Below are 72,089 nucleotides of genomic sequence, written 5' to 3' on the forward strand. Positions count from 1 at the left end.
CGCATTGGATCTCCATCCCGGCAGCCATATCCGATCTCCCCGAGCTCCCGTCACTCCTCGGCTTCCCGAGCACCTTCCCAGCCTATTGAGGCACCTTCAAGGCATTGATACTGAGGTATTTGATCATTCTTTCAGGGTTTAATTTCAATCTACAGGTTGCAAACAGCAAGGGCAGCCATGGCTTCAAACTCTTGAAGCTTATTCCCCTCATATTGTGCCTTACACCTATCAAGGCTCAAAGAGGCTTGTCATAGGCCTTTGATAGGCCTTTCTTGAGCCCCCCATTACCCCCTTTTCAGCCCATGTGGAGCAGCAGCAAGTTCAGCACCCACAGGGCAGATTGCATCATTCTTTTCCAAGCTGTGAGCACTCATCTACCTCAGCTCCACACTTGGCCATTGTTTCTTGCTCTCTACCTTGATCAAGAGGGCTATAGACTTCATGTTTGATGTCATTCAAGCTTTGGGCATTGATCTTAATCATTCGGGGCTGATCTCTTCAGATTTGGGACTGTCATAAACTGTCATAACAGGCTGAAAACAGGGCAGCACCATTGGCATTAGCATTTGTTGCTTATACTCCATTCCGGTTGTGCTATTTGATGCCCGTATGCGGTCTACATGATGCCTAGTGCCTTGGGAATGTATGCACATGATTATGCCATGATTTTGGCTTGAAATATTGGCTGATTTGGGACTGTTATTTACTGTTATACAGTGCTGGAAACAGGGCAGCCACACTTGGCATTGGCATTTGATGCTTATACCCTACTCCGGTTACCTTATTTGATGCCCGTATGCGGTCTACTTCCTACCCGGATGTATTGGGGATGTATGCATTTGGTTTGACCATGATTTTGGCTTGAATTCGGGGCTGAAATCTACTGTTTAGAACAGTAAATACATGCTGGAATAACAGTGGGCTGAAGGTACTTTACAGGCTTTGGCACTTACCTACTGATACCCGATGTATGCTTTGAGCTTTGGCATGATGTCTCTGACATTTGGGGACGATTTGGAGCATATGTATGAGATTATGGGATGCTTTTGAGCTTCGCATTAGCTCCGTCTTCACTGGCATTTGGACCGACTTGGCATGCTCGTGGACCGCCTATGCCTCATGTCTCTGCTTGATAGTTAGGCTTTTGCATTACATGCTTTGGTTCGTGACATATGCTATTTGGTTCGTGTATGCCATACTGACATTTGGAGCTTGGATTTGGATGTATTTGAGCATTCCCGGCTTACTTGATCACTGATCTTGGTTGCTATTTGGATGTCATTGAGTTGACCGAGAGCTTATTTGGGCTTATGTATTGCTTCATGGTTAATACGACCGATGCTTCATGTATGTCATGCTCTCTTGGATGCGCTTGATGCATTGACAGGGTCACTTATCACTGGTGCTTTCTCTTGGGTTGTTTGAGCTTCTGAGCTCGCTTTGTATGCCTTTTGTGCTAGTGGGAGCATTTTACATGCTTGCTTGACCTTTGACAGTTGCATGCTATTGGAGCACTTACATGTATTTGGAGCAGTTTATGTCTTGAGCAGCTACATACGCATTGAGACTTTGGGATCATACTTCGATCTTTATGGATATGCATTGATGTACTCTTGGTTCACAGGATGCTTATGAGCTGAGTCTCATATTTGGATCTTTCTCTTTGAGCAGACACCTATTTGTGTCAGGTTTTGGCAGTTACAGGAACACTTTGCCTAGAGTGTCTGGGGGTGTGCCTTTCACTGGCAGATGTTATTTTGACATGCTTCGGTGTTGAGCTCATGTTCTTTTCACTGTCATTGGCCTTGCTTATGTCCATTTCATGCCGTCTTTGGACCTAGCATTGTTTGCTTGACATTGGATCCTATTTTGGGACAGTTTGCTCTCTAGACTGCATACCTGCAATTTATTACAGCAAGCAGTTATTGGTGGACTGAGGTGTACTTTTCATGCTGAAATATCCTTATTTGGTGTACCGCACCTAGTACTAAGTGGGCAGTAACTTTTGGCACACTTTTCTCGCCCTTTGGACCCCGTTTTGGTCATTTTTGGGCAGTTTCTGCAGTAAAACAGTAAGCAGTTTTGGACTGTTTGGGCATTTCCAGCCTGCATAATGGCGTCATCTTCGCATGATAGTGCCATCTTTAACATTACAAAGTTGGATGGTACCAACTACTCTTACTGGAAGAGTCAAATTTGGCAAGTCTTGGTGCAGAAATCTCAGATTAAGCCACTTCGATTGAGTGGGAAGCAGGCTGAAACTATGGACAATGATGACTAGCTTGAACTTGATGAGCTATACAAGTCCACGATTGTATTGTCTCTCACTGAACAGGTACATTATAATGTATTTGAGGAAGCACAGAGTGCATGGGATCTATGGAATAAGATCAAGAATCTTTATGATAAGAAAAGTCCGGCAAGTCAGATGTACTGGTTGAAGCAGCTTCTGGATCTGTGCATGAAGGATAATGCGACTATGTCTGCTCACTTGAGCCAGTTCCATGCTATACTAAAGAACCTGACTTCACAGGATATCACCTTTGGAGAGGAAGTAACTCCTCTTTTCTTTCTTGGGATTTTGAATGAGTCATGGGATGTTTTCCGTACTGCTCTTTGTGCCTCTAGTGCTACTCTAAAATTGGCAGATGTTGAGAGTGCTCTTCTTTAGGAAGAGGTGAATCGCAAAAACTTAGATGCCTCTCGTGGTAGTCATGCTTTGACAGCTAGAGGCATGAATGATAGGTATGACCGTGGTAATGGCCGAGGCCGTGACTCGCAGAAGGGTCGGTCTAAAACTCGTGGCAAGTCGCGTAGTATGTCGCGTGGGCGCAATGCAAATGTCACTTGTCATCATTGTGGGAAAAAGGGCCATATTAGACCACAGTGTCATGAGTTGCACAATGAGAAGCGCAAGGATAAGGGCAAAGAGAAAGTGCAGGAGAAGTCCTCTGATCGCAGCATAGTACCTGCGAAGTCCAACATCAAGATTGAGGAAATTAATGTCACATAGACTGAGGAGTCCGATGGTGGTGATGAGTTTATACTTGCAGCTAGTTCTTCTAATGCTTCACACTTGACTGAGACACCTAGTATGTATGCACAGTGCTGGTTATTGGATTCAGGTGCATCCTTCCATGTGACGCCTTACCGTGAGTGGTTTCACTCTTACCGTACTGTATCTGGATCAGTCAGCCTTGGAGATGACAGGCCTCTTGATATTGTGGGCTGTGGAGATATTCAATTGCAGTTTTCCACTCGCAGTTCCTTTTTGCTCAGGGATGTACGTCATGTACCTGCGCTTACGCGCAATCTTATGTCTGCAGGACAGTTGGATGATGCAGGGTTTCATGTATGTTTTGGGGATTCTGCCTAGAAGATCACCAAAGGCAGACTTTTGCTTGCTAGAGGTGCCAAGGCTGGCAGCCTCTATCCTCTTGTTGTATCTGGGTCTTCTATAGACCATGTTTTGGCAGTGGGCTCTATCCCACATGTATCACTTTGGCATGCTCGTTTGGGGCATATGTCTTTAAAGGGAATGAAAATGTTATCTGGTTTGCAGTATCTTCCGCCTTTGGATTATGCATGTTTTGACTCGTGTGATCATTGTCTTTATGGTAAGCAGAATAGATCTACGCATAAGAAATCGGGTAGGCCACGCATGAGTGAGCCCTTGGCATTGGTGCATTCCGATGTTTGTGGGCCTATGCCTTGCATGTCTATGGGTGGCGCGAAGTACTTTGTCTGATGATTTTTCTAGGAAAGTGTGGGCTTATCCCATAAAGCAGAAGTCCGATGTCTTGGCAGTTTTTCAGAGATGGCTTGCTCTTGTTGAGAACCAGACTGGGTATAGGCTGAAATGCCTTAGGACTGACAATGGGGGAGAATATGTCTCACGTGCTTTTGAGCAGTTTTGTGATGACAGGGGTATTAAGCGTCAGTTGACCGCCCCTTACACCCCACCCCAGAATGGTTTGGCTGAGCGCATGAATAGGACTATTCAGGAGCGTGTGCACTCTATGCTTAGCCATGCAGGCCTACCCCAGAGTTTTTGGGCTGAGGCAGTTAGTACGGCAGTGCATGTCATAAACCGATCGCCTTCCAGTGGATTGGATTTCCAGGTTGCAGAGGAAGTTTGGGCTGGTAAGCCACCCTCTTATGCGCATCTCCGTGTCTTTGGATGTGAGGCATTCTGCCATGTGCCCAAGGACAAGAGGAGTAAATTGGATCCAAAGAGCATTAAATGCATATTCCTTGGCTATGGTGAGTCAGGAGAGATGGGCTATCGCCTATGGGATCCGCAGGCGCGGAAAATAGTATGCAGCCATGATGTCGTCTTCCATGAAGACAAGATGTATTGGCAGCCTGAGAAGGTGGTTGAGATCCGCACAGTGATCTTTCAGGAGGAGCCTAGAGCTCCAGCACAGCCAGTAGTACAGCCTACAGCAGTTCCTCCACAGGGCCAGGGTGTTGGACAGGCAATTAGATAGGAAGCAGAGCCTGTGGTGAGACGGTCTGCTAGAGACAGACGTCCACCTGACAGATTTCAGCCCTCTATGCATTATGTTTCGGTTACAGATGCAGGAGAGCCTTTCACTTATGATGAGGCTATGCGCAGGGGTGATAGTCACTCCTGGGAGAGGGCTATGCAGTCTGAGATAGACTCCCTACATAAGAATGAGACTTGGGATTTGGTTGCCTTGCCTAAGGGCAAGAAGGCTTTGCCATGCAAGTGGGTATACAAGCTGAAAAGTACCCCTGGACACCCCAAGCCGGCATACAAGGCTAGATTGGTAGCAAAGGGTTTTAAGAAGGAACATGGTGTGGACTTTGATGAGGTCTTCTCTCCTGTGGTTAAGATGACCACCCTGCGCTTAGTCTTGGCTTTGGTTGCACAGCTTGACTTAGATCTATATCAGATGGATGTCAAGACGGCTTTTCTACATGGGGACTTGCATGATGAGATCTATATGGATCAGCCTAAGGGCTTTGCAGAACCTGGCAGGGAGCACCTAGTGTGCAAGTTGAAGAAGAGCTTGTATGGCTTGAAGCAGGCACCTAGGGAATGGTATCATAAATTTGATGCCTTTATGCAGTCACAGGGCTACAGCAGAAGTGCTATGGATCCGTGTCTTTACACGAAGAAAGCCCATGATGGCAGTTTGCTTATCTTGGTACTCTATGTTGATGATATGCTGATAGCAGGGAAAGCTCATGATGAGCTAGATGCTCTTAAATCTCAGCTGAAGAAGAGCTTTGAGATGAAGGATTTGGGACAGGCCTCACATATACTTGGGATGTGCATTAAGCGCGATAGGCATCAGGGGCTTTTGTATCTCTCACAGCGGGAGTACATTCATAAAGTCCTTGAACGCTTCTGCATGCAGGATGTAAAGCCTATTGGCTGTCCATTACCTTCTTATGTGAAGGTATCACAGGCCGATTGTCCGTAGACAGATGAGCAGAGGGCCAAGATGGCCAAGATCCCTTATGCTTCAGCCGTGGGCAGTTTGATGTATGCCATGATAGCCACTCGTCCAGATATTGCGCATGCAGTTGGTGTTGTGGCGCGCTATATGGCTACACCTGGCAGCAGACATTGGGATGCCATGAAGGGTATCATGAGGTACCTGAAGGGCACAATAGATATGTGTATTTGCTATGGCAGCCAGGATACAGGGGTCATGGGGTACACTGACTCCAATTATGCAGGACATGCAGATAGTAGGAAGTCCACTTCTGGCTATGTATTCACCTATGCTGGAAGGGCTGTCTCTTGGATGTCCAGGGTTCAGAAGTGTACGGCTTTGTCTACCACTGAGGCCGAGTATGTTGCAGCCACTGAGGCTTGCAAGGAGGCCATATGGTTAGGCCGTCTAGTTGCTGACCTTGGGATTGATGCTACACCTACACTGCATTCGGATTCTATGAGTGCCATTCAGTTGGCTAAGAATCCGGTCTTCCATGCAAAGACGAAACACATTGAGGTGAGGTATCACTTCATATGTGGTGTCGTGGAGGACAAGTCTATTTACCTTGTCAAGATCTCCACTGACGAGAATCCTGCAGATCTACTCACGAAGAGCCTCACTACTGAGCGCTTTGCCTTCCTGAGGAGGTTGATGGGCGTTGGATGTGATGTCGCCTTTCCTCATCCCTTGTACCTATGTACATTTGTACTGTCTTTTCTTTTTTCTTTTCTCTCTCACTAGGGCAGATTCGCCTTTAAGTGGGAGGTTGTTGGGGGTAAAGGCACCTCCGCCGTGCCGCCCCGTGTATTACTACACTGACAGTACCCGCCACTGCACACTGCAGGTGGCGGGCGCCCGTCACGTCACTTTATTCTTTATTCTTTTAGTGACAGTTTGAATAAAGGAAGGCCCGGTCACACATTGTGACTGTTGGAGTTCCCATTTCTTGTCTCTCTCTTTCTTGCTCTTGCTCTCCCGCCATAGCTCGCGTGCAAGCTTCGATCCTTCTCACCTTTCATATACGCAAAGGGCCTCTCTAAGTCGATCGTCCCAGTCGCGACGATGTGCCACAATCGTTCTTGTCAGAATCGAGCAAAGGATGCGATTGGTGACCTCAACTTGGCCATTGGCTCTGGGATAGTAGGGAGTGGACTTGCGATGGCAGATCTTATACAACTTTGTCAGCTCCTCCATGATTTTGTTAAGAAAATGAGTACCTCTGTCACTTACCAGCTCAAGGGACTGCCAAAATGGGTGATAATATTCTCGTATATGAACAGGGCTATGTTGTTACCACCGTCCCGCTTCAGGGCTTTAGCTTCACTCCACTTTGTGACATAATGTGTACATATTAAGATGTATCTATTCTGCTTCCATCAGGTGGGTGGATCAATGGGACCCACAAAATCAATCCCCCACTTCTCAAATGGCTTTAGGGGAAGAATAGTATACAGTGGCATGGCACTTGTTTTGGTGGGTTTTCCCATTCGTTGACAAGCATCAGGGCCAAGAAATCCTCTCAATTGCTTGAGGTTTGTTGGTGGTGTCAAGGTGGCAATCTTCTCAATCTTCACCGGTCTATTGAAATTCCTTGTGCTGAGACAATATGGCCCAAAAGAGCTCCTGAGGAGACACCAAAGACACATTTATCAAGGTTGAGAGAAATCCCATATTCTCGGCATTTGTCAAAACATTGGTCTAGGTGTCCCTAGTGCTCACGGATCAAACTATAGACACAAAAGTCATCAAGATACACCTCAATGAAATCATACAGATGATTCTAAAAGGCAACCATCATTACTTGTTGGATGGTGGTAGGAGCATTACAGAGCCCAAATGGCATCACTCTATAGGCATAGGTCCCCCATTCTGTGGTGAAGGTTATTTTTTATTGGTCCTCTTCTGCAATTTGGACTTGGTTATATCCACTGAATCGATCCAAGAGGGAATACAGTTCATGGCTTGCCACTGTGTCTATCAGTTCATGAAGACAAGGAGGAAAGGAAATAAGAGTAAAAAGAGGAGGAAGAAAGAGCCAGCGAGTAAAGAACAAGAGCTAAACATCAAAGAAGATAAGAAGAATCAAGCAACCTACCAAGGGAAGGGAGGAGGAGGACAAGGAGCTTGCAACCTAGCCGCCACCCATCAGAACAAGCAAAGAAGGTGAGTTATTGTTCTCTCTCTCAATCTTCTTTGCTTTCTCTTTGTCTCTTTGTCTCTCTCTCCCTCTCTCTTTACATGCTTCAGATAATCTTTGGAGGCTTCTTGCAGTTTTTTATAACAGTTTTTGAAAATGTGGTCCGATTTTGCGCATCTGTAAGCACGTCTAGCTAACAGTCTAGACGTGCTTGTAGACACGTATATAGGCGCATTGTCGGCATAACTAATTAGAGTTAAGGTCTAAGTTTTTTTGTTTGTTTATTATTATGCTTTCACATTTGTTGGCGCGCCCAGAATGTAGAGTAGATGCGGATGTAGACGCGCTAACCGACGCGGGTATAGACGCGAAACAGAATTGCATCTTTCAAAGCTTCTTGATTTTGTAGTAATAGATTTTTGCTTGTGTAGATGTGGAATCCTGGATCTTACAACACTGATCCTGATTTGGAACGTATAAACAACACGTTAGGGGAGTTTTCTAGAGATGTTAGTAGTTTTTTTGGAGGTTTTCCAAACAAGGAGCAATTCATGGGGGAGATGACCAGTTATCTTGGTCGCCCTCCCACTGCAGAGAATGTTTTTAGTATCATGTTTGGGACACCTATCACATCTTTGCATAGCACTGCCGCACAAACACCAAACCTTGGCACACCAAACCTTGGTACACCTCTAACAAGTACTCCACGCACTATGCATACACATTGATCAGTTGATGCACAGGGATTAGTTGAAGTACAAGGATCCGCCAAAGCATGTGCATTTGCAGAAGCACGTGCATCGAGTGAGGTAGAGGGTAGTACCCATAGAGGGAGGATGGAGAGTCGTGTAAGAGGACGAGGAGGTCGAGGGCTTTGTGAGGTTCTCCTAAGAGGTGGCTTTCAATCACCCTCAGTAGGAAATGAGCGAGGTGAGCCTCCACAAATGTACTACTTTGTCACAGATGTTGGTGGTATCTTGCATAACCCGTAAGGGAGGGAAGTGATAGCCTACTTGAGGAGAGTCGTGCATGCCACATACAAAGATTGTGTGATTCCCTTTAAGCACCAAAAAGGTGGTTTGTGGCAAGAGGTGCTAAGGGCAATACATAGAAGGTACCCTAATCCTGAGAATTCACGATTCTCAGATGATTGGGGACGGTCAAAGGTGAGAGATGCACTTCATAACAAGAGGTCTCACCTTATGACGTGCACCAAGGGGTCACCACAAAGACAAGATCACGCACGCTCTACATATGGCCAACAACCCATTGCCACCGTAGGGAGTGGAAAGAGGCCAATATGAGAGCAACAGAGAAAAGGACAAGTCACCACTATGCAGAGGCGCAACGTATCCAGATAGCAACCATGGGATCGTCGCATTATGGATCGGGTGGTAGGAAGTCATGGGAGGCTGAGTTTGTAAATATTATTTGATATCTTTTTTAAAATTAAATTTTGTAATTTTTTTCAATTCATTATGTAGTGTGTTCTAATACATTGTATGTTAAAATTGTTTTGTAGTATCATATCGTTGGTAGGATGCCTACTCCTAGAGAGGTAGGCTACATCCATCGAGGTAATAACCGGGCATCCACTTGGCAGTATTTTTACGAGGAGGGACTGATCGCGGAGGAGCAATACAATCGTGCCATGAGGATTCCACAGCCAAAAGAGGTATGTTTTGTTTTTTTACATGAAAAGTATAGGTAACTCTAATTTATTGTTTGTAATGGTATTTGTATACCTTAATCCTTTGTGTAGGCGAACCCTGATGCAGTCAAGGATAGCAAAGGGGAGACTAGCAGTACTGGTGGCGACAGTAACAGCGGGAGCGATGGTGGTAGCGACGATGATGCCTCTTCTGAGGAGATATAAAGGAACCCCGTGCGTGCATACCTCCCCTTGGCCTTGTAGTTTTTATTTTTGATATGTATTACTTTCAGCTAGTGCTTGTGACCATGACCATGCTTGAGGTCACAAGCACTAGAACTCATCATGTAAAAATGTTTCATCTTTATATATGAAATTTTGTGTTCCACATTGTTTTTTGTTTTTAGTACAAAAATCTTTGAAATATGTATAAATATTTCAACACAGTACTCTCATCATGTGTTATTATCAATATATGGACTTTGGCTCTCCACATTCTTTTGCTTTCAGTATAATAATCTTTCTCTCTTTTCCCTAAGCATAGAATTTGATGGGGGAAAAAAAACCAGATAGCATGTGGCTTACAAAGCCACATGCTCTTTGGTTTTTTTCTTCATACTATGTTTTGTGTGTCTATCAGCGCGTCTGAATTGTAGGAAAAATGTGCATTTAAAATCGTCAAAAAATTACAAAGTACATGGTCTTTTTAGATGTGCAGTTACACACCTCTATACACACTGAATTTGAATATATCTACTTTTTTATAAATATTATCAATACATGGACTTTAGCTCTCCACGTTCTTTTACTTTCAATATAATAATATTTCTCTATTTTTCCTAAGCATACAATTTGATGCGGGGAAAAAAGCTAGAAAGCATGTGGCTTGCAAAGCCACATGCTCTCTCGTTTTTTTTCATACTCTATTTTGTACATCTATCCACACGTCTAAATTACAGGAAAAATGTGCATCTATAATCGTCAAAAATTCGTGTCTATATGCGCGTGTAGTTTTCACTATAAGCGCGCTTATAGATGAGAAATTTTAGACGCACTAGTAAACGCGGTAATAAACGCACCCAATATTTTTAAAAACAATTCAAATATTACATCTACAAGCTCGTCTATGGAGCTTTTTTGTTGTAGTGGTAGCTTTCACAATATTTACTAGGATACTTTGGCCAATGACCATATCCTATAGATTATGGAGTTATGGAGCCCCAAGAGGAACACCAAGGAAAAGGGGATTCTACTACAAGAAAATCTATCTTGTAACATCAACAAGTTTTTATTTCATTATTTTGATGACCAAAACAAAGAAAACAACAATTCTTCACGCAGCATCATAGTAGATAGCTCCCACGGATTTGATAGAATCAACCATAGTCTTCAATATCTTCATAAAATCCATCAATGGAAGAAGGAACATAAAAGAATACATCATTTTTGAATAGAAATCAATCACATAGTATTCATCTTCAATGTCTTCATAGTTTTCTCTCTCAATCTCTCATATACAGTTACACTATTTTGATAGAATTTAACTATCTCTGACTCTCTCTCTCTCTATCCCTCTCAATAGTACATCATCTCCTCACTACAATACTATAATAATAACTCCCAATAATCCTTATTAGGTCGTGGATGCACATCCCAAGAGGTATGTCTAATGTGAAGAGGCACCAAAGCTACTACAGTGTCTCTTCATAGCTCACTACTGTCACTGTCACTTGAATCTTCTCTTCAGTCTTCAGTAGCTGCTTCTTCCATTTATTTTAGCTCTTTTGAACTTAGATTCATCCTTTCCAAAAGTTAGAAAACTTTCCCAAAGTCACGCATACATTCTAGAGAAAACTTATAGAAGATCTACAAAAGAGTACAGTACAGTACCAGAGCAGATACAGAACAGGTACAGAGCAGAGACAGAGGCTCTACAGAAGATTTACATAGGGTTACAAAAAGGTCATCAAAACCTCATAACTTATACTAAAACCATTCCAAAATATGAAAAACTATTCAATAAACCTTCAAAATATTTCAATTTTCATCAATCATCAATCCATGCTTCATATAGAAGAAAATCATAATAAAACAGAAGCTTTATAGAAGGTATATAGAACTAATTAGAACCTCAACAGAACCTATCAAAACATCATAGAGCTTCATATTTCCACTAAAAATCATCATGAACTTCCAAAACATAATCAATATAATCCAAAATACTCTCAAACACTTCCATTAACAATCATACATCACTCTAAATCCATAAAAAATAAATCATTTAGTCCTTAAAAACAACAAAAATCAATCAAAAATTCAGTCTTTTTCCACTCTCAACATATCCCCACACTTAGAAAGAAAGCATCCTCGCGCGACCTAAGGAAAAGAAGAATATAAGTTCACTAAAGAGCTCAATTTTATCTTCTATAGGATCTTCAACAGTCTCTCCAAACCAGGACCCCAACTTATCACTTGTATTTGATAGAAAAAACTACTAAATGAAAACTTCATTATTCATTAACACATTTGATAATCAATTAGAAGTCATAACAAATTTGTAAAGGATATAAGAGGTTTTTCTTCAGCTGTTCACCATAGGCTTTCCATCCACCATAAATAATTCGAAAAGAGCTCTCGAACAAATTATTCAACCAGCACGAACTCATCATATACAATTATTACAATACACACACAAAACACAACCATCTGAATGACACCTCCAAGAGATATATACCATTAAGAATCATCCAAAATACATTGCAAAGGCATCAATGAAGGTGATTACTTTTGAAGGCTTGGCGGTTTCGAAAACGATCCTTGGAGAATGACTCATCTACAAATGTCTTTGGAGGATTTTGAAAGAACTGCAAGTAGCACACCCTTTCTAGTAGCAAAACAAGGTATCTGCTAGGTAGACATAGGGCATGAAAATATAGGGCATCCAACTGTTGGCAATCAATGTTCAGATTGACATTCATACAAAGCTTTGGAATGGCTTTTGATCATTATGGGAATGCCTATGCATGTATGCTAGATACTAAGCAAAATGAGCTGTTAATCTCATTGAAGGATCTAGAGATTGTGAATATTGGTGAGCAAAATGAAGGTAATTCTAGTATGCTTGACTAGATGTAGTCCAGTCCCCTAGAATTAATGGCCAGTTAATCTATGGTGCTATGAGAGAATCATTCGAGCTCCATCCTCTTCTTCTTGGAATCTGCTGATCAAATCCATCGTACCCACTAACCAACTGAGGGGGTTGAGGAGTAGAAGTGACAAGAGATGGAAATGGAATAAGTAAAAGAGGATGAAGAGATGGGTAGGAAAAATCATAAAAGGAGTAATAGGCCAAAGAAGGAGTGGCTGAAAATTTAAGTGAATTAGTTAGGAAATGTGTCAATTGATAAATATGAAAAGTAGAAGGTATATGGATAGATGGAGCAGGGTATGGCAAAGAAGGGGAAAATGCTCGATCTTCGATGAAAGAACAATAGGTAGATATAGGAATCTGAGAAAAATCCTAAGGTTGGAAAAGGAGAGATAAGATAGCTGCTAAGTTGGTTTGATAAAGGGAAAGATAAGTATCATAGCGATGGGCCATTTCTTGATAGTATAATAGACTAGGAATAGAGGGACCTAAGACAGATCTCCTCTTATAGACATAAAAAAAGGATGAATCAAAGGGATGGTTCTTGGAAAGATAAGCTAGGAGATCCACCCTCAATTGGTTAGTGTTCTACATATAAGTAGAAGCTGTATTCTGACGTTGATTCAAGACCACAAAATCAATCATTGAACGCCATGAATTGTCAGGACAAGTACCCACTTTTGAAGAATAACACTGGAACATGTCTACTATCCTCAACTCCAAATAATTGACATAAAAAATAGCTTGTAAAACCACATCCCCCACATATCAGGTCAGATCTACATCATCTGAAATCAACAGATCACCTTATAGATACATGTAAGATGACCACATGGTATCTGTCATCATAGAATCTTCAAAAACCATACGAACCACTTTTGTCAGCAAATCAGAAGACGAGGCCCCACTCCAACTATCCTCTGGAAGAGAATGATCCATTGTTGAATGCTTCATATAAAAGGCCAACTTCTGCAACTGATACTGGACAAAGAAAGAATGGTCTGGAGGAACATACTCCTAAAAGTGCTCAAATGTAGACCATAACAAATCCATCTTAGACTGCAATCTTTCCACTTTATCTTGAAACAATGGACACAATGTGGCCTATCTCTAGAGAACTACCAAGTCTTGCTGAGAAATTGAAGGAATAATAGGAATAATGGGGCTTGGCGAAACGGACCGTGACTGTGTCAGTTGGTCCTGCAACTGCTTAATCTAAGAAGCTTGTGATTCCACTATATTATGAGTAGTCTGCAAAGTTGATAATTTTGCATTTAAAAGAGTCTGAAACCCTTGAGTTTCTTTGAACATTCTGTCTTTCTCCTCCGAGACTCTAGTGACCTCTAATTGAGCTTTTACTATAACTGAATCTTCAAAGAAGATATTTCTTCTCTCTGGGTCTCACTCATTTGGGTCTATTGCTCCATCTTCTTAAAAAAATCTGCAAGAGTGTCTTTAGCAGAGGCTAACTCGAAGGTTGCCTTATGCAATTGGCCTTTGGACTGCATCAATTCTTTATAGAAAGAAACACACAGCTGTTGAGCACACGCTGTCACCGAAAGTTCAATCGAACTCTGGATGTTATTACAAAGGAATGAAATAGCATCTCTTGATACTAAACTGTTCAGTAAAGGGACTGATATTTCCAGAGAACCCTCTCTAACTGCCCTGAATAAATTGTTGTATGTAAGGTAGGTAGAGAGATCACTGCCAAATATTGCAGGAATTGTGACTGAAGGAAGGACTGAGGGAGTTTTATCTGCCACACGCTTCAAGTGCTTCTGCTTAATGACCAATGGAGGAGGGGAATCAAGATCCTCTATGTCAATAAGTTCTGACTCTTCTGAAGGTGGAGAGGGAGGTACTGGATCAGATGAAGGAGGTGGTGACACACCCTTCTTAAGGCCTGAGTATGCCAAGAAAGAATATAAGTAAGAACCATAAGTGACATTTGTGACATTATCTATGGTTACTTTGACAAAATATTTGTCCATCTTTGTAAGCAGGTAAGTACTCCAATTAATGGCCACCTCTTTTAACACCAACTTGGAAGCTGTGAAGAGTTCTTTGGACAAATAATGGGATGGTGTTTTGGCAGGAATAAACCTATCTTGGAGAAACTGGCAGACTAACTTGCAAAGAGGATCAGTGATCGTGGAAAAAGATACTCTTGAAGTGTTTATCACTTTCTTGATATCCAAATCTCTTTGATCTGCTTCTGTAACAGCTTGAAAATCTCATCATTGGAGAATAATTATCTGGCTGTAACAAAGGGCTCTCCTTTGTGGGGAAGAGACAAAGCCTTCCTTAACCCTCGGGGTGTCAACACCATGGAATCACCATGAATTAGGCCCGACTTCTTACTGTATGATGCAAGAAACTCATAACACAAGGATGGATAATCTGGAATCAATGGGAATAAAGCAGCCATGAAAGTTACAAGTCCTGCTTTTGCTATAGGCTCAAAAGCTAGTAGGAAAGAATAATCCCTACTGATCAGCAGGATATATTGGATAGGAGGAGGAGCATGAGGCACCATTTAGATGAAAAACACACTCACCACAAACACAGACAATCACAAAGAATGCTTGCAAAACAATCAAAATAGCTATAAAAAAGAAATCAATCAAAAGAAGGACACACACAGAAGTAACTAACCAATTTACCACCCAAAACAACCCACATTCTAGAAAAAATTCGGCATGACCTCTAGGCATATGCGATCGAAAACTTCATGAGATGCAACAAGTACCATAAAAATCTAATCACGACCTAACCATAACTTTGACCAATAATTTCAGCTAAGAAGACTTTCCGTGCCCATTCCACGAAGCGTGTTTATTAACAAAGGGAAAAAAAGTGCAGTGAGGGGAAATGGTTTTAGTGAAGGGTTCATTTTAAGAAATTATTAACAATGGGTGACATTTTATTAAGTTATAAACCTTAATAAGAAAACGACGGTTCATTCTTAAAATTTTAATTACAATTTATTAGGGTGAAATGGTGCTTTAACGAAACCCGGACTGCGATTCCCAGACTGGGGTCTCTAAATATAAATTCATTAATTAAAAATTAATGGTGATATGAAGCGTTTTTTTGCCAACGCGTGCTTTTTTATGACAGTTGATTCATTGTTTATTATAAATTAAGGTGCCTTTGAAGTGCGCGTAGTGCGTGCAAAGTGAATGGCTATTTTTTATTATTATTAGAAACATTGTGTGTTTAGCATGAGCGTGAGTAAAAAAGTGGGTGAATATAATTTATTTTAACAACTAACTATGGTTAAGGGATGATGAAAATGAATACAGCTCAAAAAAATAAATACTTGGTAGGGATGTATATGCAAGAGACTAAAGGCGCACTGAGTAGTCCCAAATGCAAAGAATCCAGTTTTTTAAAAAAACCCCATTGACTGGAAAAAATAAAGCACCTTAGTGTTTTTGTGTTATTTTTTTTTATTTTTTTATTTTTTTAAATTTTATTTTAAGTGTGTTTATATTTTGTACGTTATGTGTGTGTTTTTTTCTCTTTTTTTATTTTTTTATTTTTTTAATGATTAAAATGGGATATAGGACACATGATTATGTTGTGAAGTGTAAGGGTGGAATTTCAGCAATCCAACAAGTTTCAATAATGTTTTGTAATTTATCCATGATTTTTCAACTAATTTTTGAAATTTCAAATGAATTTTCATGAGGTAAAGTATTAACTTTAGGGTTTTTGCTTCAAATAATACTTTGGCAATTTATGGAAGCATTTTCAATTGAGAAATTATTGGCAAAAGAGACAAGGGGATTTGCGAAATTTTTCGAATTTTTTTTGAAAATATTTTTGACTTTTTACCAGTTTTTAATGAATTTAACTCATTTTGCATGTATTTTTGAAGGAATTTTGAAGTTTTGAATTTTCAGCAACTTATTTTCTTGAATTCCCACTTTGGAAAATATTGTAAATGATTTCAAAAATGTTGGAAAATTTTAAAAAAACTTTGTTTAAATTTTTTCGGATTTAAAATGTATTTGTGAAGTTTTTTGGTGTTTTATGTGTATTTTTATGTGTGTTTATGTTTGTTGTTAGGGGTGTTTGCGGGTTTTGAAATACCCGTCACTACATAGGAACGACTGCAACCACCGCACGAACAATTCGAAAGCGTGTCCTCGTGCATAAACACACGCTGGAAAAGTCCCACAAAGTTGTGTACGAACTAGGCACCCAACACGAGAGGGGCGCCCGCGTGACGGCACACAAACACGCGCACACGTAACGGCATGAGCACAAGAACACAAGGTACGGGTGGGTGGGGTAAATAGAGAGAAGTGGGGTGAAATGGGGGGTAGGGTAAAGTGGTTGAGAGGGGGGAAAAGTGGTAGGGGATGAGAAAATAGTGGGGGCCAAGAGGGATGGAGGATAAATATGGTGGGGGGGAGGGAAAGAGTTGGGGGGGGGGTTAAAATAAGGGGGTGGGGAAGGTAAAATATGGGGGGAGGTAGGGGAAAAGGTGGAGTGGGGTAGTAGATATGGAGGGAAGGAGGGTAAAAGGTGGGGTGGGGAAGGTAAAATGGGGGGGGGGAGGTAGGGTAAAAGGTGGGGTCGGGTAGTAGATATGGAGGGAGGGAGGGTAAAAGGTGGGGTGGGAAAAGTAAAATGTGGGGCGCGGAAGGTAAAATGTGGGGGGGAGGTAGGGGTAAAGGTGGAGTGGGGTAGTAGATATGGAGGGAGGGAGGGTAAAAGGTGGGGTGGGGAAGGTAAAATGGGGGGCGGGAGGTAGGGTAAAAGGTGGGGTGGGGAAGGTAAAATGTGGGGCGGAGGTAGGGGAAAAGGTGGGGTGGGGAAGGTAAAATGGGGGGGGGGGGGGGGGGAGGTAGGGTAAAAGGTGGGGTGGGGTAGTAGATATGGAGGGAGGGAGGGTAAAAGGTGGGGCGAGGCCCAAAGAGGAATGGGCGGGCAGGGGGAAGGCCCATAGGAAGGAAGGAGCAAGGCTCACAGGAGGGAGGCGGGCGGGCAGGGAGGAGGGGGGAAGCCCAAAGAGGAGGTGGGCGGCGATGAGAGGGAGGGTGGCGAGGAGGCGAGGATGGTGGCGGTGTGGAGAGGGAGGGTGGGGAGGAGACGAGGGTGGCGACGATGATGGTGGCGGTGCGGAGAGGGAGGGTGGGGAGGAGATGAGGATGATGGCGATGCAAAAAGGGAGGGTGGGGAGGAGACGAGGGTGGCAGCGATGATGGTGGCAGCGTAGAGAGGGAGGGTGGGAAGGAGACGACGGCACTACTGGCATGTAGGAGGGAGGACGAAGAAGAGAGCAAGAAAGGAGGAGTCCGCGAGGCGACATGTAAGGTAGTTTGGAGGTGTTTTTTTTTTCTTTTTGTTTTTCGTTTTCTTTTTTTCGGCTTGTGTTTTTCTTTTTTGGTAAAATAGTTTGTGTTGGTTGTTTTTTTTTTTCATATTTGTTGTTCTATTTTTGTGGGTGTTTTTTTTTAATTTTGTTATATTTTTTTGTTTTTTAAAAAATGTTGTTTTTAATTTATTATTGTTTTTTTTGTTTATTTTGTTGTTGTTGTTTTAATTTCATGTAGCGGTGTGGATTTTTTTGTAAAAATTAGGTATGTTTTTTTTTCCAGTTATTTGTTTGGTTAGGTTGGTTCTGATTTTGTGGTTTTGGTGTTATTATTATTATTATTATTATTAAATATTTTTTAAAAAACTTTGATAGGTCCAACAATCCTATCATGGCAAAACACAGTTCTGATAAAAAAAAGACACATTCACATGGGAAAAACCCAAAAAACGGACCCGAAAATGGACTGGAAAATTAATAGGAAAAGAACTGTGGTGGGAATAGAGAAAAGTAGAAAGGAAAAATGTCCGGAAGAAAGGGATTCATAGGTCTAATGCATCAAAACGCAGTTTGGGGGAATTAGGAGGGGTTCATATGGGAAAAACACAAAAAAACACCCGAAAACACTCGGAAAAATTAATAACTAAAAATCCGGCAATCGAAAGAGGGAGGAGGAAAAAGGAAAAGGTGGGGGAAAGGCTGGCAAGACACAATTGTCAAATGAAATTGGAATTTTGATGAAAATAGGGCAGGTTCACATGGAAATATATGAAAAATAGGCACGAAAAAGGCCCGAAAACCTACAAAAATTAATAACGAACCAATCATGCATCGGAATGACATGGAGTGAAAAGAAAAAATGTCAGAGAGAATGGATAGTACAGGGCTCGTACATGAGATTATTGTTTCAAAGCAATAAAGACGTTTTCACATGAAAAATCATCCAATTTACGAGAATTGCTTCAAAAATTAATAATTTTAAAAACATCTATCGAAACAGGGGTTGGTAAAAAGAAAAATAGGTAGTTTGAAGGGATGAACAAAGCTGTAAGGTTGGATGTGAGTTGCAGTGAACGTAGAGTACATCCGTACGGAAAAATCACAAAACAAAGAATAAAAGCAAATGGTCAAGAAACAACTCCGAGAACACAGTGAAATAGAACGGAAGAGTGGGGAAGGGACCCCATCAAGGTAAAATGAAGTCATGCCGTAGATGCATGATTATAGCAGGGTATATGCAGGGAGGTATGCAACATAGAAGCGGAGGGACGCGTCTCCACACTTAAAACCTTAGCAGGAAGGGTAAACCGAATATCAAAGACCTAGTACCACACATCAGACCAACCATGACGTCCCCACACTTAAGACATGACCATTATTGAGAAACAGAAGGTGTAGGGTTAGAAAAACTTGGCCCATATTACCGAGGAGGAATGTCGACTATCGAGGCTGCGTCTTGTGTCATTCTCGGCTTAGGAGGTAACAAGGTGTCTTCACAGCATATGTTCTTCGTGGCATGGACCACGCGGCAACACCCAGGGTGGTAGATGGTTAAAAGAATTAGAGGAAATTCATCGATGACGAGGGATATTGCACTCAACTCACGATCACTCAAATGGAATGAAAGAACAGTCACTCGCCCCATTACTAACATCACTCGAGGAAATAATGATGAAAACCCAGAGCTCACACCTGGTTTAGAAATCGACAAGGGAATGGTGCAAAGAGAGTATGCCAGGATGCACAATTGATGGGGCATTAGTGCGTCCAACCCCATCTGGCATAAGTGTAAGGTGAAAGGCCAGTGAGCCTTGCAGTGCAGTGTACAGAACATAGTGACGTGTCCCATGCTTATGGCAAAGACCCATCCCATGGGTGTATAGGGAAACAAAAACGTACTTGACTTCAATGGTCGTAACGTCCCTCAATCCTTACCTCTCGATAATTGATTGAAGAAACACCAGTCACACTCAGCCCACCCTCTGTCTCATGCTCTATTGATAAATACAGAGGGCAACCCATTCCTGAAACCCATTAATGTAATCCTCATTATCACTTGTGCAGAGGGCATATGCCTTGTGCGCATTTGATGGTGCAAATGTGCATCCCACCCTATTCTAGTATATAGTGCAAAAAGGAAGGCTAGGGAGCCTCATAGTGCAGTGCACAGGAACAAATCGTGCGTTGTGCATTGAGAGGCCCATCCCATTCGTGCAACACTCCGTTCATACATCTCACCTCATCTCATTTAAAGCGAAAGAATGGTCACTCACCCCACCCTCTGTCTCACGCTCTGACAGATACAGAGGGCAGTCCATACTCACATCCCCATCCTGTTAGGATGAAAGCTCACATTACTCAAGGGGTTGGCAATGAAGATCGTGCCAGCTGTTGTTCTCATCAGGATCTTGAAAACTAGGCATACCCAAGGAGGTAGCTTACAAATCTCATACTTCAATGATTTTTAAGAAAAGTCGTCTATTAGAAGGGCAGATAGACTGATATTGCAAAGACAGCGCACCAAAGGAGGTGGCTTCAAATTACTTGCTAAAAACGCTCTCTTGATGAGTCAGCTATCCTGAACTATGGGGTGTTACCATCTTTTCCACAGTCACCTTCTCGCCTAAGGGTATTTCCACCTTTTCTTGGAACGAGACCTGTTATGACATGGAATTTCTTCATTTTCTCCCATAACAGTTTTTTTTGTTTTGTTTTGTTTTTTTGTTTTTTTTTTAATCTTCTTTTTTTTCTATTTTTCTATTTTTTTCGTTAATAAAGAAAATGGTAGAAATACCATGTGTCAGGACCCACCTCGCAACCGTTGTTGGATCGAACGAGAAGAAAACAAGGCCGAGTTGAGATGTATCTACGAGGGGCTAGCAGAACGAGACCGCCTCACGAGGAGAATCATAAGGGCTATCAAAAGCACGATGAAAAGGATACTGTGGCACCCAAAAGGGGGAGGGTAGGTCGACTATGATTGTCAAGTTCCCTAGGGAGGGAAGTACTTCTTCAGACGATAGCCATTGATCAGGAAGGGATCATTAGAGGCATCAATGGTCTGCACCTGAATAGAGCCATTAGGGTTGATAGCAAGTACATTGTATGGGCCCATTGAGTGTTGTTGAAGCTTGCCAAGAAACTTGCCAAATCTTTAATCATAGGCTAGGACAAGATCACCTTCTTTGAACTCCTTGCGCTTAATGAAACTGTCATGATAGGCCTTGTGTCGCACTTGAGTGGTTTCCATGAATAGTAGGGCCATCTGCCATATCTCATCTAAGAATTCTAAGTGCAGGAGGCGGCGTTGTAGTGACTCATCATCTCCCAAGCATTGTTTGACTGCCACTCGCAAAGAGGACAATTCCAATTCAACATAGAAGACGGCTTCTGTACCATATACTAGTTGGGAAGGGGTTTGTCCTGTAGCTATCTTATGGGAGGTTCTGTATACGCAGAGGGCCTCTATAAGTCGATCGTCCCAGTCGCGACGATGTGCGGCAATCGTTCTTGTCAGAATCGAGTAAAGGATGCGATTGGTGACTTCAACTTGGCCATTGGCTCTGGGATAATAGGGAGTGGACTTGCGATGGCAGATCTTATACAGCTTTGTTAGCTCCTCCATGATTTTGTTAAGAAAATGAGTACCTTTGTCACTTACCAGCTCAAGGGGACTACCAAAATGAGTGATAATATTCTCGTACATGGACAGGGCTACGCTATTACCATCATCCCGCTTCAAGGCTTTAGCTTCACTCCACTTTGTGACATAATCCATACTTACTAAGATGTATGTGTTCTGCTTCCGTCTGGTGGGTGGATCAATGGGACCCACAAAATCAATCCCCCACTTCTCAAATGGCTTTAGGGGAAGAATAGTATGTAGTGGCATGGCACTTGTTTTGGTGGGTTTCCCCATTCACTGACAAGCATCACATCTCTTGTAGTAGTCATATGCATCCTTGTGGAGGGTCGGCCAACAGTATCCTACTAACAGAGCCTTCTTGGTGTAGGGAGCTGATTCTAACAGAAGCTTCTTTTTCTCACGGCTTGAGATGCCAGCAGGTTACTATTGAGTTGCCAAGAGGTTGGCTATGTTTGCATACCAGAGAGTAACTATTTCAACTAGAAACAAGGAAGCATTAGGAAGGTTTGGATCATCCTGTTTCTCTTCTTCAGTTTGAGGGATCTGTGATAGATGATCGGCTAGGACATGGGAACGGCCAGGCTTACTGACTACTTCAAAATTGAACTCTTGGAATAGGAGCAACCATCTCATCAATCGTCCTTTAACATCTGCTTTGTTCATCAGGAAGGATAGGGCTTCATGATACACGTAGAACTTAAAATGCGTTGTCTAGTGCAAACAACATTGCTAAGCATTCAAGCTCTGTCACTGTGTAGTTCCGTTCCCTATCAGTGACCTTTCGGCTTGCATAAGAAATGGGTTGATATAATTTAGAGGGGCCCTTTTGACATAGAATAGCACCTAGCCCTTCAACTGATGCATCTGCGTGCACATGGAACTCCTTCATCCAGTCAGGAGGCTCCAAGATAGGTACTTGGATAAGGCATTGTTTTAGGGTACTAAAGGCTTGTTCATAGTCATTAGTCCAAAAGAAATCCACATCTTTCCTTAGGAGCTTGTGCAGAGGGGCTACCTTGATTGCAAAATGTGCAATAAATCTTCTATAAAAGCCCACATGGCCAAGAAATCCTCTCAATTACTTGAGGTTTCTTGGTGCTGTCAAGGTGGCAATCTTCTCAATCTTCACCGGATCTGTTGCAATTCCTTGTGCTGAGACAATATGGCCCAAAAGAACTCTTGAGGAGACACCAAAGACACATTTGTCAGGGTTGAGAGTAATCCCATACTCTCGGCATTTGTCAAAACATTGGTCTAGGTGTCCCCAGTGCTCCCGGATCAAACTATAGACACAAAAGTCATCAAGATACACCTCAATGAAATCATACAGATAATTCTAAAAGGCAGCCATCATTACTTGTTGGATGGTGGCAGGAGCATTACAGAGCCCAAATGGCATCACTCTATAGGCATAGGTCCCCCATTCTGTGGTGAAGGTTATTTTGGATTGATCCTCTTCTGCGATTTGGACTTGGTTATATCCGTTGAAGCCATCCAAGAGGGAATACAATTCATGGCCTGCCACTATGTCCAACAGTTGGTTGGTAGAAGGAATAGGAAAATGATTCTTCTTCGTCTTCAAATTGAGCTTTCGAAAGTCAACACATATTCGAAGTTTCCCGTTCTTCTTGGGTACTACCACAATGGGCGAAACCCATTCACTGTTAGCCACAAGATAAATGAACTCTGCTTCAAGAAGTTTCAATAATTTAGCCTTTACCAGAGCAGAATAATTAGGATTCATACGCCTTTGTCTTTGCCTTATAGGTTTGGCATTAGGCTCTAGGTCAATGTCATGTTGGCATACTGTGGGATCAATCCCCTTTAGATCTTTATATGACCAAGAAAACACGTCTAAGTTCTATTTGAGTAGGTCTTGCAGGACCACTAGTTCTTCTTCTAGAAGATTGAGACCCACCTGCAGGTGACGTTCAGTACCGTATCCATGAATGTCACTTGTCTTTCATCTTTCACTTCGCGGATGAAAGTCCCACGGATGGCTTATGTGACTCTTTCAAGAGATTAGTTTCCTCGTCTGATGTTCCACTAGAACCAGCGTCCTCCTTCTGAACAGATGACTCATTCATCTGTTGAGGTTGCTCGAAGGGTATCAGAGATTTCTTTCCTTCTGTGTGAGTGGTGATTTCTTCTGGACTTAGGGATTCATCTTCCGAGGATGCGTCCAGGAATGTCACATAGCATGAACCTTCTAGGGGCCGTGGCTCTAAGGGATTTGGCTTCTGTTGACAAGGGGCATCATCATCATCTTTTCTCTGGACTAAACAGTTAGGGCAACATGAGCCACTGGTGAACTTAATTTTTATGCTTTTAATCCATTGCTTATACAGATTCTGCATACTTTGTAATCCATTGGCCAATCCAAATGGAACCATGGTCATTCCATCCAGCACCCTGAGATCTTCAGCCTCTGAGGTCTTTGTAGGGACATAAACAAGATCATCCGTTATTAGATAAAATTCTTCATTTGCACTTTCATAACTTGCTTTGTTTTCTTCCTCATCATTTTCATCCTGTTCCTCTGGAGGCTTTGTCTCTTTTTGTGTAGAGGCTCTATAGGAGAAGAACAGATCTTCTGCCTCTGCATCTACTTCTGCTTTTGTCACTACCTCTGGCTCTGTGTTTGTTACTGTCTCTGTGACTATCTCTATATCTGCTCTACTCTGTTATGCATCTGCTCTGTCTTTGTATCTGTCACTACTCTGTATTTGTTCTGTCTTTGTTCTGTCTCTACGACTGTCATGTAACAAGGAAAACAGTACATCTATGCTTCTATTTCACTGTTAGAGGTGATTTCAAAAGTTAATTCTAGTTGAGGCAGGAGGTATTCTCCCATGGACAAGGATTTTACTTCCCTTGGTAGTTGGCTTACAGTTCCCACTGTTAGGGAATGTGCCTCTATTTTCTTGGGAAAGATCTGTTTAACAACCTCTTCGTCTCCTGATGTACCATCTGTTACCTCATTGGAGGAGTCAGTTATGACTTCAATGGATGTGGATCCATTCCCTTTTTGCAATCCATACAACTTCAACACCACTTTGTTGGGTCTTCTGCCTTGGGTTAGGGTTCCTTTAAACCAGTCCATCCTGGCTCTCGCTTCAAAAAGCCAAGGTCTTCCCAACAGGAGAGGGTATGAGGTCCCATAAGAATTTGGTTTGACCACCATATATGTTAACCAATAGTCTCTTCCTCGAAGGGTTGTTTTTACGTATGGGAGAATGCCCAATGGTTTAATTCTACTTTGGTCTGCCAATCTGATAAGCCACTGTGTAGGTTGAATTCCTTGCAACCCTAAGTCCTTCATTGTCACATCCGTCATTATGTTTACTAATGAGCCTCCATCAATCAATGCATCTGAAATAAAGCATCCTTCAATCCATACACTAATCTCTGGGGTTCCAGGATCTAGGAAGGCCTTAGCCACATCCACTTCCTTTACAGGCTTTGGGGCCTTATTGCTCTTGGTCCCTGTTGAAGGAGCTATCCTTAGTCCACGTCTTCTTGTCAAGATGCTTTTGAATTTCTTTTGGTAGCTAGGAGACAACATTAGTAACTGTAGGAATGTCAGGTCTGGTTTAAAAGTGTCTAGGTCTTTTACCAAGTCATAATCTTTGATAGGATCCACAGGCTTCTTCAACCGGCTAGGGAATGGAGCTACATCCATTTTTATCTTTCCTTTTTGTTCTAGTAATTGTTGTATTGGCACTTCCTCTCTTTTTGGAAGTGCTTCTGTATCATCTATCTCCTGGACCTCTGGTTCTGTTTTAGGACTGTCTCTGTGACTCTCTGTAGCACTACAGTGCTTTGTACTGCAGTGTTTTGTTCTGTACTGCTCCTCCGTCTATTGGTAGGTTGAACTTCACTCTTGGAAGGAGAGTTATTTTTGTTCTGAACAACTGGTTCCTTCTTCTTGGTGCACGTGACAACGACAACTTCCAACTCTACCAAATTGGAGGTAGGCTCTTGTACCTTCTGTTGGCTATTACTGCCATTGGCGTTTACAGGGGTTGGGATTGGACTGTCCTTTGCATTGTGGCCTTCTCCTTTACATCGGCTGCATAAGGGCTTGTAATGCACAGATCGTCTAGGATTTGGACAATTTGGGGAGATATGACCATTTTCTCCACACCTGTAACATTCCACCTCTAATCTCTGACCGCCAGACAGTCATCCTCTGTAACTTTGAGAGGGAAACCTCCTTGGACTAAAATTAGGACCAAACCCTAGGCTTTGGTCCAATATCTTGTGTTGTCATTTTGGATTCTAGCAAGTTGAATCTTGCATTTTCATCTTTCTATCTTCATTCATGCATATCCTCTGTATGATTCTTCCGCAAATAGTAGAAACATAAGGCTTGATGAATGATTGGTTTTCGGGTACATTCAGTGGCTAAATGTCCTGCTTGATGAGACTTTTCGCACCATGTATTAGAGCGCATCACATCTCTCCTAGCTCCCGTAGGGATGGATATATTGACAATATTCACCTTCAGCATCTGTAGCTGCTCTATAATCACATCCATAAGCTCTTTCTTGATACTTGCAACTGAGTTGGATAAGTAGTCCTTTATATTTTCACCTCCTGAAGTGCTTGTAGTACGGTTTTGGGAAGCTTCTGTAAATACTGCATATACTGGTTGGGTCGATCCAGAGGGTCCTCTATTCTGGTTTTGATTCAGAGCTCCTATTGAGACTTGGGATTGTTGATTCCAGTTGGTAGGGTTCTATTGTTGTTGATTCGCCATTGGAAGAACTGTTTGAGGCCATTGTTGTTGTGGTTGAACCATCATTTGAGGCACTGTCGTCTGTGGCAACCACAGTGGATTAGGTGCATTATACTGCGGCACTGTTTGCATCTAGGGATAGGGATAGGGAACTGTCCCTAGAACTGCATCTGGTGGATATACCATTCCTCACATAGAAGGAGGTAAGACTCCTCTTCTTGCAGTCATTGACAACCTTGCTTCAACTTCGTCATACAATCTTGCACCTTCCACTGCAGCTTGCAGATTGACTCGTCTTCTCAATTCCACGAACTTGCGAACTTCTGGTTGTAGGCCTCTGAGAAATACTCTTTTCTGGATTCCTTCATCCAAATGATGGTTAGTCCATCTCTTCAAGATGGATTCCATTCACAAGACATAAGCTTCTACTCTTTCTCTAGAGGACTAACTTAGGTTTATGAACTCCTCTTTCATTCGCTCTTCAAAAGCTTCACGCCTGAATTTAGTGAGAAAGGCCAACTTCAGGTCATCACATGTGCCAAAAGTTCATGCTGCTTGTCTCTCATACCACTAAAATGCCACGCCTTTGAAAGCGGCGGGGAATATCGATAACCAATGCTCAAGGGTTCTAGAATTACTAGCCACACATGCTACCATGAATTCTGCTACATGAAGATTAGGGTCTTCATTATACTCTCCCTTAAAAACTGGCAATGGGACTACATTTACTGGCCTGTCATCAATATTTCCAGGAGGAATCTGACTAGGAAGGGGACCTTGAGTTGCCATGGGGACTTCTGTAAAGAGTGCTTTTAGGGCGTCAAAGGAGGCTTCTACTGCGAGCTCAATCTCAGCCTTGATTTTTGCCTTCTCTCTTCTCATGTACCTCTGGACTCATTCTAACGCTTACCTCTTGATTGCGTCATTCATCAGGGACTTGGCTCCAACCAATTGGTATGTACTCAACAGGATAGTATCAGAGAGGGCTTTAGTCTCTAGGGGATTCTTTGGCCAACATCTCTTCTACTTCCTTCTTTTCAACATCTCTGAATTCGGCTTTCAAACCACTACAGAGGGGGAGATATTCCATTCTGAAAGTATCAAAACTCATTCTTCTTAAGATCGTTGTTGTGCCATTATAATAATGCCAACTTCTAGGGTTTGAACAGTGTATGTTGTGAAAAATAATCTATCTACCAACTTCCAATGGGTTGCTAATTGGACAAATAGAAGATTGTTAGTGCACTAAGCATCCCACGTATCTTCTTGTTGAGCATCCATGAACAAATTCCAACTCTTTTCCTTCTTGTTTTCGTGAACCTCCACAAACCACTACTCCTGGAGCTTCTTCACGATCTCCCACTTGATGATGTGTGGAAACTTCTCATTAAATGATAAATCTTCCATGGATAGTCATTCTTTCTGCTTCTATTCTTCAGTTTGTTCCCAAATAATTTACCACCAAGATGCATGTTTCTACTGCTTCAACTGGAAGAGGAAACAGTCCACCACATAGAGCATGCATCATGATGGTGATATGTTTCCGCCATTGTGGGATGAACTTCTCATGGAAAGTGGCTTTGATAATGAGAATCTTCAACTCTTCAGTGGAAGAAGAAACTTTGCAAACATCCATTGAATTCTCCTCTTCTTGGCAATGCCATTTTCTTCATTTTCAGCCTCTTTTGATGCTTGTTGATGGCAAGTTTCCCCAACTGTGCACCAAAAACATGGAGCCCCAAGAGGAACACCAAGGAACATGGGATTCTACTGCAAGAAAATCTATCTTGTAACATCAACAAGCTTTTATTTCATTATTTTGATGACCAAAACAAAGAAAACAACAATTCTTCATGCATCATCATAGTAGATAGGTCCCACGGATTTGATAGAATCAACCATAGTCTTCAACATCTTCATAAAATCCATCAATAAAATAAGGAGCATAAAATAATACACCATTTTTGAATGGAAATCAATCACATAGTATTCGTCTTCAATGTCTTTATAGTTTTCTCTCTCAATCTCTCATATACAGTTACACTATTTTGATAGAATTTAACTATCTCTGACTCTCTCTCTCTCTATCCCTCTCAATAGTACATCATCTCCTCACTACAATACTATAATAATAACTACAAATAATCCTTCTTAGGTCGTGGATGCACCTCCCAAGAGGTATGTCTGATGTGAAGAGGTACCAAAGCCACTACAGTGTCTCTTCATAGCTCACTACTGTCATTGTCACTTCAATCTTCTCTTTAGTCTTCAGCAGCTGCTTCTTCCATTTATTTTAGCTCTTTTGAACTTAGATTCATCCTTTCCAAAAGTTAGAAAACTTTCCCAAAGTCACACATACATTCTACAGAAAACTTACAGAGGATCTACAAAAGAGTACAGTACAGTACCAGAGCAGATACAGAACAGATACAGAGCAGAGACAGAGGCTCTACAAAAGGTTTACAGAGGGTTACAGAAGGTCATCAGAAGCTCATAACTTATCCTAAAACCATTCCAAACTATAAAAAACTATTCAATAAACCTTCAAAAAATTTCAATCTTCATCAATCATCAATCCATGCTTCATATAGAAGAAAATCAGAACAAAACAGAAGCTTTATAGAAGGTATACAGAACCAATCATAACCTCAACAGAACCTATCAAAACATCACATAGATTTATATTTCCACTAAAAATCATCATAAAATTCCAAAACATAATCAATATCATCCAAAATACTCTCAAACACTTCCATTAACAATCATACATCACTCTAAATCTCATTCAATCCTAAAAAATAACAAATATCAGTAAAAAATTCAGTCTCTTTTTACTTTGAACAAGTTACTTTTGTAACATGATGTGTTGTCTCATCAATTTGTATTTTCACTTTATTGTCCATAGTCCTTATTAGAGCACATGTATACTTTGAGAACAAATTTAGAGCCAAAATATGTATGCAATCATACACAAGATCCAATGACAAATCAAAGCCAAAGATATCATATAATCTCCATAAGCATGATCTACCATAAAGTCTTTTTTTAAAAAAAAAATCATCCTTATCTACTTGAGTGAGGGCTCTCTCTACCATAATTAAAGAAGTAAGCATTTCATCACTTGATTTTTTTATTGCTCTATGTTTCAATTGAAACATGTTTTGATCATATAAGTAATTTCTTGATCTCTCACTTTTCAAGGTAGCTATCACTTGTATCTATGATAAAAAGATTGACCACCATCTTTAAAAGATCCAATCTTAAACTAAGTTGGATGCTCACTAGTTACCAACATTAGCATGGCATGTGTAATGAATCTTCTACAGAGAGAATTTCTATATTCAGTAATGTATGTGATTGGATAATTGAAATCTACTTAAAATCCATCAACAAACATACTTTTCAACTCATCAATCAATGGTTGCATGAAGATATGAAAAAGCTTGCTAGATCTCCCAAGCACATTTTTATAGCTAAATGGGATCAATTGAACTAGTATAACTCCAATAAAAGAGTTTTTTTTAGCATTGAGGACCTTGATCTCAACAACTCCACAATTCTTTTAGGTTGTCTTCAAGGCTTGAAATCCATCCTAGTCTAATAATAGAGAAAAAATATGTGGATCACCCTATTCATTAAAATAAAAAATATAAATATATTAGTAATTTATGTCATTCATGGGATTTTAAAATTTTTGCATCGGAACAAAGTGTACCTAGTTGTAGAGCCTTTTGCCCTTGTATATGTGAGTTCGATATGACTTGCATATAAACTTGTAGCTTTTCTCTGTCTCATTCCAACCATGTACAAGTGCTAGCAACCTTTGGAAGGAGACCATGTTTTATATACTTGCTTGTAATGCATATTATTACATATCACTAGAAGTTCAATGTATGATTCTAGATCCCAGAAATCTTTTACACTCTTGACCTTTGTGCCATCCGAAAACTCATTTATATGTGAAGTGCCAATTGCATTATCCTCTGTTAACATTTTTTTAAATATCTTCACATTTTTAATAATTCATTACATAGGGTTCTTCTTTTGGTTAGTGATTGGAATTTGTTGGTAATGGAGATATAATCAAACGAAAGCATAACTTTCCTAGGTAATAAATAGTTGGAACACTTTTCATAGCATTATGGACCATCACGCTTTAACGTCTTCTTTCCCATGGCATTGAAGTTGCATTGATATTCAAGAGTGTCCCACATATAGTTATTTTCCTTGCTTAGTTAGTATAATGATGGTGCATGTTAAGAACTATCATGTCCTTGATATATATTATGTATCGTTAAAAGTTAATCATACCAAGTTGTGTAAACATCGCACTAAGTTGCTCCCAAAAAGTACGAATACTTAGATCACCTAAGTCTCCATTCCATGTGTTAGCTACACTACTAGTTTGCCTAATCTTGGAGCAAACATATTGTTTTTACAAGTTTGAGAAGGCTTCCTCCCAACAATATCACCAAACAAAACCTGAAGCATCTTCTTCTGAAACTCCACCAAATCTTGATGTTCATCCCAAAGTGCTTGCATTTCAATTAGTATTTGAATAATTCTATCAAACAAAGATGGCTCAACATCATCATCTTAAACTCATCATCTTCACCTTCATCCAAGCTATCAATCTCATGTTAGGACTCATTATGGGCTTTGTTATCCAACTCAATGTAACACCCTTCTAGAATGTCGTCCAATAATAAATCATGAGGGTCATGTAGATATAAATGGGTTGTAAGAATCTTGAATCTCTCCTCAATTTTTTTGTGTCATGCATAAGTTGAAGGAGGAACCAAACTTCCACTATCACAATATGTTTTGCATCTACACCAGACACATTTACATCTAGGTAATGATTGAGATGATACATGACTTCCAACACGATTAAAATCACTCATAGTAGCATTGTCTCTCAAAGTGTTTTGACTAGTTTCATAAGCCATATCTAATGGATGCATATTGTCATTCATATCTTGACGACTATGTGCATAATAAGTTTGTGTTGTAACATCTTGATAGCCAAGATATGAGTGTCTGCACTTGTAATTGCACTGACATCTTATGATATGATTCATTATAACTACCTGATACATAGAGATTTATCAAAGCTAATCAGTCCATACATTCAAACTTTATATCAAAAGAAGAATCTTTGTAACATAATGACAACATCTTCATGAACACTTGCATCAAAAAGACCAACACAATATTCAATCATTATTGTTGCTACATAAATATAAGTCATCTCTATACTAAAGATGCAAAACCAAAATTGCATACTAGATGGTTTGAGATGCCAAACCAAACACAAAAAGGAAGCTCATGTCCTTGGGACTTAGTAGTTCGTCATAATAGTAATACAATTTCTATTGCATGATTGTTTCAAAGCTTCAAATCATTATTGTCATCATAGGTGTTACTACACATAGGGTCTAGTGAGATTGAGGCTGTGATGGCATCTGTAATGCATACTTGGCTCAGCTTCCATGTTATATAGTCATGCCTTTAACAAACCTCCAAGTAGCAGATGTTGGCATTGGTGGAATGCGTTAGGATCATGTTTGTCTAACCAACGTAGTTTTGCTAGTAAGCCTCAAGAGCAAGAACCATTATCTCCATAGCAATGTAGAACATGGATTCCCCCCTTTTTCCTTTTTCTCATCGCAGTCCAAAGTATCGTTCTGCCTCTTGCACTGCCAATCAAACATGGCTTTTTCTTCTCTTTTCCTCCATTCTGAGACCTTGTTTTTTTTTCCTTTTTTAGCCTGTTTTCTCCATGCATTTTCTCCCCAGGCATTGGATCCTTCCACAATAGGCCCTAGAAAAGCGGCCCCTAGAAAAGCATACAAGCCCTCATCTTGATGCTCTAACCCACTGAATGATCTCATAAATTTTCCAATAAGTTGACCATAAGCTGCCCCTGCTATAATTTCTGGTATAAACAGACCAGAAGGAATTGCAGTGCCATAGGTAATTAGAGCTAGGAGGAAGGTTGCAGGCAAAAGAAATAGCTAGAGAGCTGTAACGGAAAACACCAAGAGTATTTAGGCTGAACAGAATCCGTATCACATTGTCATTTGTATTCAAAAAAGGACTGGCAAGATCATTATAATAGCCTGCAGGACATGTGAATTGCTTGTACTTTCCTTCGGTGGAGGGACACTCTTCACTGTCACCAGTGAGGTCAGAAGGGCAAGGCATACATGTGGCCACCCATGGTAGTCCAAATAAGATCACAGAAGTGAGCATGGCCACACCAACCGCATGAACTATTTTTACCGAGTCTCCATACCTTGTATGCCAACCAGAGTAGAGTCTAACAATCTTCCCGTTCACATAATTAAAAAAGCTACCAAAACAGCCACCAAGCACACCCAATATTACAACTGGTATCAGTTCTCTAGCGCCTACATATGTCTCATCCATTTCCATATCAAACATGATCAAGCTCCCAGTTCCAAGCATTCCACATTTGCCACTCTGACAGTAATTAATTGCTAAACAAAGAGTTATAGCACAAGTTACAGTGGTGAAAAAAGGCCCATTGTTGGAATGGAGACTATACTGACACAAGATTTCAAACTGCACAAAAATTTGCCAACATCCAAGGATAGGCCTTCTTCTTGCATCTCCCTGAAACAGTTGAGCACATCCTCACTGAGCCCATATTTAGAGTATCCAGCAGTTATAGCAGGCACATTGAATGTATCAAACATTATTTGTGTCATCTTCTCTCTATTAGCCTTGGGATTCAGTGGAGCTTCTATGAGGAGGACTGCTTGCTCTTCCTTAATGACCTCTATTGCAGCCCTTTACATTTCAATGCAGAAGCCTCCATTGCAAGATCCAAGGTAGATGGTAATCGATCTTCTAGTGCTTCGGAAACTGATCCAAACTTCCCAAACATATCCATCACTATGCTTCCAAACTTCTCTCCACTACACTCGCACGCAGAAAAAAAAATGTAAACACAACGACTAAGTATGTACAAAGTAACAAATGTCACACACACAACTTTTTGGTGGATACCACACGTGGATGCGCAACAATACGACATCCAGCCCCTCTAATCCTGCGCATCCTCCGGATGGCCCAACTACCCATGATCATTATCATCAAGATCCACGAACAGATCAATCTCTTCATTATGTATTTCTAGTATTTCAGCAAGATTATCTATCATATCATCTGTCTATTCTATTGGAGTTTCTTCTTGTTGCTCTTCTCTTGCAAATTCTTCTAATGCATAATCCTCATCATCTATTTTCTTGAAAATCTTGATTCTTTTTCCTGCAATAGGCACTCTAAGCACTGTCCCATCCAATTCTGTCAGCTCATATGTTGCATTGTCAAAGACATGTCTGACTATGTATGGCCCAAACCATCTTTTCACCATCTTCCGAAGTGCAGTATGTTGATTTTCAAGGCTGCTATCAAAGATTAATACCCAGTCTCCCTCTTCTATTGCTCTAGGCCGCAAGCGATGCCTGCTGTCAAACCTGTCCTTATTTCTTAGTCTAGCAACCTTCAACCTGTCAATAGCTAGTTTAATATCCTCTGGTCTTCTCTCCAACTGCTGGATCCAAAGAGCTAAGAGCTCCTCTCTCGTCAAATCCTCCTGCCAAGGTAAAACTGACCAAGTCAAAGCACAAGTCTCAGTCGGCATAACCGATTTCTGACCATACATCAACTCTGCAGGCATATATCCTGTGGTAACACTGTGAGTTGTACGATCAGCCCACAAAGCAAATGGAAGAAGTCTCAGCCATTCTCCAATCCATCCTCTGCATGCTTTGGCTAATGCTTTCACTATCGACGGATGTCCTTTCTCACTCTTCCCATTTCCCTCTGGATTGTATATTGTGGTTAGAGCCAACTTGATTCCTAGTTGAGAGAAAAACTCCCTAGCTTCATCTGCATCCAATTCACCGCGATCTCCAGTGATCTTACCCATACAGCCATACCTGCATAAAATTTCTTCCAATAAGAACTCACACATTGCACTAGTGGTCTTCGTTCTCAAAGGTCTGCCCTCAACATGATTGGTAAGATCCTCTCTAGCCAAAACAATATACCTCATCTGCCATAGACCCATAGACATAGTAACCAAATCAACTACCCACTTATAATGAATGCATAGCGGATAGGTCGGATGAAGCTCATCTCGATGACGCACTACCGAATACATTTGGCAATCTCTGGAAGTCTCTACAAAGTGAGAAACATCTCTATACATCCCTTTCCACCAATATTTCTCCTTGATTTTCTTATAAGTAGCCCACACTCCTCTATGACCAGCCCAAGGACTCTCATGAAACTCCCTCATCACCTTTAACTGTGTCTCTCTATCGCAGACAACCCGCAAAGGTAATCCACCTCTTTTCTTCGGATGCTTCCAAAGAAATCCGTCCTTGAGAAAATAACCATAGGCTTTTCTTCTGATCTTCTTGAACTCTTCATCTGTCCATTCATCTCTTTTACTTAATGTACTAAGGTACTTGCCAATCTGCAACCAATCTCCAACATAGAGTTCTTCTATGAAAGCCACAATATCATAGACATGGCAAACATGATCAACCATAGCGGCTGAAATTTCTGCATCATCCTCTTCTGCAAGTAGTGTCTCCTCATCATCATATCTGGCTCTAGACAGCATATCTGCTACTAGATTATCCTTCCCTGCTATGTGTTTAAATTCTGGATTTAATGACTTGATGTATGCAATCCATCTCAACATAGCTATATCCGGAGTAGAGCAACTCGTAATCATACATATCAATGGCAAGCAATCTGTCTCTACCACAACTGAGGCTCCAATAAAGTACTCCTTGTCACATTTGAGAGCCGTAACAATCCCTAGTAATTCCCTCTTGATTTGCGGATATCTCCTCTGTCTCTCGTTTAGGACTTTCGCCCCAAACCGAATAGTTTCCCACCAATTCTGCTTTAACTGACTCCAGTGTTAAATCTGTTATGCCTTTGATTATGTCATCAAGAGAGGAAGGCACCGATAGAGCGGATGGTTTTGGAGCAGAAGGAGCCGGCATTGGTCTTGAAACAGGAGGAACAGGAGGAGTAGAAACGGTAGGCGCTGGCATAGGCCAAGAAACTCGCTGAGGAAGAGAAGAAATAACAGGGATAGAAGTAGGCATAGGAGTAGAAGACGGCGTCGGTGTCATAGATCCATTCTGTAGGCGGGTCTTCCATAGTCTCCTCTTGGTCAAAGTCGAGACTACATCCTGGGCATCTTGCCAATCCGTTTTAAGACCCATAGGCTTCGTGCGATCCTCAATAAGCTCTCCTAATTCTTCCTGAAGAGCAAGATCTGTAGCTTGCAAGAAAAGCTCAATTCTCTCAACATCCAATGCTCTTTGTTCAATGGCATCAAGCTGACTATACCTCTCTTCAAATTCTCTTATCAACTCTCAAGCAGCTAGACCTTTGTTTGGCATGTAGACCCACTCTCGGAATGATCGCTGTGTAGCCATCCCAAATTCCTCAAGGAAATACTCTTCTTTCAGGGCCTTCTTAAAATCTTGCCAATGCGAATTTTGAATAAAAAGATCTGTCACTTTTTCCCTCAAGGCGGGTGTGACAAGACGAAGGAAATACTTACTCATAAGTCCAGCTGGTACTCAAAAAAATCCCATCTTAATCTCATACGTCTTCAAATAAGCTGAAGCATTACGGCCATCAAATAGCTCCTTCTCATTCTCAACTACTTCAATTGCCTTAGTCGCACTGATTGCATTCTCCTGCTCCGAATATAGTTGCCTTTGCTGAGACAACTGTTGTTGATGCAATTGCTGCTACTGTTGCATATACAATTGTGTCTGCTGATTTTGAAGCTGCATATACATAGACATATTCTGTAAAATCTGCTTTAAATCATCCGTTGAAGTACTTGAAGCAGCAGTCAATGATGGAGCCGAAGTAGAGGACAAAGCAGGAATCGTAGAAGAGGCTGAAATGGATGCTGAAGTATCTCCCATCCTGAAATTTATGCGACGCTTTCACGTCGGGTTCACCAAAGATGTTGAAGGGTTTTTCGAAAGCAAAGTCGCGTCTTCAGAAGACCTTGACAGATTTCAAGATAAAAGATCAATTCTTTAGCAAGAAATATCGGTGATAATAGATGGATCAATGGATCATCCTGTGTTAGATCCTTTCTATTTAAAGCCGTGCACAGTTGAGAAGTACAAGGCCTCAAAATAAATTCTCCCCAACAATATGAAATCCAAGTTCAAGGAGAAACCGAATTAGTTCCACATTGTTGATCCCTCTATCTTGAAATTTACACAGTAGCGATGTATTCTCGAAAAATTTACCACAACTGGTTTTGGATCAATTCATAAGAATTAAAAACCTGCTTCTGTTAATTATCCATCTTCAGTACTTCTGGATAAAGGACCAGCACGCTGAAAATTCTGGATCACAAAAAGATTTTGCAATTCATGGCCACACTCTGGAAAGCCTGAGCTTACAAGTTGTAAAAGGACATCTTCCCATTCTCAGCAAGAACTAAACCATTGTATATAAGGTTTCTGAAGGCTGGCTTATTGAAAAGTGCAGTTGACAATACCATAAGTATAAGGAACCAGCCACAGGTCTGGTTTAAACCCCCAGTTATCAAAGACATCATCAATTCTGTGTAGAACTCCATATTCATTGAATGAAGAAGAAGCATTGTTCTCTATTTCCTCCTTGATTCCAGAGATTGGTACTACATTCTTTGCTACTGACGACCTTTTCACGAGTGCAGAGCTGCAACGGCCATAAGACCACCAATTTCACAACAATTGTTATCTCGCTTAGATCATGGCTACCCTCTATAATCTCACTAAAGCACATAACAAACTCGGATAGGGATTGGTGAATGTGCCGTTTTGCATTAAGGATGGCTCATCCATCGCTACCATTGTTTATCAGAATAAACAAGCGCACAGAATGTTTGCAGGTGCTGTTGACTGGTGATTGATTCAATAAAGTCACAGGGTTGCTCAAACTATGGTGGGAAGGCCGCTAGTCGCAATGGTGTGTAGAGAAACTCCAATCATAACTGGCCTTAGCTTCTAGCAGCTGCCCAAATTCTTTGTCCCCTTCTTTCCCTATGGCTATGCTGAGGAAATCACTATACTCTGCATCAAAATGCAAGAATACCTCCACGTACTTGGCTGCAAAATTGTATTTCTCAGCCTCAAGGCCTCTCTAGCACCATCAATGCCATTAGCGCATTCCACGATGGCATCAATCTGATCCAGCTGTAAGCTTTCCAGAAGAGACTCTGCATACTGATAGTTTTTGTCTGTAAGCCCAGTTGTTGAGGTTGTGATGGCATCTGTAATGCATACTTGGCTCAGCTTCCATGTTATATAGTCATGCCTTCAACAAACCTCCAAGTAGCGGATGTTGGCATTGGTGGAATGCTGTCAGGATCATGTTTGTCTAACCAACATGGTTTTGCTAGTAAGCCTCAAGAGCAAGAACCATTATCTCCACAGCAATGTAGCACAGGGATTCCCCGCTTTTTCCTTTTTCTCCTCGCAGTCCAAAGAATTGTTCTGCCTCTTGCGCTGCCAATCAGACATGGCTTTTTCTTCTCTTTTCCTCCATTCTGAGAACCTGTTTTTTTTTCCTTTTTCAGCCTGTTTTCTCCATGCTTTTTCTCCCCAGGCATTGGATCCTTCCACAATAGGCCCTAGAAAAGCGGCCCCTAGAAAAGCATACAAGCCCTCATCTTGATGCTCTAACCCACTGAATGATCTCATAAATTTGCCAATAAGTCGACCATAAGCTACCCCTACTATAATTTCTGGTATAAACAGACCAGAAGGAATTGCAGTGCCATAGGTAATCAGAGCTAGGAGGAAGGTTGTAGGCAAAAAAAATAGCTAGAGAGCTGTAACGGAAAACACCAAGAGTATTTAGGCTGAACAGAATCCGTATCACATTGTCATTTGTATTCAAAAAAAGACTGGCAAGATCATTATAATAGCTTGCAGGACATGTGAATTGCTTGTACTTTCCTTCGGTCGAGGGACACTCTTCACTATCACCAGTGAGGTCAGAAGGGCAAGGCATACATGTGGCCACCCATGGTAGTCCAAATAATATCACAGAAGTGAGCATGGCCACACCAACCGCATGAACTATTTTTACCAAGTTTCCATACCTTGTACGCCAACCAGAGTAGAGTCTAACAATCTTCCCGTTCACATAATTAAAAAAGGTACCAAAACAGCCACCAAGCACACCCAATATTACAACTGGTATCAGTTCTCTAGCGCCCACATATGTCTCATCCATTTCCATATCAAATATGATCAAGCTCCCAGTTCCAAGCATTCCACATTTGCCACTCTGACAGTAATTAATTGCTAAACGAAGAGTTACAACACAAGTTGCAGTGGTGAAAAAGGCCCATTGTTGGAATGGAGACTATATTGACACAAGATTTCAAACTGCACAAAAATTTGCCAACATCCAAGGATAGGCCTTCTTCTTGCATCTCCCTGAAACAGTTGAGCACATCCTCACTGAGCCCATATTTAGAGTATCCAGCAGTTATAGCAGGCACATTGAATGTATCAAACATTATTTGTGTCATCTTCTCTCTATTAGCCTTGGGATTCAGTGAAGCTTCTGTGAGGAGGACTACTTGCTCTTCCTTAATGACCTCTATTGCAGCCCTTTACTTTTCAACTGCAAAAGCCTCCATTGCAAGATCCAAGGTAGATGGTAATCGATCTTCTAGTGCTTTTGAAATTGATTCAAACTTCCCAAACATATCCATTACTATACTTCCAAACTTCTCTTCACTATACTCGCACGCAGAAAAAAAAATGTAAATATAACGACTAAGTATGTACAAAGTAACAAATGTCACACACACAACTTTTTGGTGGATTCCACACCTCGGATGCGCAGCAGTACGACATCGTTCCTATGTAGTGACGGGTATTTCAAAACCCGCAAACACCCCTAACAACAAACATAAACACATATAAAAATACACATAAAACACCAAAAAACTTCACAAATTCATTTCAAATCCGAAAAAAATTAAAGATTTTTTTTTTAATTTCCAAAATTTTTGAAATTATTTGCAATATTTTCCAAAGTGGGAATTCAAGAAAACAAGTTGCTGAAAATTCAAAACTTCAAAATTCCTTAAAAAATACATGCAAAATGAGTTAAATTCATTAAAAATTGGTAAAATTTTCAAAAATATTTTCAAATAATTTTTTAAAATTTTCACAAATCCCCTTGTCCCTTTTTCCAATAATTTCTCAATTGAAAATGTTTCCATAAATTGCCAAAGTATTATTTAAAGCCAAAACCCTAAAGCTAATACTTTACCTCATGAAAACTCATTTTAAATTTCAAAAATCAGTTGAAAAATCATGGATAAATTACAACACATTGTTGAAACTTGTTGGATTGTTGAAATTCCACCCTTACACTTCACAACCTAATCATGTGTCCTATATCTCATTTTAATCATTGAAAAAATAAAAGAATAAAAAAGAGAAAAAAACACACACATAACGCACAAAATATAAACACACTTAAAATACAACTTTAAAAAAATAAAGATAAAAACAAAAAAAATAAAAATAAAATAACACAAAAACACTAAGATGCTTTATTTTTTCTAGTCAATGGGGTTTTTTTAAAAAACTAGATTCCTTGCATTTGGAGACTACTCAGTGCGCCTTCAGTCTCTTGTATACACATCCCTACCAAGTATTTATTTTTTTGAGCTTTATTCATTTTCATCATCCCTTAAATATAGTTAGTTGCTAAAATGAACTATATTCACCCACTTTTCCACGCACGCTCATGCTAAACACACAATGTTTCTAATAATAATAAAAAACAGCCATTCACTTTGCACGCACTATGTGCGCTTCAAAGGAACCTTAATTTATAATAAACAATGAACCAGCTATCACAAAAAAGCACGCACTGGCAAAAAAGCGCTTCATATCACCATTAATTTTTAATTAATGAATTTGCATTTAGAGACCCCAGTCTGGGAATCGTAGTCCGGGTTTCGTTAAAGCACCATTTCACCCTAATAAATTGTAATTAAAATTTTAAGAATGAACCGTCGTTTTCTTATTAAGGTTTATAACTTAATAAAATGTCACCCATTATTAATAATTTCTTAAAATGAACCCTTCACTAAAACCATTTCTCCTCACTGCACTTTTTTTCCCTTTGTTAATAAATATGCTTCGTGGGATGGGCACAGAAAGTCCTCTTAGCTGAAATTATTGGTCAAAGTTATGGTTAGGTCGTGATTAGATTTTTATGGTATTATGGTTTACTTATGTGCTACAATTATGGGTGCGGTTTGCAGTTTTTCTTTCTTTCTTGCCTGATACGGGGTTTTGGGTGACTACTTGTTGCATCGCATGAAGTTTTCGGTCGCATATGTGTAGAGATCATGCCGAATTTTTTCTAGAATGTGGGTTGTTTGGGGTGGTAAATTGGTTAGTTACGTCTCTGTGTGTCCTTCTTTTGATTGATTTCTTTTTTATATCTATTTTGATTGTTTTGCAAGCATTCTTTGTGATTGTCTGTGTTTGTGGTGAATGTGTTTTTCATTTGAATGGCGCCTCATGCTCCTCCTCCTATCCAGTATATCCTATTGATCAGTAGGGATTATTCTTTCCTACTGGCTTTTGAGCCTATAGCAAAAGCAAGACTTGTAACTTTTGTGGGTACTTTATTCCCATTGATTCTAGACGATCCATCTCTATGTGATGAGTTTCTTGCATCATACAGTAAGAAGTCGGGCCTGATTTATGGTGATTCCATGGTGTTGACACCCCGAGGGTTAGGGAAGGCTTTGTCTCTTCCCTATAAAGGAGAGCCCTTTGTTATAGCCAGACAATTATTCTCCAATGATGAGATTTTCAAGCTGTTACAGAAGTAGATCAAAGAGATTTGGATGCCAAGAAAGTGATAAACACTTCAAGAGTATCTTTTTCCACGATCACTAATCCTCTTTGGAAGTTAGTCTACCAGTTTCTCCAAGATAGGTTTATTCCTGCCAAAACACCATCCCATTATTTGTCCAAAGAACTCTTCACAGCTTCCAGGTTGGTGTTAAAAGGGGTGGCCATTAATTGGAGTACTTACTTGCTTACGAAGATGGACAAACATTTTGTCAAAGTAACCATAGATAATGTCACTTATGGTTCTTACTTATATGCTTTCTTGGCATACTCAGGCCTTAAGAAGGGTGTGTCACCACCTCCTTCATCTGATCCAGTACCTCCCTCTCCATTTTCACAAGAGTCAGAACTTATTGACATAAAGGATCTTGATTCCCCTCCTCCATTGGTCATTCAGCGAAAGCGCTTGAAGCGTGTGGCAGATAAAACTCCCTCAGTCCTTCCTTCAGTCACAATTCCTATAACATTTGGCAGTGACCTCCCTGCCTACCTTACATGCAACAATTTATTCAGGGCAGATAGAGAGGGTTCTTTGGAAATATCAATCCCTTTACTGAATAGTTTAGTATCAAGAGATACTATTCCATTCCTTTGTAATAACATCCAGAGTTCGATTGAACTTTTAGTGACAGCGTGTACTCAACAGCTGTATGTTTCTTTCTATGAAGAATTGATGGAGTCCAAAGACCAGTTGCATAAGGAAACCTTGGAGTAAGCCTCTGCTAAAGACACTCTTGCAGATTTGTTTAAGCAGATGGAGCAGTAGAGCCAAATGATTGAGACCCAGAGAGAAGAAATATCTTCTTTGAAGATTCAATTAGTAGAAGCTCAGTTAGAGGTCATTAGAGTCTCGGAGGAGAAAGAGAGAATGTCCAAAGAAGCTCAAGGGTTTCAGACTCTTTTAGATGCAAAATTGTCAGCTTTACAGACTACTCATAATACAGTGGAATCACAAGCTTCTTAGATTAAGCAGTTGTAGGACCAACTGACACAGTCATGGTCCGTTCCTCCAAGCCCTATTATTCCTATTATTCCTTTGATTTCTCAGCAAGACTTGGCAGTTCTCCAGAGATAGGTCACATTGTGTCCATTGTTTCAAGATAAAGTGGAAAGATTGCATTCTAGGATGGATTTGTTATGGTCTACATTTGACCACTTTTAGGAGTATGTTCCTCTGGACCATTCTTTCTTTATCCACTATCAGTTGGCTGAAGTTGGCCTTCTATATGAAGCTTTCAACAATGGATCTTCCTCTTTCAGAGGATAGTTGGAGTGGGGCCTGGTCTTCTAATTTACTGACAAAAGTGGTCCGTATGGTTTTTGAAGATTCTATGATGACGGATACCATGTTGTTGTCTTACATGTATCTACGAGGTGATTTGTTGATTTCAGATGATGTAGATCTGGCCTAGTATGTGGGGGATGTGGTTTTACAAGCTGTTTTGTATGTCAATTATTTGGAGTTGAGGATAGCAAACATGTTTCAGTGTTATTCTTCAAAAGTGGGTACTTGTCCTGACAATTCATGGCATTTAATGATTGATTCTATGGCCTTGAATCAACATCAGAATATAACTTCTACTTATGTGCAGAGCACTAACCAACTGAGGGTGGATCTCCTAGCTTATCTTTCCAAGAACCATCCCTTTGATTCATCCTTTTTTTATGTCTATCAGAGAAGATCTGTCTTAGGTCCCTCTATTACTAGTCTATTATACTATCAAGAAATGGCCCATTGCTATGATACTTATCTTTCCCTTTATCAAATCAACTTAGCAGCTATCTTACCTCTCCTTTTTCAACCTTAGGGTTTTCCTCAAATTTCTATATCTACCTATTGTTCTTTCATTGAAGATCGAGTCTTTTCCCCTTCTCTGCCATGCCTTGCTCCATCTATCCATATACCTTCTACTTTTCATATTTATCAATTGACACCTTTCCTAACAGATTCACTTAAATTTTCAGCCACTCCTTCTTTGGCCTATTCCTCCTTTTATGATTTTTCCTACCCATCTCTTCATCCTCTTTTACTTATTTCATTTCCATCTCCTGTCACTTCTACTCCTCAACCCCCTCAGTTGGTTAGTGGGTACGATGGATTTGATCAACAGATTCCAGGAAGAAGAGGATGGAGCTCGACTGATTCTCTCATAGGACCATAGATTAACTGGCCATTAATTCCAGGGGACTGGACTACTGTTAGTCAAGGATACGAGAATTACCTTCATTTTGCTCACCAATATTCACAATCTCTAGATCCTTCAATGAGATTGACAGCTCATTTTGCTTGGTATCTAGCATACATGCATAGGCATTCCCATAACGATCAAAAGCCATTCCAAAGCTTTGTATGAATGTCAATGTGAACATTGATTCCCAACAGCTGGATGTCCTATATTTTCATGCCCTATGTCTACCTAGCAGATATATTGTTTTGCTAGAAAGGATGTGCTACTTGGAGTTCTTTCAAAATCCTCCAAAGACAGTTGTAGATGAGTCATTCTCCAGGGATTGTTTTTGAAACCACCAAGCATTCAAAAGTAATCACCTTCATTGATGCCTTTGCAATGTATTTTGGATGATTCTTAATGATATATATCTCTTTTTGGAGGTGTCATTCAGATGGTTGTGTTTTGTGTGTGTATTGTAATAATTGTATATGATGAGTTCGTGCTGGTTGAATAATTTGTTCAAGAGCTCTTTTCGAATTATTTATGGTGGATAGAAAGCCTATGGTGAACAGGTGAAGAAAAACCTCTTATATTTTTTACAAATTTGTTATGACTTCCAATTGATTATAAGATGTGTTAACAAATAACGAAGTTTTCCTTTAGTAGTTTTTTCTATCAAATACAGGTGATAAGTTGGAATTGTGGTTTGGAGAGATTGTTGAAGATTCTACAGAACATAAAATTGAGCTCTTTAGTAAACTTATATTCTTCTTTTCCTTAGATCGCGAGGATGCTTCCTTTCTAAGTGTGGGGATATGTTGAGAGTGTAAAAAGATTGAATTTTTGATTGATTTTTGTTGTTTTTTAGGACTGAATGATTGATTTTTGATGGATTTAGAGTGATGTATGATTGTTAATGGAAGTGTTTGAGAGTATTTTGGATGATATTGATTATGTTTTGGAAGTTCATGATGATTTTTAGTGGAAATATGAAGCTCTATGATGTTTTGATAGGTTCTGTTGAGATTCTAATTAGTTCTGTATACCTTCTATAAAGCTTCTATTTTGTTATGATTTTCTTCTATATGAAGCATGGATTGAAGATTGATGAAGATTGAAATATTTTGAAGGTTTATTGAATAGTTTTTGATAGTTTGGAATGGTTTTAGTATAAGTTATGAGGTTTTGATGACCTTCTGTAACTCTCTGTAAACCTTCTATAGAGCTTGTGTCTCTGTTGTGTACCTGTTTTGTATCTGCTCTAGTACTGTACTGTACTCTTTTGTAGATCTTCTGTAAGTGTTCTATAGAATGTATGTGGGACTTTGAAAAAGTATTCTAACTTTTGGAAAGGATGAATTTAAGTTCAAAGGAGCTAAATTAAATGGAAGAAGCAGCTGTTGAAGACTGAAGAGAAGATTGAAGTGGTAGTGACAGTAGTGAGCTATGAAGAGACACTGTAGTGGCTTTGGTGCCTCTTCACATTAGACATACCTCTTGGGAGGTGCATCCATGACCTAAGAAGGATTATTGGGAGTCATTATTAGAGTATTGTAGTGAGGAGATGATGTACTATTGAGAGGGAGAGAGAGAGAGAGAGAGAGTCAAAGATAGTTAAATTCTATCAAAATAGTGTAACTGTATATGAGAGATTGAGAGAGAAAACTATGAAGACATTAAAGATGAATACTATGTGATTGATTTCCTTTCAAAAATGATGTATTCTTTTATGTTCCTTGTTCTGTTGATGGATTTTATGAAGATATTGAAAACTATGGTTGATTCTATCAAATCCGTGGGAGCCATCTACTATGATGTTGTGTGAAGAATTGTAGATAGAAGTAGAATCCCCTTTTCCTTGGTGTTCCTCTTGGGGCTCCATAACTCCATAATCTATAGGATATGGTTATTGGCCAAGGTATCCTAGTAAATATTGTGAAAGCTACCACTACAACAAAAAGGCTCCATAAATGAGCTTGTAGATGTAATATTTGAATTGTGTTTATAAATATCGGGTGCATTTATTACCGCGTTTACTAGCACGTCTAAAATTTTCCATCTACAAGCGCGCTTATAGTGAAAACTACACGCGCATATAGACACGAATTTTTGACGATTATAGATGCGCATTTTTCTTATAATTTAGACGTGTGGATAGACGTACAAAACAGAGTATGAAAAAAAAAACGAGAGAGCATGTGGCTTTGCAAGCCACATGCTCTCTGTTTTTTTTTCCCCGTGTCAAATTGTATGCTTAGGGAAAATAGAGAAAGATTATTATATTGAAAGCAAAAGAATGTGGAGAGCCAAAGTCCATGTATTGATAATATTTATAAAAAAGTAGATATATTCAAATTCAGCATATATAGAGGTGTGTAACTGCGCATCTAGAAAGACATATACTTTGTAATTTTTTGACGATTATAGATGCGCATTTTTCGTGCAATTCAGATGCGCTGATAGACATGAAAAACAGAGTATGAAAGAAAAAACCAAAGAGCATGTGGCTTGCAAAGCCACATGCTCTCTGGTTTTTTTTCCCCCCATCAAATTCTATGCTTAGGGAAAACAAAGAAAGATTATTATACTGAAAGCAAAAGAATGTGGAGAGCCAAAGTCCATATATTGATAATAACACATGATGAGAGTACTGTGTTGAAATATTTGTACATATTTCAAAGATTTTTGTACTAAAAACAAAAAACAATGTAGAACACAAAATTTCATATATAAAGATGAAACATTTTTACATGACGAGTTCTAGTGCTTGTGACCTCAAGCATGGTCATGGTCGCAAGCACTAGCTGAAAGTAATGCATATCAAAAATAAAAACTACAAGGCCAAGGAGAGGCATGCACGCACGGGGTTCCTCTATATCTCCTCAGAAGAGGCATCATCGTCGCTACCACCATCGCTACCGCTGTCACTGTCGCCACCACTACTGCTAGTCTCCCCTTTGCTATCCTCGACTGTATCAGGGTTCGCCTACACAAAGGATTAAGGTATACAAATACCATTACAAATAATAAATTAGAGTTACCTATACTTTTCATGTAAAAAAACAAAACATACCTCTTTTGGCTGTGGAATCCTCATGGCACGATTGTATTCCTCCTCCGTGATCAGTCCCTCCTTGTAAAAATACTGCCAAGTGAACGCCCGGTTATGACCTCGATGGACGTAGCCTACCTCTCTAGGAGTAGGCATCCTACCAATGATATGATACTACAAAACAATTTTAACATACAATGTATTAGAACACACTACATAATGAATTGATAAAATTTACAAAATTTAATTTAAAAAAAGATATCAAATAATACTTACAAACTCAGCCTCCCATGACTCCGTGCCACCCGATCCATAATGTGACGATCCCATGGTTGCTATCTGGATACGTCGCGCCTCTGCATGCTGGTGACTTGTCCTTTTCTTTGTTGCTCTCATATTGGCCTCTTTCCACTCCTTGCGGTGGCAATTGGGTTGCTGGCCATATGCAGAGCGCCCCTGATCTTGTCTCTATAGTGACCCCTTTGCGCACGTCATAAGGTGAGATCTCTTGTTATGAAGTGCGTCTCTCACCTTTGACCGTCCCCAATCATGTGAGAATCGTGAATTCTCAGGATTAAGATACCTTCTATGTACTGCCCTTAGCACCCCTTGCCACAAACCACTTTTTTGGTGCTTGAAGGGAATCACACAATCTTTGTATGTGGCATGCACGACTCTCCTCAAGTAGGCTATCACTTCCCTCCCTTGAGGGTTATGCAAGATACCACCAACATTTGTGACAGAGTAGTACATTTGTGGAGGCTCACCTCTCTCATTTCCCAGTGAGGGTTATCGAAAGCCATCTCTTAGGCAACCCCCACAAAGCCCTCGACCTCCTCGTCCTCCCGCATGACTCTCCCTCCTCCGTCGACGAGCACTACCCTCTACCTCACTCGATGCAGTGCTTCTGCAGATGCACGTGCTTTGGCCTATCCTTGTACTTCAGCTAATCCCTGTGCATTAGTTGATCTGTGTGTATGCATAGTGCATGGAGTACCTATTAGAGGTGTACCAAGGTTTGGTGTTTGTGCGGCAGTGCTATGCAAAGATGTGATAGGTGTCCTAGACATGACACTAAAAACCTTCTCTGCAGTGGGAGGGCGACCAAGATAACTGGTCATCTCCCCCATGAATTGCTCCTTGTTCGGAAAACCTCCAAAAAAACTACTAACATCTCTAGAAAACTCCCCTAACGTGTTGTTTATGCGTTCCAAATCAGGATCAGTGCTGGAAGATCCAAGATTCCACATCTACACAAGTAAAAATCTATTACTACAAAATCAGGAAGCTTTGAAAGATGCAGTTCTGTTTCGCATCTATGCCCGTGTCTATACCCGTGTCTGTTAGCGCGTCTACATCCGCGTCTACTCTGCATTCTGGACGCGCCAACAAACGTGAAAGCATAATACTAAACAAACAAAAAAACTTAGACCTTAACTCTAATTAGTTATGCCGATAGTGCGTCTATATACGCATCTACAAGCACGTCTAGACTGCTAGCTAAATGTGCTTACAGATACGCAAAATCAGACCATATTTTCAAAAACTGTTATAAAAAACGGCACGAAGCCTCCATAGATTTTCTGAAGCATGTAAAGAGAAAGGGAGAGAGAGACAAAGAGACAAAGAGAAAGCAAAGAAGATTGAGAGAGAGAAGAAGAACTCACCTTCTTTGCTTATTCCAATGGATGGCGGCTAGATTGCAAGCTCCTTGTCCTCCTCCTCCCTTCCCTTGGTAGGTTGCTTGATTCTTCTTATCTTCTTTGCTGTTTGGCTCTTGTTTTTTACTCATTGGCTCTTCCTTCCTCTTCTTTTTACTCTTATTTCCTTTCCTTCTCTTTTTACTCTTATTTCCTTTCCTCCTTGTCTTCATGAAGTGATAGATAGACATGATTAGTGATGTCGAGCTTGAACTACAGAAAACACACAAAAAACGCAGGAAAGCACTGGTTTGAAAAAAAAGCCACAACTTTTTTTAAAAAATTTTTAATATTTGCATGGTGTGTCTGTAAGTGCGTGTAATTACGCTTCTATATACACAGATAAAAGATATTACATGCATTGATAGACATGATTACAATTAAACTTATTAAAATGCTAGCTTATGGTTGTTTTTGGATCAACATGACTTTCCTAGTCTTTCAATATCAAAATGTGTTTGTCTCCATGTTGTAAGTATCAAAATATTTAGGGAATATGACATATATGCCAAATGAAATCATATATGTCCTTATGATTCAGGTGTAATTATGTCGTCATCTTCTACTAGTATGGGACATGCTGAGTCAACAAATAGTACATCCTCCAGTGCGGACGAGACATTGCGTCTTCACAATCGAGACACTTGGCTACGATGAAAAATCAAATGTATATGTGATCGTTATCGAGGATGTTTTTTTCAAGCACGTCGAATCACAATGTCACACCTCAGCACGTACAGAGAGTGGAACCAAGAAAAAGACCGAGTAATTTTTACTACTTTATTTGCACAAATATTATTGGTCTATGTTGCGTCTTCACCATTAAACAAAACCTCCTTTTTTTAAATTGATCAGGATGCGGTACGACATCCTCAAATGGTCCCTCCAGGGCATCGAGAGGCTGCGAAGTGTCGACATGAGGAGGTAGAGTCCTCAAGAAGAGTAGAGACTGATGACGACAATAGAAGCCCTCTTTAAATGCCCCATCAATTTTTGGAGGAATAGATTTTAGACAACATGGTGCACGATTTATTTCTCCATGAGGTTCAGGGGGAGGGCGCCACTAGAGAGACAGATGACCCGCTACACATAGCGTCGAAGACTCCATTGTATGAAGGTTGCATATACTCCGTTCTACGTGCATCTCTCGAGATACTGAACTTACAAACCATTTATGGATGGAGTAATGCTAGCTTGAATGCATTATTGAAGTATGTATCATTTGATATTAATTCATAAATGCTTCTAGACAATATTCGCAGTTTGTTAACTCTGTTTGCACAATATATGCAAGTTATTGTCACAAATGCTTCCAGATGGAAATAAATTACCAATTAGAAGAGAGCAAGCAAGGCATTTCTTGACATCTCTTGGTGGAGGTCTCGATTACGTTAAAATCCATTCATTTGTCAATGATTGCATCTTGTTTCGTGGGAATCATGTGTCTGCACGACAGTGTCCTATTGGTGGTGAACCAAGATACAACCAGGAGATGAAATCAATGAATGTGCCTCATAAGGTTTTGCGACATTTTCCTATTATTCCACATATTCAACTTATGTTTAAGTGTGAAACTATTGTGAGACTCATGTCATGGCATGCTAGTCACCATTCAAGTGATGGAACGTGGAGAATTCCTTCAGACACACCAGCTTGGCAACATGTAGACAATTTGTGGCCTACTTTCAAAGAAGAGCCCACAAATTTGAGATTTGGTCTAGGATTAGATGGAATAAATCCATTTGCCATCAAAAGCACCTCATATAGTGTATGGCCAGTGGTATTGGTGAACTATAATATCCCTCCATCCATGGCAATAAAAAAAGGACATGTAATGTTGTCCCTTTTGATTCCTGGAAAACACAAAGTAAAAAACATGGACGTTTACTTAGAGCCTTTGATTGAGGAGCTAAAAATGCTATGGAGAGGTATTGAGTTGCAAGATGTGAGTGCATCATTATTCATTATAGATTTCACTTTAAAGGGCATGTTCTTGTGGACCATGCATGACTTTCGAGGCTATGGAGAGTGTTCAGGTAGTTGCATACTCTACTTTATTCATTCTTACCCTTAATCAAATATAGGTCATCATTAACTCACTTGTTTCTATAGGTCTAACTACATTAGAATATCATGCATGTCCAATTTTTGGTCCCTCTCTGGTTTCTTCTAGATCGGCACGCTTGAAGAAGGTTATCTATGATAATCATCATCGTTTTCTTCCTATTGACCATCCCAAATATGCACCCCTCCACAAATGGAAGAACTCCACAATCTCTAAACATTCAAGATTGGAAGGATACTTGGACACATGCCAATGATCATCCTCCACTCGGCATGAGTCGGTAACTAGTTTACTTCTTTTGTTTGTCTTTAAAGTACACTCCATTATGAGAACGAGAAATAATATATTGTTTATGCCTTATATTCTCTATATTTTTTTTATCTCCCATATTGGACTGAACTCAAGATCAATCACTTGTTGGACCCCATGCATATATTCAAGAATTTTGCCTCTACATTATGGGATCACTTAATCGGGGCTCGTGATTCTATCAATGTAAGGGAGGATTTACGTAGCATTGGACGTATGAGATGAACTTGGCCATGCATCGAACCCAGAGGAAAGATCAAGTGACCACGCGGTAACTCCCACAAGATATATGAGATGACTTAAGGGAGCCTTCATAAAGGAAAAGAAAAGAGGTGTGGAGCAACTATTTGGTTTGAAGTCTCACAATTGGCACAAAATGATTTAGGTAAGGATTTTCATAGCTATAAATATATTAATTAGTAGAGTAACTATGTAGACTAATTAACAATGTATGAATATTTACATACAATTCATCCTTCCTACTAGCATATCCCATTGTGTTTCGAAAGATGTGCGTGATATCATTTACAAGATCGGTGAGCTCGCGAGGTATGTAAATATTATACTTATTTTTTAGTTTACATATTACATACATCACGTAGTAAACTCGCTTGAATTTATGGACAAAACTAATCATCGTTCTCAATTGCATGTTGGTAGATTTGTGAGTTTGAAGGAAATCGATCCAAAAACGTTGCAAGAGGCTCGAGTATTGTCCATTGAGGTGGTTTGTTTGGTGGAGGAAACTTTTCCTTGCTCCATTTTGACAACTCAAGTACACTTATCGTATATCTGATTGATGGGATCGCAATTTGTGGGGTAGTTCATGCAAGGTGGATGTTTTTTCTAGAGCGCTTTATGAAAACTAGAAAAGATTTTGTAAGGCAAAATGCACGGCCTAAGGGAAGCATGGCTGAGGGTTGGTTAGTTCAATTATCCCTTGTACAAATCTTTGAATATCTTACTAAAGTGAACCCCTCTTTACCACGACTATGGAAAGATGACGAATGTATGAGGATAACCTCTATAATACCTCAAGGAAAAGGAAGGAGCAAAGTGCTTATGAAAGAGAAACTTTGTAAGTTAAATGTATTTTGTGTGCTTAATAGCGAAGTAATGAGCAAATGGGTGACACTATATAAAGAAGCAAGAGCAAGAAGAGTAAGCATAGGCAAACATTTCATGCTAGACATGGATGTAATGTCCCATATCCAAAATATTTAAGTGTGATTCCACGTCATATTGATATAGATTGGCTATATGAAACAACGGAGAAGATGAAAAAAGAGGAGGCGATGGATATATCGCAAGAGCAGTGGGAATATGCACGAGGTTGCTTATCAAAGGTGAGACATACTTATAATTAAATTATCTTTAGTTATATATGATATAATAATTTCACATGTTTTATCTTTAACTAAATCATTAATATGATCTCAACAATGTACTACTAGTGCACATTGTTCAATGCTATTTGGTGTGAAGGCAAACATTTTCGAACTCAACGTATAGATTATAAGAGTAATATTTAGGATTGTGGTATCCTTGCAAACTTCCAGGATACCAATGGCACCATGGAAGGTTATTGTGGCTTGATCCAAGATATTTTGAAGCTTGAATTTAGGCGATTTTTTATATATGTACTAGATGTGAAAGGGTTTAAAGAAGTAGTAACACAACGGGTGAGCATTGCATAATTAGATGTCATCCAAGTGGTTTTGTAGTGATTGGCTTTAAAAAAATTCACCAAGGTAAGAATGACACATTCGTACTACCTCAATAATGTGAGCAGGTATATTAGAAGCTATTTATTTTCATATATATGACTTCTTGATACATTCTCAAAATACAATAAATATCTAAGTTGCTTACTTTTTGTTTTTTAAATGCACGTTGTGATCACCCAATGGTAAACAATAACTGAGGGTGGTACGCCATCCCCATATCTAATCGTTCAAAACCAATATATGGCAATGCTACCAACATAGAGATAGTTGATGACAATCCAACGATCAATGATGATGTACATGATGATGCCATGATCAATGATATACATGATGCAGTGCAAGATGATCCTCGCGAGGATGTTCAAGGAAGTGCAGAAGAGGATAACAATATGGTTGCAGATGATGATGAAGAAATTGAGCATAGCAATACATCTGACAATGGGATAGACTTATTTGTTTCATTGCCTATTGGTAACATAGACCTAGAGGTAGATAGTCTAGCAAGGGTAGATCTCATTGAAGATGAGATTGATCATTCATTGTAGCATATAATTAGCTTTGAATGATTGGATGCATATTTGTAATACTTAAAAACAACTAAAATATCAATTAAGAGCCGTTTACTTTTGTGATACATATAACGTTTGTTGTGTTATAATATTAGAATTGAATACGCACATCCAATTAAAGAACAATGCACCAAGATGCACAAAGAAGTACAATTGGGTAAGCTATATTAGACCACAAAGAAGTAAAGTTTGTAATGTATTCTAAAAAATACTACCTGTTAAGATATTTGATCATATTTAGGGACTTTATGAGAAATGAAAAATCTCTGCGTTTATTTTCGCATCTATAAGCGAGTTTAAAAACATGGGTATATAGACACGTTTTTCGCGTCTATATACTAGTACCAATAGATGCATTGATAAACACACCCACTATTTCACATGTACAGTGCGCATCTATAGGGCCTTTCTCTTGTAGTGTACAAGGCCGAAGAAAATCAAATGTAGATACAATGGTGTTTACTATGTGTATTGTGTGAGGTTGACGGTATTCCTAATGTCTTTTATGACTTGGGATTAATACTAATAGAGCTTTTTATAACTACACTTGTGATCAAGGTTGGACTAGAGAAGATGTAGATACTTTGAAAGATTTGCTTGGTTCTTGGAGAGTAAGGCTTGAACAACTCTTAAGATCGAACTCAACTCCATTAGAGCATGTTATAGGTATAAACTCTTCTCAAATTTCCTTTTGTTTATGTTTTTATGGTATCTACATTTCAATTTAGTAATGTATCTTTTTTAATATCAATTATAGGTTTGGAGAGTTCTTGGATGATATTCTTTATCACGGTAGCCATGATGCTTTTTGGTACTATATATATGAATGAATGGTGTCAACATATATTAATATTTAAAAAATTAACAAAGGCAATGAAATTTCTTATGCAAATGATCAAAGGTAGAGTTTCTTTACATGGATACTCATTCATATACTAAAAGACTACATTGACAAACTTATGTCACATCAAAGGATGATAAGACAATTTAACAAGGATCTCTTGCCACGTGATGGATGCTTACTGGATGTTGATACATGTGACGAATGCCCAAAATGGAATATATTAGGTTTCGTGCATGTATCATGTGTTGATAGAGCAAAAGAGTTATGGAGGTTTTCTATGAAAGCTAATGATTGCACATGCGAAATAGCAATAGTAACGAAGGGAATAGTTATAGGAGGGAAGATGTTGAGATACAAGAATGCAACTAGTGATGAAAGGAGATATATTCATCACACTTTCAACATAGAGGTGGAGTGAGTAATAGAACATAAAAAAGTATGTCTTAAGGGAGAAAATTATAAAGTGGGAGATAAAGTAGTTGCAAGATGTGACAAAGATGCCACTGTTGATATGAATGTTCGCCATTGGAAAGCATGCATATCATCACTTTTCTCATTCGAATGTCATGGCAAAGTGAGGCTTTTTTTGTGCAAATTACTGTAGATAATATATTATGATTGAAAGGGGCCATGGGAGTTTGGGTGTGGATATCACTACATATAAGACTCTCTTGCAAAATAGTTTTGTGCCATTTTCATGGGATTGTAGTAGACCAATATAATCAGTATTACATAAATTTCTCCCACTTCAACATAGAAATTCTATTACTACATATGAGACAAAGGATTTGAGACTAAGGTCATACTTAACAAATATAGGTTACATTGGTTGCATTCCTTCTTAACTAGAGAAGAAGAAAATTATTTATATATTGAAGGGTGATTTTTTAGCATTGTGTGGGCCAAATGACTTTAGAAATGCCATCATAAGGTTAGTTAATTTTGAAATGAAGCAAGTTAAAGTGGGATGGTTAACTAAGATCCACTATGAGAAAATATTTGAAAGGTGAGAGGAGAGGATCTAGAATGGAAAGACTAGTGGTTGTGTGTATCCACACAAAAGTGATGGCATGTAATCAACCATGACCTCTCTTACTTCTCCTATTGTACCATCCACTACTTCTCCTATTTCTCATAATGTGTCTATGCCTATGCCTATTCCTGTTGCAGTTGTTAAACCAACTACAATACAGACTGTTGAAGATATGATGGAGGAGATTTTAAAGAACTGAAAAGATCTATCAATGAAGATGACTAGAAGGGAGCAACAATCGCTTAGTGCACCTCCAATTTCAACCCCAACTTCATCTGCCCTTGCAAATTCTTCTAGGATGAAAAAATATCAGGGAATCAAAGCTCTTGTTTAGGAGAAGCGGAGAAGAGATGATGATCAGTAGTCTGAAGGCTCGAAGAGGGTGAATAGGAGGAGTGATCCAATTTCTCAGCCTTCTTCTTCAGGACCAGAACAGAGTATGGTTGATGTTTAAAAGCCAAAAGTACAAGAAGTTCAAAAAGCCCTGAGAACAAAGAATCCAAAGCAAAAAAAGTAATCTAGATTCAAGCTTCTTTTCGACATTGAGATGACCACAAACTTGAAGAAGATTGAGGAGATTGGTTTTGATGAGAGGAGGTTACTGATGGTATCTATGATGGGCTATCATGCTTAGATATTATGGAGGATCTTTCAGCATTGCTGAAAACTGAAAATTAAGAGTTGTCATATGTCTTAAAGGTCCATTCTTTGGCGATGTATTGCGAAATTTCTGATTTCATGCTACAAGAAAATTTGGGTGCTGAGAATTCTTAGCAAAAAGTATTCTTTGCTGAAATATTTCAGCAAAAGGAGTTGGGTGATGTTTATACATAGCAAAAATTGTGTTTACCAGGGTATTTACAATAAGGGCTAAAATTTTTAGGTTGTAGCAAAGAAGCCGGAGTACACACAAAATATAAGACAGTTGACAAGAAGGTGAGATTACCTTTGGACAATGATGAGGATTTGCCAATGTTTATGGCATTTATGGAGATGGATATGGATAATATTGGAGTCAAGAGATTGTCTAAAGATCAACTAGTCAAAGAAGATTTGGATGTTGTGATGGTCTACAAAAACATACCTACTTTGATTTGTTCATATGATCCAAGAAGATGCTGTCAACTTACCTACTTGTCATATTACCAAGATGATTATCCATATGATCTTGATGGGAACAATGTTGTAAATGGCAAACAAGTTGGTTAGAGAGAAGAATAGCAAAATCTTTAAAATCCTTAAGCTTTTTGAGGAAAAAGATTTGTACTTTTGGGAGTCGTCGAGCTTTAAAAGGGATGGAAGACAATGTTCTGGGGGGAGGGGGGGAAGCATTACGCATCCAACCGTTTCCATGAAGCTCAATGAGATCAATTATGGCGACACGTAGTAATCAACTGCAGTGCTCAATGGGAAGGAGATGATGATGAGACCAGCATGGCTCGACCACACAAGGAGGGTGTTACAATTGGATACGTAGCCTCGTCTTCATCAACGACTTGTCAGCTTTCTTCAACTATTCGAGCAATTCGCTCTACACATGAAATGAAGAATTATGTCATAACATTGACAGATTAAGTAGAGGGGCAATGCTGCAACCAAAAAATGGTCTAGCAAAACAAAGCATTCTGTAGGTGCAATCATTGATTCGCGAACTGCAACAAATCGTGCGCTTCAAAGGAGTTGTTGATTGTGCAGGACCCCATGATTGCAAACTCATTGATGTTTCCAAAGCCTCCATGATTGTTACCTATGGTGCATGGATCTCACTAAGCGATTGCACCACTTGTAGTGATTTCTTGGAGTTGGCTTTTATCATGGCATAAACAGGAGCCGCATCAACTGGAAAAAACTGGAACTGCAAGTTGGAGTCATTGGCTAGTCGATTAGGCTTGCCATCCACCATGCATGAATGTGATGTCCTATTTTTTTGTCATTTTTGAACATGATGCAACAACATCGAATGGATGATCAGCGGTCGAAGCTTGGCCTGTAGGGATAAATTTGATTGCTATGTGATGAAGGGTTGTTGGACAAGGTAATTCATGTTCTTGTCGCTCGTACAAGTATTGGTGATGTAGGCTCAAAATAATGAATGTAGGCATAGTATCACATATTGCAAATACAATTAGAGATAATCCACCATCCCATCACAATAGCTACTCTGGCCTTGTTGTAACGTGTCCACTAACATCCTCTAGGACACGTCTTAGCAGTCCATCGGAAAGGTTGCCTAGAAGACTCCACCCGGCACTCCCATGGAATGTTGCGGGTTTTGTAATCTAGGACTTTCCGCGTTTGCCCCGTAACGGAAGTGTCCTGGGCGCTTTCCACTTAGGATCGAACGGAATTGTTTAGTTGTTTGCTAACAGCGACTAGCGTCAGGCCTGATCGAACTACTTTACGCAGAATGCCCGGTCTGAAGCGGATTCATGCTGCACTTGGTTCAAGGAGAATGGGAAACGAGAGGGATGCAAGGCTCGACCTCTCTGCCAAAAGCATAGTCCCATTCCGTTCCCCTAAAACAGCCTGAATCGGGTAATTGGTACTTCCAAGTCATTGTTCTCCTTGCTTGTTTTGGTGCGGACGATCATCCTCTGCCCATCGAAGATCTTGAGAAAAGTTCCCGGCTAACCGGGACCACCCATCCGTAGGACAGACCCATGGTCCATCCTCCGCACTTTCCTCGGTTTGTTTTAGTTATGTAATTACCTACCACATTAGTTTGACACATACAAACAACTTCCTTGATTAACCCTGTTAAGCACTGGTTCCTTCACGTAATCTTATCACAGGACATAAAGAAAACAATGCCAAACAGCTCCTTTATTATCATTTTATCCTTTTATCTTTGGAATACAAGGAGTTCCCGCCCGTAGGCGCTTTCATAATCCACCCGAAGGCTATCCAGTAATCCTTCCTGTGATTACTATCCCAAGTTTCCGCCCGTAGACTAGTATGCGGGCCTCGAGATCCAATCCCGAGTCACGTTAGTCTCTTGTGCAGGGCCCGGAAGGCGAGGGATTTACAGCCAGAGCCCCCTCTGGCACCCAAGCGTCCTCCTGCTCCAAGTAGAACTCAACGAAGAGACCTCTCATGGCGGGTTCGGTCCACGTTCCCGGCGCGGTTCACAACCCCCTTGGTTAGGGTCAGGCAGGCAGTCGGGGGTAACTGAAGCTGCCTCTCAGGCACCAACCTGAAGCTTTAGATATATTTTCATCCTTTAGTTCATTGAGCAAACAATGCAAACAGTCCTTTCTAAACTCTTACAAGCACAATCAATTTCAATGGTCGTTTAGCTGGCAAACTGTTAAGGATTGACTCCTTATCTCCGAATGCAACCCACATTCGATCCGGAATCAATTGCAACTTAGCAAGATTCCTATCATTCTTGGGTTAGGGTCATACCCTTCCAATACATTAGGTTTATTGTGGCAGGATCCAGCGACCATGTCGCTTTAGTTTATTGTCGGTCATTTGCTTCAAGGCAAATACTTAACTTCCCTAATTAATCAAGCCTATACTTTGTAGTCTATGCTCTCGAAACTTATGCATTGGCGAATCATACAATCTTTCCTTGGTGCACGATAATTTGGTTACTAACTTTTCCTAGGACCTCCTACTAGATCTTACATCAATAGTCGTACCTACAACCTTGTTGTTTATCCTTTTTCATCCTATGCTTTTACACCTAATTACTGCTCTTAATGATTGACCTTTTTCTCATGACGACTACGCAATTTCTAACATTCTCCTAGCCACGAAGTCGTTGGTGAAACACAAGCGAAACTAGTGTTATTCTATTCCATCTTATAACTATTTTGCAAGTCATACGTTCACTTTAGTACCCTATTAATTCTTTTCGAATGAAACCTTATGGCGCTTAACCTTTTCCTATGAAATCATTACGAGAGGTATGTTACCTAATGTGCAGTATACGCTTAATCTACCATATCTAGGATGACAAATAATGCACATATAAATTCCGTTTCCTTGCTTAGGATTAGATTCCTTACCTTGATAAGGTACCAACTACATGCATCTAACCCTCTAATCGTTCAATCTTTCATAATGTTCAAAAGATGCATTTCTTTCAATTTCCATATGCAAATTAAACGTAAAAGTGCAATTTCCTTTCTAAGCGCGCCTAATCATTTCCTTATGCGGAATTAACATGGAAGAACCTGGACTTGTGGAGTCGGGGTGATGTCCACTTGCACATTCGGAGTCGAGCCTCCCGCGGTCGCCTCTTGGGATCTTTTCGGAGCCATCGTACACGTAGGTTCGGTTTCTGAATTTGCTTTCGTCGTCTACGGATTGTTTTTGCCTTGACGAGCAACCTTCCGGCCTTTGCCTTTCCTCGCAGGCGGAAGATCCTTTTACGGTAGATCGCTTGTGGAGAAGGGCCTTAAAAGACTTCGCGGGACCCTTTTCGTCGGACTAGTGGGATCCTTATAGACCCTCTTCAATTCCCGAAAAAAGGTGTTGATGGTCCTTCTTCGAAATTGTGGTGGGAAAGTGCCTTTGGAAATGGGTGGAAAAGGGTGGAAAAGGGGTCGTGGGAAGGGGGTTTAGTGAGGCCCCCTATGGAAGCTTCTAAGGAAGCTTCCAGAGAAGCTTCTGAGCTTCTCAGCTCCACGTGGCAAAAAGGGGGTCGTGATAGCGTGGCGGCGGCACGAATCTGCCAGCAGACAGGGCGGGAGTGATGGCGGCTGCGGACAGGCTGGCGGCGGCAGCTACAGCAACTGGCGGGGTGCTGGCGGCGACCAGCAAGGTGGCGAGCCTTCACGGCTTCCCTCTCTCCTTCACCTCCCGACGGCCCTCTCCCTCAGCAACTCCTCTCACACAGTTTCTCCTCCCCCCTCTTCTAAACACACCCCCTTGATGGGGGTGTTTTTATAGCCTTGGGGGTGGGGAAGGCGGTCTCCACCCACGTGGGGAACTCCCCCATGCAAACCCCCACTTTGCCATCCTCCCCCCACACACTCCCTTTCCTCCAGCCATGCATCGGCTGGGGGAAGGGATAAACATTAAAAAAATTTGCATTTATTTAATTAAATTGCCCCTCCCAAGAGGGTGTTTCCGTGCAGCTTGCGGTTTTGAACACCCGGTTCGATTTACCATTCGCAGAGGACCCTATTTCCCGCGTGCGGCTCACACATTACGCGGCCAATAATTTAAATGCGAGAGATACCCTTTGCACAGGGTTTGCACGGCGTGCGGGAAGTAATATTTACGGTACGGTACATGGAAATATTACATTCTCTCCCCCTTAGAAGAATCGAGATGTCCTCATCTCGAGATAAACTGGGGATATTGAAGATTGAGAGAGCTTTCATCCATCCAGGTAGCATCCTCTTCGGGGTAATCTTTCCACTGGACGAGGCATTCTCTCAAGGTTCTAGATCTCAACTGTCTCTCCCTGACATCTAAAATCTTTTCCGGCCTTAGTTCAAGGATTCCTTGACTAGGCATTACAACTTGTTGGTCATCGAGTACATGATTTGGGTTGGGTACATATATTTTTTTAAGAGACTAATATGGAATACATTGTGAACTTTTAGGTTATCCGGAAGTTGTAATTTATAAGCATTGGGTCCTAGGCACTTGAGGATTTTATACGGACCATAATACCTTGGACTTAGCTTCCTGTATTTATCTAGAGATAAAGAACTCTTCTTGGGGCGTACACGAATGAAGACCATGTCTCCTTCTTCGAAGATCCTCTCTTGGCGCTTTAAATCCGCATATGCCTTTTGTCTATCTTTGGCTACTTGTATGTCTTGTCTTATTGACCTTACTTGGTCGTCCATGTCCTCCAACATTTGTCTTGAAGCTTCCACTCTCAGGGTAGGATCAGAAAAATTTAGAGGACTTCGACAATCATGACCATACAATGCCTGAAAAGGAGTCATTTGAATGCTCTGCTGATAAGAAGCATTGTAGGCAAATTCTACTAATGGTAAGTATTGAATCCATCTCTTTGGCTCTCGACAGCAGTAAGCCCTAAGAATATCCTCAATGATTTGATTTACTCGCTCTATTTGTCCATCTGTTTGGGGATGGTAGGCAGTGCTAAAACAGAGTTGAGTCCCAATAGCTTCAAAGATAGCTCTCCAGAAGTGAGAAGTAAAAAGAGAATCTCGATCGCTAATGATCCTTCTAGGTAGCCCATGTAGCTTGAATATTTCTTTGATAAACACTCTTGCAATATCGGAAGCTTTATAGTTTGTCTTTACTGGAATCAAGTGTGCAACCTTAGTAAGCATGTCAATATCAGTTTACTACCTCTACCCCTTACTGTGGTCAGGAAGTTTCAGAATAGGTGCTGATACCAAACATTGCTTCAATTTGTCGAAGCCATTTTGCTCGGGAGTTGACCATGTAATAGAAGTCTGCTTCTTTAGTAAGTCGGTAAGAGGTGCTGCAATCAAAGCATAGTTTTTGATAAAGATCCTATACCATCCTGTCAAGCCAAGAAAACTACGTATCTCTTTGACAGATACTGGTATTGGCCATTCAAGTACATCTCTGACTTTGGCTAGATCTACTGATATTCCTTCTGATGATACTATGAATCTTAGATCTTCAATCTAACGTTTGAAGAATGCGCACTTCTTCATTTTCGCATACAACTTATGAGACCTCATTGTCTCCAACACAATCCATAGTTGGGGTTCATGATCTTCTTCCTGTTTAGAATAGACTAAAATGTCGTCGAAGAAGACAAGCACGAAATCATCAAGATATGGCCTAAAAATATCCTCATCCTTGATCCTGATTTGATAGTAGTCTGACCTGAGATCAATTTTTGGAGAAGATCTTTGCACCTTGAAGGCGATCAAGAAGCTCATCTATTCTAGGAATAGGGTACTTGTTCTTGTCTGTTGATTAATTCAACCTACGGTAATCAATACATAGTCGAAGTGTCCCATCTTTCTTTTTCTGGAATAATACTGGAGCTCTCCATGGGGAACTGCTAGGTCTGATGTAGCCTTGGTCTAACAGTTGCTTGAGTTGCTCCTTCAACTCAATAGCCTCTGGAATGGACATTCTATAAGGTCTCTTTGCAATTGGCGCAGTCCCGGGTATTAGCCCTATTTCATGATCAACTTCTCTTTGAAGTGGGCGTTTTGTTAACTCGTCAGAACTACGTCCTCGTATTCTTTTAGCCAAGACCAAATTACTTTTATCAATATTCATGTCAAGACAATCGTTGATTAAAAAGTTTTATTCCATTCATATCAGCATAGCCCTTTCGTGGTACAATTATTCCTTGGGCCGATGAACAAGTTAATACATTAATTTGAGGAGAATAAGATATTATTGCATTCAGCTACAGGAACTGAGTAGTAGTACGGATTAGGGTCATCGATTTTTAGGAATCGATAGTTCATTGGAAGATTAGGGTATCTCTTCCTTCGATATCCATTCTTCTCACGGCGCCCCAAAACCTTGATTCGGTCGGCAGGAATTCTTTGAATCACTTCCCCGTACACATACTTATTCTGGTTAACCCTTCGACCTCCGACCTGTAGGGTCGCGTTTGCATGAGCCTCAATAAAGACGAATAGCTTTACGATCTTCAAATCCTCCATCCACTTGATTCTCTTCAAGTTAATTTGAAGGTACGCAGGTTGATAGGCAGTTATGTAATAGATCCCTGTAACACCCATCCATCTCCATTCCACGTACACAGGTGATGGATTGTAAATGCGATCTAGGATGTTCATCATCTCAACCCTTTGTCGATAATCCGTGGAATGCATCGCGGTCATAAACATGATCCGGAACACCAAAAACTTATTCCACGCCTCGTAATTCTGCAAGATGAGAAAATGTTTGGACAGGAACAAATTCTTTACTTCACTTCTAATGAAATCTTATGAAAACAATTCCATTGTAAGTCGGCTCTGATACCAACTGTAACGTGTCCACTAACATCCTCTAGGACACGTCTTAGTAGTCCATCGGAAAGGTTGCCTAGAAGACTCCACCCGGCACTCCCATGGAATGTTGCGGGTTTTGTAATCTAGGACTTTCCGCGTCTGCCCCGTAACGGAAGTGTCCTGGGCGCTTTCCACTTAGGATCGAACGGAATTGTTTAGTTGTTTGCTAACAGCGACTAGCGTCAGGCCTGATCGAACTACTTTACGCAGAACGCCCGGTCTGAAGCGGATTCATGCTGCACTTGGTTCAAGGAGAATGGGAAACGAGAGGGATGCAAGGCTCGACCTCTCTGCCAAAAGCATAGTCCCATTCCGTTCCCCTAAAACAGCCTGAATCGGGTAATTGGTACTTCCAAGTCATTGTTCTCCTTGCTTGTTTTGGTGCTGACGATCATCCTCTGCCCATCGAAGATCTTGAGAAAAGTTCCCGGCTAACCGGGACCACCCATCCGTAGGACAGACCCATGGTCCATCCTCCGCACTTTCCTCGGTTTGTTTTAGTTATGTAATTACCTACCACATTAGTTTGACACATACAAACAGCTTCCTTGATTAACCCTGTTAAGCACTGGTTCCTTCACGTAATCTTATCACAGGACATAAAGAAAACAATGCCAAACAGCTCCTTTATTATCATTTTATCCTTTTATCTTTGGAATACAAGGAGTTCCCGCCCGTAGGCGCTTTCATAATCCGCCCGAAGGCTATCCAGTAATCCTTCCTGTGATTACTATCCCAAGTTTCTGCCCGTAGACTAGTATGCGGGCCTCGAGATCCAATCCCGAGTCACGTTAGTCTCTTGTGCAGGGCCCGGAAGGTGAGGGATTTACAGCCAGAGCCCCCTTTGGCACCCAAGCGTCCTCCTGCTCCAAGTAGAACTCAACGGAGAGACCTCTCACGGCGGGTTCGGTCCACGTTCCCGGCGCGGTTCACAACCCCCTTGGTTAGGGTCAAGCAGGCAGTCGGGGGTAACTGAAGCTGCCTCTCAGGCACCAACCTGAAGCTTTAGATATATTTTCATCCTTTAGTTCATTGAGCAAACAATGCAAACAGTCCTTTCTAAACTGTTACAAGCACAATCAATTTTAATGGTCGTTTAGCTGGCAAACTGTTAAGGATTGACTCCTTATCTCCGAATGCAACCCGCATTCGATCCGGAATCAATTGCAACTTAGCAAGATTCCTATCATTCTTGGGTTAGGGTCATACCCTTCCAATACATTAGGTTTATTGTGGCAGGATCCAGCGACCATGTCGCTTTAGTTTATTGTCGGTCATTTGCTTCAAGGCAAATACTTAACTTCCCTAATTAATCAAGCCTATACTTTGTAGTCTATGCTCTCGAAACTTATGCATTGGCGAATCATACAATCTTTCCTTGGTGCACGATAATTTGGTTACTAACTTTTCCTAGGACCTCCTACTAGATCTTACATCAATAGTCGTACCTACAACCTTGTTGTTTATCCTTTTTCATCCTATGCTTTTACACCTAATTACTGCTCTTAATGATTGACCTTTTTCTCATGACGACTACGCAATTTCTAATATTCTCCTAGCCACGAAGTCGTTGGTGAAACACAAGCGAAACTAGTGTTATTCTATTCCATCTTATAACTATTTTGCAAGTCATACGTTCACTTTAGTACCCTATTAATTCTTTCCGAATGAAACCTTATGGCGCTTAACCTTTTCCTATGAAATCATTACGAGAGGTATGTTACCTAATGTGCAGTATACGCTTAATCTACCATATCTAGGATGACAAATAATGCACATATAAATTCCGTTTCCTTGCTTAGGATTAGATTCCTTACCTTGATAAGGTACCAACTACATGCATCTAACCCTCTAATCGTTCAATCTTTCATAATGTTCAAAAGATGCATTTCTTTCAATTTCCATATGCAAATTAAACGTAAAAGTGCAATTTCCTTTCTAAGCGTGCCTAATCATTTCCTTATGCGGAATTAACACGGAAGAACCTGGACTTGTGGAGTCGGGGTGATGTCCACTTGCACATTCGGAGTCGAGCCTCCCGCGGTCGCCTCTTGGGATATTTTCGGAGCCATCGTACACGTAGGTTCAGTTTCTGAATTCGCTTTCGTCGTCTACGGATTGTTTTTGCCTTGACGAGCAACCTTCCGGCCTTTGCCTTTCCTCGCAGGCGGAAGATCCTTTTACGGTAGGTCGCTTGTGGAGAAGGGCCTTAAAAGACTTCGCGGGACCCTTTTCGTCGGACTAGTGGGATCCTTATAGACCCTCTTCAATTCCCGAAAAAAGGTGTTGATGGTCCTTCTTCGAAATTGTGGTGGGAAAGTGCCTTTGGAAATGGGTGGAAAAGGGTGGAAAAGGGGTCGTGGGAAGGGGGTTTAGTGAGGCCCCCTATGGAAGCTTCTAAGGAAGCTTCCAGAGAAGCTTCTGAGCTTCTCAGCTCCACGTGGCAAAAAGGGGGTCGTGATAGCGTGGCGGCGGCACGAATCTGCCAGCGGACAGGGCGGGAGTGATGGCGTGGCGGCGGCACGAATCTGCCAACGGACAGGGCGGGAGTGATGGCGGCTGCGGACAGGCTGGCGGCGGCAGCTACAGCAACTGGCGGGGTGCTGGCGGCGACCAGCAAGGTGGCGAGCCTTCACGGCTTCCCTCTCTCCTTCACCTCCCAACGGCCCTCTCCCTCAGCAACTCCTCTCACACAGTTTCTCCTCCCCCCTCTTCTAAACACACCCCCTTGATGGGGGTGTTTTTATAGCCTTGGGGGTGGGGAAGGGGGTCTCCACCCACGTGGGGAACTCCCCCATGCAAACCCCCACTTTGCCATCCTCCCCCCACACACTCCCTTTCCTCCAGCCATGCATTGGCTGGGGGAAGGGATAAACATTAAAAAAAATTGCATTTATTTAATTAAATTGCCCCTCCCAAGAGGGTGTTTCTGTGCGGCTTGCGGTTTTGAACACCCGGTTCGATTTACCATTCGCAGAGGACCCTATTTCCCGCGTGCGGCTCACACATTACGCGGCCAATAATTTAAATGCGAGAGATACCCTTTGCACAGGGTTTGCACGGCGTGCGGGAAGTAATATTTACGGTACGGTACATGGAAATATTACACTTGTCCAACACATTGATGCTTGGCTCTCCATCCTCAAAGCATGTAGCAAAGCGAGGGCTCTCCCTCAAGCCATCCAAGTCTCATCCAAGTTCACAACCTTCTCTAAGGGGTGGTGTTCTTGAGCATTCTCCACTCATGCGTGAGCATCTTTCTGAAGCTTTGGCCAAGTGTGGTGCCCTTAATGAGGCTCACCATATTCTATTTTCCTGGCCATGCAAGTCAATAGTTCCTTGGACAGCCCCGATTTTAGCATACACTGCTTGTGGTCATGGAATTGATGCATTAGGGGTTTATTGTTTATGCAAGTAGATGGCGTTTAGCCAAATGAGTATACCTTTGCTAGCCTTTTTAAAGCTTATACTCTTATCTGTGACCTCCATATAGCTCATATGCTGCTCCTAGATGCACAAAGGAAAGGCTTTGCTTCTGAATTTGTCATTGGTAGTCATCAATATGTACAACAAATATGGATGCATTGTAGGGGCAAAAAACATATTTATATAATTGCATGAGCACACAATTATATCATGGATTGGAATGCTCTCGGCTTATGTAGAGCATGGCTATAGGAGAGTGGCGCTTGCATTCGAGCTTTGAACTCATCACCCTCCTCAAAGATCTCTCCATCAAATCCTCACATTCCACCTTCTTCTCTTCTCTCTTAGATTGAGTTTACGACCTTGTCTTCTGATTGTCTTTTAATTGGCCAGTGATCCTTTACTTGCTTAAAAGAGACATGACAAATTTCTCTACAACGACCTCATCGTCTTTGCTACTTGACATCATATAAATGAACAATTTATCATCACAAGATTCATCTCAAGCTCTTCATACTATTCATCATTCTTTTCTCCCATCTCACAAAGCATCCCTGTGGTACTTTCACGAACTCCCACATGTTTTCTGTGCAACAGTGTTTTATATTTTTGTATTGTTTTCACTTCAATACATATACAACATAACAAGTATGATAAGCATGATGAATCTTTAATCCACAATAATGTCCCATGGTTTGTTTGAGTAAGTAAAGTTTTAGTTTTGATTTCTGAGTTTTGCATTTTTGTACTTTTGTGTTGTTTTCGAGTTTTGTTGCATTTTTAAATTTGAGTTCTACTTTTTTTCCTACTCTAACAATTCCTATTACTTCAATCTTAATCCAACAAATTGGTTTCTTTTGATTTGGCCTTCCTAATCTAGTTGTATGGGTTCCAGGATGCTAACAAACACGGATGATTGGTACCCCATCGATCCTATCCATGACTATGCATAAGTATGCTATTCCACCACACAGTAGGAGTGTGAGACCTTGGTATTTTGCACTGTCCTTGGTCTTGGCAATGAAACCAAAATGTTGATCCAAACACATAATAATTGGGAAATTGGATGACTTCTATCGTTTTAAAAGCTGTAACTCACTTTGGCCACAATCTCTCTTCTTGTCTCTCTAACTAACAAAACATTTTTCTCTCCAACACAAGAAAGCAAGAATACAAGACTAGCTTCAAGGTACATGGAACTCACTAAGTTACCTTCCTGCATTGTAGTCCAAAAGCTTAAAGGCTTGAGGATGGTTCCATAACCATGATAAACATGATCTAATACTATAGCTCCTTTACATCGACTACCAAGCACACTAACAAGTCGAGAAACTAGTAGAGAAGAAGAAGAGAAAGAAGACAACGAATAGGTTTACCTTCCCTCACTTAGCACACCTCTCACTCACTCTCAACAATGGAGGCAAGATGATAGAATAGAAGAAGAGAATAGAACACTTCGATAGTTGCACTGATAGAGCTTTCATAGCATAGATGCACCAAAAGTGTAATTACAACTAAGACCTCCCACCCTTATATAGACACAAATATGGCTTAGGGTTAGGTCACCTCTCTAGGATGGCGCGCCATTTTAGGGTTAGGATTTGTGTCCCACTTTTCATTTTATATTTTTCATCCCTTTTGCATTATGGGGTTTCCACCAATGTGAATTAGGGTTTGTGCCGTTGGTGAAACTACCGATAAGAAAATTGTTTGTGGTCTCTTCTTGGCATCCTACTCACTTTCTAAGATCTAGGCTAGTCCATCCTCATAGCATGCTTGTATCTTAGTCTGAATAGACCAAGCCTATGGAAATCTAGTCAAAAATATATGTGCACAAACCATGTAGCACTTGTAGATGTAGCAAATATAATGTATGAGATCAATACAATGTAGATGGGAGTGAGCCAACTCTCACAAAATAATACATTCATGATAATATGATGCCCATAAAGTATAAAAAAGATTATAAGTGCCTAAAAATAATTATTGAAACACTTTAAATAATAATCCATCATCAAATAAATCTAGCACAAGTTCTTTGACTTTCCTTTGTCCTTCTTTGACTTTAGCCTTAACAAAATATTATTAACATTAGCCCCCACTGAGACAAGTGCTAGTCCAATGGTACTCACGTCAAAGGTAGATGTGGAATGCTAGGAATAGTTGTGATGGAGAGAACTAAAGGCTGTTGATGAATAAATTTTGTTGATGAAGAATAATGTGTCTGATGATGAACACCTGGTACTAAAGAAAATGATGCTCCTGTTGATACTATAGATGATGTCCAAAAGCTTGAAGACTCAAAGATGGTTACATGACCATGATCCAATGCCATCACTCCATCACATCCACCACCAAGAATACCAACAAATTAAGAAGCTATTAGAGAAGAAGAAGAGAAATAAGACAACAAAGAGCTTCACCTCAATTCCTCGCTCAACACAGCTCTCACTCACTCTCTCTCATTCACTCTCCAAAGTAGAGGCAAGATGATACAATAGAAAAAGAGAATAGAAGGATTCAATAGTTGCATTGATAGATCTTTTGTTGCATAGATGTACCAAAAGGGTAATTACAATTGAGACATCCTATCCTTACATAGACACAAATTAGGGTTCGGGTTAGGTCACCTCTTTGGAACAATGTGCCATTTTAGGGTTAAGGTTTGCACCCCACTTTGCATTTTAGGGTTTGTGTCCCTTTTACATTGTATGGTTTCCAACATTATGAATTAAGATTTGTGCCCTCTTTTGGACATTCTACCCACTTTGTGTGATCTAGGTCTATGAATCCTCATTGTGTGCTTGTATCTTAGTCTAAATAAACCAAGCCTATGCCAATTTAATAAAAAATACATGTGTGCAATCCATGGAACACTTACAGGTGCAACAAATACAATGTAAAAGATGAATACAATGTACATGGGAGTGAGTGTGACTCTCAAAAAATAATACATCCATGATAATCTAGTACCCATGAAGTATAAAAAGTAGTGCAAGTGTCCAAAAATATGTCCACCATCAAATAGATCAAGCACGTGTGCTTTGACTTTGCTTTGACCTTCTTTGATTATAATCTTCACAAAATACATTTGACAAAAGAGACATGTGGTTTACGACTATTTATGTGAATCACCCAACAAATAGGAATATATTATGAGATTCCTATCTACCTGCAAAAGAGATGAATTTTCACTAGGTACCATTGTCCTATGGAATGATGGTGGTATAAGGAGGGAAAAGCTCTTGTCTCTTGGTAGTTTAAAAAATAGTGCGTGTGTCCAAAAATAATCATTAAATCATTCCAAAAATAATAGTCCACAATCAAATAAATCCTACACTTGTGCTTTAACTTTTCTTTTTTGACCTTCTTTGATTATAGCCTTCACAAAATATGGTTAACAAAAGAGACGTGTGGTTTATGACCGTCAATGTGAATTGCTCGAGAAATAGGGATATATTATGGGATTCCCCCTTGGGGAAGTTGCTATATGCATATCCTCTACATCATGTGCGTTCAAGGCCTCTTTATAAATATCCTTATCTGTGAATTTTTCCTAAATAAAACATAATCCTTTTCTATTCAATTTGTAAATAACCCCTTTATATTACACACTTCTATATGTAAAAAATTAATGAAAATGATATTTTTAAAATACCTTATTTTGAACCCACGTGATGCACACATATATTTATGAGTAACTTACCTGAGGATTCCCCTCTACCTACAAAAGAGATGGATTTTCACTAGGTACAGCTGTTCTATGGGATTATGTTGGTATAAGGAGGAAAAATCTATTGTCTGTTGGTAATTATGCTTTTTCTTTAGGATTCATTGGTATTATAGTTGAGAGTTACATTTTCTTTCATAAGGTTGTAGAGTTGCTTAGAGCTACTAGATTGTTTGCAAGAAAGAGAAAGAATTGAGAAAAGTACATTTATTATTAGATGATGAGTGCATTGATGGATTCTACGATGGGTTTTCTTATGCAGATACTATTGCACAGATTGAGGATGTGTTGAAAACTAAGGTGTGGAGTAGTTGTAGTTTTGTGCAAGTAGTTGAAAACTAAGGTGTTGAGTGGTTGTAGTTTTGTGTAGATGCTTATTCAGTAAAATGAGTCATTACCTAATGTATTTTAACAAATTGAGAAGAGGGATGATTTGTTTTATCCAAATAGTTACATAAGGCTGAGGTATTTTAACCAAAACAAGTAGATGTTGATTCATTTTAGCATACAAAGATTGGGGTTGTTTGTGTGCAATCCACAAAAAGAGAGTTGATTTATTTCAGCCAATAGAGTTGGGCCATCCATTTGCAACAAGAGTTGGGTTTAATAGGGAAAAGAAATGAAGCCAAGGTTCAAACCAAGTATACAATTGTTGATAAAAAGGTGAAATCGACTACATGGTCATTACCTTGTGTGACATTTTTTAGCACATGAAGAGGGTTGCAAAATAGTCTAATTTTAGGAATAAAAAAATATTGGTTATAAGTTTTAACAAAGACATTAGTAGAGTTAAAGATTGGGAATGGGAAGTTCTTACTTTGTGATGAGAGAAAGTGCTTTATGGAGATGTTAGAGCAACATGGTAGAGTATTTGCATTGTATCCATATGACATTGGGTGTGGATCCAAAGATTGTGGTAAGAATAATGATGTTGATTGCTCCTCATATACCTTGGAATCTTTGTCATATTTGAGTGCGTAGAGCTCATCTATTGAAATATATTGAGCTACTAAATGAAGGAATTGGGATGGAGATACTTGAGTCATCTTTTGTGCCTTATTCAAATTCATGGTTCACAGTGCCTAAGAAGAATGGGTCTCTTATGTTTATTCAGGAGTGTTGGTGCATGGTCAGTTACAGTTTGCAAAGGAATTTGGAAGGCAAGCTATCTATACTCTTGGTTATCTTTATTCTGGCTATGATCAATTTAGCTTGCCTTGGAAAGTAGATTTTTAGCTACCAAGAAAACTATGAAATGATATACCTATCTAAAGGGCTATGTAGAAGAAGAGAAGGATGAGACACTGGATGTACAAGGTTGCAAATAGTCAGGTTTGCAAATCATATTATGGATTGTCAGAAGATCCTATCCAGACTAGAAGAGGTGATTTTAACTCTATCAAGGTTGAAATCAAATTTTTGGGTAAATGAAGTACTTATTATTGGGAATATGTGTGGCTACTATGGTAGCAGGCCTTCATCTACTAAAGTAGATGGCACCAAGAAGCTTGTAGAGTTTTGTTCTTTACTGTTAAAGGTGACGAGGTTCCTTGGGGCACATATCTACTTTATGATATGGATTTTTTACTTTGCACATATTGTAGATGCGTTGTATCAGTTGCTTTGTATGGGGTAGAAAATCTTTTGTGATAAGAAGTATACTAGAGGTATGTGGAAGCTAAAGAGGTTATGGTGTGACAAAGAATATTGGATTCATACTTCAATTATGGTTGAGAAGAGGACTGTTACCTTTATTAGGGATGATCACCAATTGCTCTGCACCTAACATTGGTATGCTTACATGGATAGCATATATAAAGTACATGAATTTAGAACTTAGGCATATTGTAGGAAAAGAAAATTGAATTATTGATATGCTATCTAGGGCCATATTTTAGGATACAGATACACTTATTGTAGACGATGGAGAGCTTGAGATTTCAAGCATTATTGATCATATATGTCATGCCCCTTTAGTTGAGACATTTTTTGAGGATCTTTACAAAGGAGATTAGCTATTGATAAATCAGTACTTGAGTACACTAACTAAGAAAACTAAACAGTCAAATGTAGACTTTAGAAATATTAGATGAAAGGCATATGTATGTTTCTTGAGAGATGGGATGCTATGAAAGCATCATAAAAAGAGAGGTGGGGTACCATTGAGAGTAGCCTATGACACAACTATGTATTTGCAAGCTATGAAAGAGTTTCATGAGAGCCTATGGGCTAGACACAAAGGTGTGTGGACTACATATGAGAAGATCAAAGAATGCTGCTAGTTGAAAGGGATGTGCAAGGGTATATCTCACTTTATTGAGACATTCACAAATTGTGAGTTATATTCTTCACTACAATATAGACACGAGTTTCATCCAACTTACCCACTTTGTAAGCATTATAAGTGGGTGATTGATTT

This window comes from Lygodium microphyllum, chromosome 4, assembly GCF_053477565.2.
Source record: "Lygodium microphyllum isolate KBCC chromosome 4, Lygodium_microphyllum_v1.1.10, whole genome shotgun sequence".
Taxonomy (NCBI): domain Eukaryota; kingdom Viridiplantae; phylum Streptophyta; class Polypodiopsida; order Schizaeales; family Lygodiaceae; genus Lygodium; species Lygodium microphyllum.